The sequence below is a fragment of the Benincasa hispida genome, chromosome 9, assembly GCF_009727055.1.
Source record: "Benincasa hispida cultivar B227 chromosome 9, ASM972705v1, whole genome shotgun sequence".
NCBI lineage: Eukaryota > Viridiplantae > Streptophyta > Magnoliopsida > Cucurbitales > Cucurbitaceae > Benincasa > Benincasa hispida.
In genome coordinates this window covers 43,188,204-43,260,292 of record NC_052357.1, presented here as the reverse complement: position 1 = coordinate 43,260,292, position 72,089 = coordinate 43,188,204, and the positions used below count along the sequence as shown (strand labels likewise).

Sequence of the window (72,089 nt, the reverse complement as noted above, 5' to 3'; positions counted from 1 at the left end):
AGTTACCTAGGTCATTACTTTGAAATAGTCAGTCTTAAACAGTAAACCATGTTATAAAGTAAGAGTGATTGATTTCATGGTCCGATCTTGTACCAACCTTTTTGCACAACGACATCCCCACTTCTCATGTCCCAACATGAACGAATTAGGATCATGTAGCACTTTACAACTCCTTGTAACAACTACAGAGCAGGCCACATCCAATAGTTTTACCATAATAAGGTACCCAACCTTATTCATATACTATAGATCATTTTGACTATTTACTCAAACCTGATCCACCTTTATGTCTCCACATAAAGTTCAAGTACTCATCTAATAGTCAAGAGGCTTTCAGGTTTATTGGATTTCTATTCAATAACACCTTATTGAATTTCTAGAATAAGTTCCATTGTTCACAAACCACGAGTTTTAGGACATAAAACCCAACAGATATTTCATATCTTTCATAGATGATTATTCAAGGTACAGGTATCTTTACCAAATGCAATGTAAGCCTAAAGCCCTTAACAAGTTCAAGGAGTATAAGGCTACAGTTGAAAACTTGTTAGGTAAGAAGATAAAAACACTACAGTCTGATCGTGGTGGAGAATATATGGACCTCCATTTCCATAACTATATGATAGAACATGGAACTACGTCCCAACTCTCGGTCCTCAGGTACACCTCAGTATAATGGTGTATCAGAAAGGAGAAATAGAACCTTGTTGGACATGGTTCGGTCTATCATGAGTTATGCTCATCTTCTAGACTCGTTTTAGGGTTTTGGAGTGAACACTGCATGTTACATTTTGAACAATGTTCCCTCGAAAAGTGTTTCTAAGACACCTTTTGAGCTGTGGAGAGGCCGTAAAGGTAGTATACGCCACTTCAAGATTTGAGGGGTGTCCGGCCCACTTGCTAGTGACTAACCCGAAGAAGTTGGAACCGCGTTCGAAAGTTTGCCTCTTTGTCGGCTACCCAGGGAAACAAGGGGTGGATACTTCTATGATCTGAGTGAGAACAAAGTGTTTGTTTCTACAAATGCTATCTTCTTGGAAGAAGACCACATAAGGGATCATAAACCACGAAGTAAGTTTGTTTTACATGAGATTAGTGAGGCTACTGAGGGTTCAACAAGAGTTGTTGAACAGACTGACAGGTGAACAAGAGTTGTTGAGGTCGGTTCATCAAGTCAACCATCTCAAAAGTTGAGACTACCTCGATGTAGTGGGAGGGTTATGAACCCACCGAACGCTACATGGGCTTAACTGAAGCCCAAAACATCATTTCTGATGATGGATTGGAGGATCTATTGTTTTATAAGCAAGCAATGGAGGATGTTGACAAAGATGAGTGGATTAAGGCCATGAACCAGAAAATGGAGTCTATGTACTTCAATAATGTCTGAGAACTTGTGGATCAGCTTGATGGGGTAAAACCTATATGGTGTAAATGGATCTACAAGCGAAAACGATGTGTAGATGGAAAGGTTCTAACCTTTAAGTCTAGACTCATGGAAAAGTATTATACCCAGGTCGAGGGAGTGGACTATGAGGAAACTTTCTCACATGTTGTCATGTTGAAGTCTATCAGGATACTCCTGTCCATAGCCACATTTTATGATTATGAGATATGGCAAATGGACATTAAGACTGCCTTTCTGAACGGTAATCTTGAGGAGACCATCTACATGGCTCAACCAGAGGGGTTCTTTGTTCCAAATCAAGAGCAAAGAGTGTGCAAGTTTAATAGGTCCATTTATGGGCTGAAACAAATGTCTAGATCGTGGAACATTAGATTTGACAATGCGATCAAATTGTTTGGCTTTAATCAGAACGTTGATAAGCCTTGTGTTTACAAGAAGATCATCAACAGTTCAGGAGCTTTCCTGGTACTTTATGTGGATGATATCCTACTCATTGGGAATGATGTAGACTTTTTTACTGACATTAAGAAGTGCCAGCCACCCAATTCCAAATGAAATATTTGGGAAAGGCGAAGTATGTTCTAGGGATCCAGATCATTCGGTATCATAAGAACAAGAGATTAGCCTTGTCTTTGGCATCATACATTGATCAAATGTTGATCAGGTACGAGCTAAAGGATTCCAAGAGGGGTTTATTACCCTTTAGACATGGAATCATTTTATCTAAGGATCAGTGTCCTAAGACACCTCAAGAGGTTGAGGAGATGAGACGGATTCCCTATGCTTCAGCTGTTGGAAGCTTAATGTACGCAATGTTATGTACCAGACCTAACATTTGCTATGCAGTAGGGATTGTCAGTCGTTATCAGTCCAATCCAGGATTAGATCACTGGACGACGGTCAAAACGATTCTCGAGTATCTTCGGAGAACAAGAAACTACATGCTCGTATATGGAAATAAGGATTTTATCCTTAGGATACATAGACTATGACTTTCAGACTGATAGAGATTCTCGGAAATCGACATCTGAGTGAGTGTTCACTCACAATAGAGGGGTTGTAGTGTGGCGAAGCATCAAGCAAGAATGCATCACGGACTCCACTATGGAAGCCGAATACGTAGCCGCTTGTGAAGTAGCTAAGAAGGTTGTTTGGCTGAGGAAATTCCTTACAGATTTGGAAGTTGTTCCAAATACTCTTTATTGTTATAACAGTGGGGCTGTGGCAAATTCAAAGGAAACTTGGAGTTATTGTAGAGTTAAGCATATAGAACGGAAATATCATTTGATTAGGGAGATTGTGCATCGCGGTGATGTGATAGTCACGAAGATTGTGTCGGAGCACAACGTTGTTGATCCATTTACAAGGCTCTCACGGCTAAAGTGTTCGAGGGTCGTCTAAAGAGTCTGGGTCTATGGGACATGCGGCATCTTGTCTAGGGCAAGTGGGAGATTATACTGGGGTATAGAGTATGCCCTAGTTTGTTGTATATTGTATTTGTTTTTTTTCATGTATTGTCTCCCAAGGCATTAGGACAAATGGGAGATTGTTAGGATTTGTGTCTTAATTCTCCTAGAGTCTCGTAGTTTGTAAACTTCGTACACATTGTTATGAATAAAATAAGAGTTATTTTATTTTGCATTTACTCATATCCAATAAACAAAGATCTGTGGTTATTGTATGAAAACTTAAGTATGTATATGAGATATACATGTGGATCATGCCTTAAGTGATAACCTAAAACGGTCTGTAGTATAAGGATAAAGGAGGGATACCTTATCTTGGTGACACTACAGATACAACCTGCTTTGTAGAGGTTTACAAGTGTTTTGAACTACTACAGATGGTCTGATCATGACCATTCATGGAGACATGCGAGCGGGGGTGTCCTATACAAAGAGTTTGTATAAGACCGAACTACGAGATGATTCGTCTCTTTATATAACGCCATTAATACTTGAGACTTACATCTCACCTAAATGACCATAGGTGACATGACCTTAACCCTGAGTGTTTTGGGAATTTCTGCCTTTGAGGGCGGTTCTTTAATTAGTATGGGTGAGAGTGGCTAGATTGCCAACTCAACAAGCCTACCTTTAGGGGATTTGTCTTATTGGGGTACTGAGAACTCAGTTACACAAGATGAAATTCACTCCTTCCCCGAAGCAGGGGTAAGTAGATAGATTGCTCCCTTAAAGGCTGATTCCGGGTTTTGAACATAGTGACCACAACCTCTCTTTGGAAGAGAAGACTCAATCATAGTAGGACTATGACTTATGTTCATTAGAGGAATCAGTGGTACTTAAGAAATTAGATGTAACTACAAGGGCAAAACGGTAAATTGGCCCAGGTGTACTTACGAGCAATCTGTGAAGGGTTATCGCACTGTTGATTTGTTAATATGGATACAGAAATATATTTGAAGTGAAGAGAGTGCAGCTATCGGTCTTTAGTAAAGTGTCCAACAGTTAACGGATGGTGGATCCCGTGACTAAAGAGTTCAGTCAGCTCTTCACATACCGTTGGAGCTTCAAGCTACTGGTCCATAAGGTCCCCTTGGTAGCTCAATGGATTCAAGTTGAGAATCAGTTCTTGGGGTTGATTTGAAATGTTCAAATTGACAAGAGGAAATTCAATTATATATGATATAATTGGTGTGATGTATGTGATACATCAAGTGGAGGATTAATGTAAATATGATTTACATTAAGTACCATAAAAATAGAAAAAGAACTATGGTTTATATATTTCATGAGAAGAAATATTAAAACCATAAGTTATAACTATAATATGGTAGATGATTATCATATTTATTTATAATAATATTAATTATTTGATCATTATCTCTTTTTCTCTAATAACCAATTGAGTGGAAGGTTATTGGTGGTTTTATGGTAACCATGAGATAAAAGAAAAAATGTTTTTCCTAATAATAGAGAGTTGCTACATTCGGAAAGTTAACTCATGGAGAAGCTATCAAGTGAAAGTGTTTCACTAAGTGATAGCAATAAGGAGACTAAACGATCGTGCACATTGACTATACGATAGTTCATTTAGCTGGTTGTAGCTAAACAATCGCGTGGCTTTGTCTATACGATAGACTGTCATTTACTACACGATCGAGCATTCGTCTATATGATAGACTGTGTCATCTCCCACTTGCTCGGTCGTCTATACGATCGTTGTCCTCCTACCTCTTCCTCTAACCAAGATCATACAGAGCCCACAACTCTTGGATTCTTACACCGAGAATACCAAGGTAACCATTGTGGCGGGGTCCTCACTCAACTCGATTGATTTCGAGGTTCTGGGTTCGTTGGGTTCTCATTGTGTTCGTTGTGTACGTGTTGGTGATCGTGTTGCACCAATCGTTGCGTTCGAGGGTTGTGTTGTTGTGGATGCTTGTAGATTGATCAAGGGAGTTTGAAGAACGGTTCTTCAAAGATACACATACTCTATCCCTTGATACTCTGTGTAAGCATGCTGTAATTTCTTGTTGTGCATGACCTGTGAGTTTCGGTTTTAAGACTGTAATTGTGTATGTTCAATTTCGAATGAAATTTGAAACAATCCTTCCGCTGCTCATGAAAATCCTCATATCTGATTTCCTTATATTCGCTACAATTTCTAGCCTTATATTGAGTGGTAGAAAGTCTTAATGGTGCTTAATAGAAGTTGGGATTGGAGAGGGTTTGAAAGAATTTCACAAATTCTCAGAATTTTCAACTAATTCAGCATGCATCAACTTTCAATTTCTGAAATTGAAGTATTTAACAAGTTCAAGCATGCAAGCACTTTGTCTTTGAGCTAATTGACACTTCAATTAGCAATAAGTGAGTGGACAAGATGTTGAATTATGGAGAAATCCACTCAAAATCCCATTTTTGGGATAAATCCACTAATTCAATTTCCATAAATTGAATTTAAAAATAAAAAAATGATTTAATTTTAATTAAGTAATTAAAAATTTTAATTAATTAATTAATTAATAATTTAATATCAAATATTAAATTAATAAAATACTCAATTTAAACATGAATTCATATTCATGTAATCACTATTTAAATATTTTAAACTCTTCAATTACGTTTAATTTCGATAAATTTAAACGTTTTATATTAAATATAATTATCCAAACCCTAATTTCAAAATTGAACATTTCAAATTTCAAACCCTAATTTTGAATTTGACACTTCAAATTCGCTCAACTTTCTAATCCAAGGTTTAATCTTTTACGAACTAGTAGAGGGACCTTATGGACCTACAAATCATGAGCTCCAATAATTTGAGATTAATCAATTAAATTATTTAACTCGAATTAATCAATATTAATTAACCACCGAGACACTACTATAGCTCGATGGTTGCACTCTTTTCACTATAGATATATTTCTGTCCACTTGATTTAACCATAATCAGTATGTCGATCTTTCACAGGTCGTTCGTATTTACAGCAAGGTCAAAAATACCGTTTTATCCATGTAAATACATCTTGCTTCTTAAGCTTCCACTGATCCTCTACTGAACAATTGGTTTATAGTCCAACTAATAAACCATGTCCCTCTCGACCATGAGAGGGTAAGGCCCCTTTATTCAAGACTATGAATCAGTACTTGAGGAAACAACCTATCTGCTAACCCTAAAATGGGTAGGAGTTAATTCCATCTTGCAGGACTATGTCCCCAGCTATTTATTCGGTCTTATCCCCAAAATGGGAGGCTTGTTGAACTACTCTCACCTATGCAGATCACAGGATAATCTTGAATAAACAAGAGTTCATAGTTAGACCAGGATTAAGATCGAGTTATCCTAGTTCATCGAATTGAAATAGTCAGTTTTAACAGTAAACGGTCATTATAAAGCAAAAGTGACTATTTCTTGGTCCAGTCTTATGCAAAACTCTTTTGCATAGGATGCCTCCACTTGCATGTCTCCACATGAACAATTTCGAGATCACATCATTTGTATCAAGATACAAAGTAGGTCACATCCATAGTGTCCCCCAAGACGAGATACTCAATCTCATCCATATACTTATAGACCCTTTTGGCTATATACTATAACTTGATTCACTTTTATGTCTCCATATAAAGTTACAATATTCATACTATAGTCATGGAATCGTTTATTGAATTTTATTACATAATGCAATTTCAATAACACATTTATTGAATAAAAGCATAAACGCTTCAACAATACTTTTATTGATAAATAGAATATGTTTCCATGATTACGAACTGTGAGTTTTAGGACATTCCCAACAGTTTCAACTTTTTGGGATTTGTCATTCGCATATGTGCTAGGCATCCCCAAATCCTAAAGTACCGTAAACTATTTTTACGACCTCTCCATAGCTCAAAAGGTGTTTTAGAAACACTTTTTGATGGAGCGTTGTTCAAAATATAAACTGCAGTATCTACTTCATATCCCCAAAATGAGTCAATAAGTTGAGCATAGCTCATCATAGACCTAACCATGTTCAACAGGGTTCTATTTCTCCTTTCTGATACACCATTTTGTTGAGGTGTACCAGAGGCTGAGAGTTGGGATGTTATTCCGTGTCTATCATATAGTCCTGGAACCTTAGATTCATATACTCCTCACCACGATCAGATCAAAGTGTTTTTATCTTTTTACCTAACAAGTTTTCAACCTCAGTTTTATACTCCTTGAACTTTTCAAGAGCTTATATTGCATTAGGTAAAGATACCCATATCTTAAATAATCATTTATGAAAAAGATGAAATATTTATACCTTCGTCTTACTTTTACATTCATCGTGTCACAAAGATCTGAATGTATAAGCTCCAAGGCCTCTTTGGCCAATAACCTTTTCCAATAAAATGTCATTTTGTCATTGTTCCTTTAAGACATGACTCATACAGGTAAAGCGTTTTTTTCTAAACCATTTAGAGTCCAGTTTTAACCAATCTCTCAATTCTATTGAGATTAATATGATCTAATCTTATATGCCAAAGGTGGGCATTTTCTTTAGGAGAAATTCTATGTCTCTTAGTAGTTGTTATTCTGAACATTTTAGTATTTAGGACAACATTTGTTCAATAAAGACTGACAGCTGCACTCTTCGCACTGTTGATATATTTCTGTGTCTATTGGATATAACCAATCAATGGTGTGTTGACCCTTCACAAATTGCTCGAAAGTACAGTATGGTCAAAATTACCATTTTACCTTTAGTTACATCTAACTTCTTAAATACCACTGACCCTTCTAATGAACGATTAGTCATAGTCCTACTATAACTAGACCCCTCTCTAGCCAATGAAAAGGTGAAGGCTCTTATTGTTCAAGACTTGAAATCAGCCTTTAAAGGAGCAATTCATCTACTTACCCTAACATCGGGAAGGAGTGAATTCCATCTTGTGTAGTTGAGTTCCCAACTCCTCACTTCAACGAATCCCCAAAATGGTGGGCATATTAAGTCGACGAATCTGGCCACTCTAACTCATGCAAATCAAAGGATCACCTTCATAGGCAGGAGTTCACAACTCACTCAGGGTTAAGGTCAAGTCACCTATGGTCATCTTAGTGAAACGTAAGTCTTTTCAAATAACAACGTTATAAAGAGAGACTAGTCATTTTTTGGTTCGGTCTTAAAAAAACTCTTTGCATAGGATACCGTCAACCTGAATGATCAAGAGTAGATCATTTGTAAACCGTAGTGTAACAATTATAACCGTAGTGTTATAAAAACTCTTTACAACAATTATAGCAATTACAAAGTGGGTCATATCCGTAGTGTCACCAGGATAAGGCACTCAACCTTATCCATATACTACAGACCATTTAGGTTATTACTTAAACATAATCTACTTATATGTCACCACATACATGTTTAAGCTACATAAAATAACCTAAGATCTTAGTTTATTAGATTGAGTTAATGCACATATAAAATAATTGTTTACTTTATCAATAACAATTTGTTTATATAAGTTTACAAACTACGAGAATAAAGAGATTTAGGATATCAATCTCAACAATTGTTGTCCTCAGCACTACAAACTTGAAAGCACCTTAAAAATGCATTTCACAGTGCAATAGTAAGTGGCATAGTGCGAAGCACTGGTGCCACGACACCTTAACGAAGCACAACTTTGCGCTATGGAAAAATCAGACCAATCGAGGCCTTCATCTATGCAGCGCCATCGGGGCACTATTCAAGGGTGTCACGACACTAAAGGGATTGAATCCCTAACAGAAGCGTCTGATCGCTTTGCTTCAATTTAATTCAAGAATTGAAACATAAAAACTTAATTTAACAATAGATTAGACATGCTTTAAGTGCAAGGAAGAAAAGGAATTACATTTGAAGACAACTCTTCAAATCTTCTTCAATTCTTCAAAAATAACACGATCTCTTCTTCTCTTCTTGGATCTCGAAAAGGACACCACCACAAGAGTTTCTTCACTATATCTCTCGTAAAGGACGGGTTGGTGGGAACCTTTTTGGAAATTTTGGAAAAATTATAGAGAAACTTTTGCTCTCTGTAAACTTTGTGAAGATGAGAGAGTGATGTGTAAGAGAGAGTTCTTTTTTTGTAAAAACTCATGCTTCTTATTTAACTTTGCAAACCCTCTGTAAATAAGAGTGAGATGGAAGTTAAAACTTCCCTCACCCACTTCCCCATTCCTCTGGATAACGTAGGGAGTTAACTTTATTTAATTAATTAAATCAAAATTAATTTAATTAATTAATTATAATAAATAAATAAATAAAAATTTTAATGTAATATCATATATTTAATTAAAATTACATTTGAATTATATTCAAATGCACATTTCTTTCCTAACATATATTTTTAATAAGAATCTCGTTCACATTACTTTTAACTTATATTTTTAATATGAATCTCATCCATATTATATATTATTTGAATTTTATTCAAATATATTATATCTCTCATATTATATAGATTAATTTTGAATCTCGTTCAAAATTAACATTATCAATAATGTATCTATATACAATATACTAATTATATCTTAAACAATTAATGTACATTCTCTTATTTAATTTGAAATATTCAAATTCTTCCAAACGTCTTTGATCCCTATTTTACCCAATAGTGAGCTAGCAAGAGGACCTAATGGATCTATAGATTAGAAGCTCCAATGATCTGAGATTAATTAATTAAACTCTTTAATTATATTAATCAACATTCGACAATTATGGGTCACTCCACTAAAAACCTATATTTGCACTCTTCGTACTAGAATATTCTTGTGTCCATGGATATAACCATTACAAGTTAGTCGATCCTTCACAAGTTGTTCGTAATTACAGTTTGGTCAAATTATCATTTTACCCCTGTAATTACATCTTGCTTTTTAAGTCCCACTGATTCTTTAATAAACCTACCATAAACAAAATCTCTCTCAGGCCAATGAGCGGGAAGAGTCCTATTGTTCATGACCTACTGTATGTCAACAACATATTGTTCAAGTTACATGAAATAATCTTGGATCTTAGTTTATTGGATTGAGTTACACAAGTTCAAATGTCAAATAAAATAACTCTTTATTATATTAAATAAATAATTTATTTATACATTACAAACCATGAGATTTAGGGCATAAACTCCAACAGGCACTGATTTAGATATGGATAAAAATTGTTTCCATCACGAAATTTGACAGTAGGTATTTGTCGTCACCCACAAAACCTTACTAGTCAAATAAATTTAGAACCCCAATCTATGCTACCTATACTACAACGTAGTATAAGTGGCAAGACCAGGTCGTCTCTGCATGGAATCTTGAGATGCTTAAGCTAATTAGTGAATTTGAGTGGTAATAGGGGGATTGAGAGTTGTTTTGTGCAATTGAATGTAAAAGCATAAATGTAAAAACGTAATTAAAAAATGATGTCTCGATTGGATTAAAAGTCTAGCTTAGGAATTTCGAAATTCATTAATTCGATTGGTTGCTCATTGAAGCTCTAAAGATCGTTTGTATGTTCAATTCTACTTTTGGCCTGTTAATCATGACAACAGATTAAAACTAATGCCCTAATGAACTGATCAATTTACTAATTAGTCTTAGTGTCATAACAAAGCATTCTAACACCACATTAGGCCTAAGTAATCTAGTTAAGTATTGTTAGCAAATGGAAAGCACTATATTACTAATAGGTGATTCTTGAATAATTAGCCATGCAATGTAGCAATTGGATTATCATAAACAACCTACAAATTACTCACAAGCATGCTCTAATTCATGCCTAATTGGAAGTAGCACATAAACATGTTTCTATCTGGCAAAGTAAAGAAAACACTGCGGGTAATCAAGTCACAATAAATTCTAAGCATAAATAGTATTTTTCATCAAGAAATCTGAGAATTATAATAGCAAACCAATAAAGTCAAGTTCTCACAACCAAACAAATGAATTTTAACCTAACCCTAAGCTAGAAACACTTACCTTAATCACACGTAATGTGTCAAGATGAAGTTCAAATGTGAATAAATGAAAAACTAAAAGATTATATGATTAGAAGAAGAAAATAAAAAGAAAACAAAAGAGGATGCGTCCAAATTGATCATCTCATTAACCTAATAGGCTAAAATTATATTTACAAATATGGGTTGCCATCATGGCACTCATCATTAGGGTACAACGTCGCGACACTCTGGATAGTTGCCGCAGCGTAGGTCTCGAGCGTCGCTTCCCTCTACGCAGTGCTCTAGTGCGTGCGGGCCTTTTGTATCCGTTCAGAGCGTCGAAGTACATATATATATATATATATATATATTGTAGCTCTAAACTTTAAACTAAGACAAACGACCATGATAAAATATATTACGATATAATTTAAAAAGAATGGAGACCCATTTAAAAGTAAACTCAAAGTACAAAGACTAAATAACAATAAAGTGTACAAAAATAAAAAGACTACGACCCTATTTGGATTTTTGTTTTTTATTTTCGAAAATTAAGTATAAAAACATCGATTTTATTTATTACTTTCTATGTTTTGTTATCTACAATTTTTTTTTAATTTTCGAAATCATAAGACAAATTTTAAAAAGAAAAAAATGTTTTTAAAAACCTTTTTTTTTTTAATTGGCTAAGAATAACTCGGTTGTCTACAGGGAAACATGAAACTTGTGAATAAGAAATGGTGAGAAACACAATTCTCAAAAGAAAAAAAAAATCAAATGATTAACGAGTAGAACATAAATTAACTTTAATAATGGTATATATTAATCCTAAAACTTTTATGTTTGAAAAAGATTCTTTTAACTTTAAGTTGGGATTTTAGGTAGGGTTTGCTATTAACACAATCAATTAATTGACAACATGTCAGGTTTATTAGACAAATGATAGTTGATTGGTTACATTTTAACAGGTCAATGTAGGTGTAACTCAAATTAATTAAGATATATGTTTATGACTAGGAGGTCAGGGTTCAAACTCCTCACCTTAAAAAATTTTTTAGCTAAAAATTGATACCATACAACATATAAAAAATAGAAAAAATTGACACTTGATAAAACTAGTTGAATATTACGTACTTTACATGTGTTTCATAACGTTAAAAATACATACCTGAGTCGAATTTGAGGAGAAATATATGTTTAGTGATTAAATAAAATAACTATTTGAATAATTTTTTAAAAATGTAATTGTTTGTTGCATCTAGAAGATTTGTTGGTTAATTTACTCTTTTTTTTTTTTACACAAAATTGTAACTTTTATGTTAATTACCTTGATTATTTTGACTTTAAAGTTTTAAGAATCAATGAAATATATGTACAGGTGGAATTTAGGATTTTTTTATCGAATCTAAATTTTATGTTTTTATTATGAATATATCTATTAATGAATTAAAAAATTAGAAAATAAATTTAATTAGAGTGAATTGAGGAAGATTTATTTTCTAAAACTATTTAAATTTCTGAATATAACTAATAACCTCCCATTCAAATCTTCAAAATTTCATGACGGTACTCTTGAAAAAAATTCTTTTTCATTTTATTTAGATGATATGATTACTTCTTAATTTTAAATTTTAATTTAGACATTTTTTTTAAGAATTTCAGGTAATCCTCTCTAGTTTAAAAATATATATTTTTTTATTTAAATGACTTGATTAGCCTCTTAATTTTAAACTTTAATTTATACCAAAATATTTTTTCATTCTTTTTTTTTAAGAAAAAAATGATAATTTTTTTAAATGAAAAACTGCTGAAATTATTTTCAAATATAACAAAATATTACTGTCTATTACGGATAGATAGAGATATTTGATTATATTTGTGAATAAATTGACTCATATTCTTATATTTGAAAATAGCTCCTTAAATTTAATTTATTTTTTTATTATTTTTTTTTTTTTTGTAAATTTTGATTTTGACACAAATTGTTTAACAAGAAACAAATACAATACAACATATTAAAAAAATGGCACTAGATAAAATAAGGTAACATATGCAACACACCTTTATGAAATGGCTTTTATAGAACGAGTCACTATATATTAGGACTGTTTGGGGCGCTGAGATGATATAGGATGTCTGGTGTTCTGATGTTTGGGAGTTCTGATGTCTGAGAAGTTTTGATGTTTGGGTTTGAGGTGTAGAGTTGTGTTGTCTGAGTTCATATGTCTGTGTTTGGGTATGCAAGGTTGTTATGTCTGAGTTTATTTGGGTGTGTAGAGTTCATATGTCAGTGCTATCTGGTTCAGTTTTTTATACTCTAAAATAATTTGTCTGTATGAACACTATTTTCTTTAATATTATAATTCAATTATTGTATCAATTCAATTTTTTGTATTCAATTATTGTCTTTTAAATAATTCTTTATTATTGTTATTTGAAAAAAAAACTCAATCAAAATTTAAGATTAATTATAAATAGTCAACAAAATACCAACATTTAAAAATACGAAATTTAATTCTAAGCCATGGATGGACATACCAACTTTTTTCTAAAACATTTTTCCACTTTTTAATACTATATATATATATATTTCAATCACGGCTTGAATTTTGTAAAGAGTCTTCAAAAGTAAAGCAAATAAAAAATAAAAATAAACGAGTGAAAGTAGTATTTATAAATTTAATTTTTTAAAACTATCATGAACTAAAGGGTTATAAATAACCAGTTAAATATTTTAGTGATACATTTTTTTAAAAAAAAAGGTTTTACTTCTGTTTGATTTTAGGGATTTCGTTGAGGTTTTTCTCATATATATTGATTTCATTGAGGTTTTTCTCATATATATTCACATATGAGTTTTCTATTGATGTTTTATAATAAGCTTTTGAATAATAGATTTTGAATATTGATATTGTATATGAAGAGATTTTTTTATTTTTAAAAAATTGTGTACAAAGATTTAATCCAACACATTGTGATTTTTTTAATCAACGTTATACAAATAAATAATTGGTATACTAAACAAATAAAAATGAAAACTTGAATAACATAATTTATAGATAATAAATTATTAATATACTCTATTACAGGACACTAGAAGAAAAACGATGTGTGTAAATTGAAGGTAAAAATGAGTGTATAAAACTAGATTGAAATATCATGGTTTCTTAATAAAATATAGTGGAAAAAATTACACCCAAAGTATAATAAAATAACTCAAGAAAAGTATAAAGAAATAAAAACGTAAGTGGACCATAGGAAGGGAAGAGAGAGTGAGAGGAGTGACGATCGAATATGAAAATGGAGAGACATATGAAGTGGGGGTGAAGAAACTGAGAGAGTTATTAAAAAAGAGATGACATATCGGTAGGTCAAATGATGACATAGGAAGCAAGAGCTATATCATCTCTTCACCTATGATATCGGCCCCAAAGAGGTCCATTATTCATTGAATCACTTCCTTTTATAATTGCTTTGTCATGTCATTGCAAATTAGTCTTTGCTTGTCTGACAAACATTAAATATAATATTTATAACAAAGTTTAGAACAAGCAATAATATCATCCCGTTATTTCTTTTTTCAAATTTTAAGAACTACATAAGATTCTTCCAGATTTTAAAAAAAAAAAATTCTTAGTACAACAATGAAGGTGATATTTTAAAATCTAATTTGAAATTTTGACATGTTCATCAAGGAATATTATGTATTAACTAATTGAGGATTGCTCAAGTTAGCTAAATGAATATGGTCACATGGTTAAATTTACATTTGATTATTTTGATCTATACGTCATTCAATTTGTATTCATTTTATTATATATATATTTTTCTAAAAAAGATCTATTTTGATCTCTATACTTCAATTTTTGTCGAATTTTATTTTGGATGGTGTACTTTCAACTTTTTGACTTTTTAGTTTTGGTATTTTTTCAACGTATTTAGTTTTTACATTAAACTATTATGAATTTTTTTGGCACAAGTACAATGTATGAAAATTTGAATATTTAATTTCATAAAAAGAATGTATGTGAGTTACTATTGAGTTGTGTAGAGATCGTCAAATTATTATAATTTAAAATGTTTAAAATGTCAATTTGGATAGAAATTTCATGATTTTAATTTTATAGAAACTTTTATTAAATATCGAAAATATTTTTGAAAAAAAAAATTGAAAAAGAAAAGGTCGGAAAATGTATAAATTAATAAAGCAACGTTTTATGTTTTTTAAATAAGTTAAAATGTTTATTATTTATATTATCTATAATCTATAACTTATATAAATGGGCAATGTAGAAGAATATTTTGTTTCCTATTTTGCCTCTACTTTTTAAATAAATCTCTATTTTATTCTTTCTAGATGGGACAAAATTTTTCGAGTATAAGTGTCTGTTAAGTCTAATAAGTTTAATTGATTTCGACCCGATGCAACTTTTCAAGATGGGGCATAATTATTCAAATGTATGTGTCTATTGAGTCCAATAGATACAATTTCTATAGTAATGAGTTGCAAATGGAAGTGATTACATATCGAAATGATGCATTCACTTATGGGTGAGATGCATGTATGATTAAAAAACCCGTGTCTATTTACAATCTTAAAAAAAATGATTTCATACCATCTAAGTTTAGAAGGAAAAAAACTTTAGAAATACAAAATTTTGAAGGTAAAATAAATTAGAAAAAAAAAAAGTAGAATATATAAAGATCGAGTTTTTAAATTCCTTTATAAAATTGTACGTGAGTTATAAAATAGAGTTTAATGTTAACACACAAAAATTTATAGAGACAAAATAAATATTTTGGAGAACAAAATTATTAAAAATTTCAAATATAGAGAAGGGATAAAAATTTGAAGGAGAAAACTTTAGAGAGGAACCAAGTTGGAAAGATTTTAACGAGAGAAAAATACAGATAATTAAATAAAGACTTCTTAACAAGAAGATTAGGAAAAGGGGGAAAGGTAGAAAAATCAAAAGTTAGAGAGAGAATTTTATCTTGTACCAACAAATAAAATTGTTTTTATATGTACTATTTTATTTTACTTATGACATTAAATCTTATTTATATTTTCACACCGACTCTGATTACATTTGATAGGTACTAGAATATTTTGAGCACCCTATGTTAGATCTAGGGTTTGCTATAAATATCATATGTGCTCCTGTCTTCTTTGATTTTCAGTCTGATATCTTGCATCCTTCTGACATCTAGGTGCAGTTAGCTTATCACTCCCTTATTCGACCATTAGGATTAGTTAAAGATATGTTGATTAAAGTTAATGGTCTAACATTTTTTGTTGATTTTTATGTTCTTGATGTGAAGGCTTATTTCCCTCCCTATGTTTTATCTGGTTTATTAGGTAGACCCTTTCTTAAGTCGGTTAAGGCTATGATCGATGTGGACAAAGGGTCTCTACAAATTGAATCGGGAGGAAAATTGAAAAAATCTTGATGATTGATACTCCTACTACCACTAATGCTATTTGTTCAAGTTCTTTGATTTTTCAAGATGGTGGCCAACCTCCTAAGTTGGGGGTGAGAGATGGAGGCTTGACAATTTTATGATAGTTATGGATGATAGAGCGAGTCTGGTTGAGCATAACGACCTTAAAAAATTGTGCTACCTAAAGGCAGCCGGGATTTACATTTTTTTTTATTGTTTTCTTGGTGTAGGTTTCTTTTCAGTTAATTTCATTTTTTATTAAGCTTTTTTTTTCTTATCTTTCTTGATTATTATGTTTTTGGTAGCCCAATATGGAAATTGAGAGAATTATTCTGAGTTGAATCAAATATCACCATCATCCAGTGTGTCAAATTCTAAAGAAGTTTCATGTTTCCCTTGCATTTGTCCCATGTTTTCTTTTCTTTATCACATTGGGGAGAATGTCAGATTTTAAGTTAGGAGTGAAGGGATGTCTGTGTTCTGATGGAGTCCGTGAACATCTGAGCTCGGGCTATTTTGTTTGTGTACTTTATATGCATATTTGTTCATGTTGTGTGGTTCGTTAGTATGACTAGTTGATGACGCACTCCCTTGTGATTTTAATTTGTATGAAATGATACTTGAGATGAATAATCATGACTTTTAGCTCTTTTTAAAAAAATTTCTTATTTTTCATGCACGTTTAAGTACTTTGTCTGCCTACATTAGGTCTTGCATGCTTAGAACTGTATTACTTGGCTTGTATTTCTGTTGTCACTTCGAAAAGCCTCATTGATTAGAGAGCGTCTTGTATGATAGGTTGTAATATAATATTGAGGAATAAAAATGATATATATGCCTATAAAAAAAATCAGTTGATAAGATTACACTGGAAAGAAATTATCATGGAAAAAGAAAAAATAAATAAATTTGTAATTAAATTTGTAATGTTTATGCATGACTAAGTGTGAAAAGAGCTATATTTACTATGATTAGTTAGGATACTTGCAAGAAAAGAGTGAGTATAGTTCACTGCAGTGATGTGTCAAAGCTAACGTCCCTAGGTAAAATAAAAGTAAGTTTAGGGCCCTAGAGTTTAATTTCAGGTACTTCAGTTGATATTTTATTACTTTATTATTATTATTATTGGCACTTGATAATTAGTGCATGAGCCAATGTAGACGAGAACAAATTGGGAGCTATTTAAAACCATTTTGGGTTGCTAGGACTTAATTAAAAGGGCTTTGAACACACTCATGCATGAATAAGTTTATAATTAGTTTTAAATTGTGCTTTTGTTGTGATTATGATTCGATTCATTGTCGAGTACAAGCTAAATATTAAAATACTATTGAAACTTGAGAACGATCCATGCAGTTTGAGTGAGCAAATATTTGAGTGACTGTGTGCTTTATTCTGTTGGGGATGATGCCCTAAACTTTCGTTGGGTCCTATAGTTTATAAACACAGTTTTGAACAAACGATTATGATGTAATAATATATGATTGTTTCTTCACTTTTGTCTATGGAACACTGGATGTTTTATTTCCTTTACCACAAACCAATAAACTAAGATCCCTGGTTGTCGTTTGTAACTAAGCATGTATGTGGAGACATACAGGTGGATCATGCCTTAAGTGATAACCAAAATGGTCTGTAGTATATGGATATAGGAGGGAAACCCTATCCTGGTAATGCTACGGATGCGACCCACTTTGTAGAATAATTACAAGCGTTACGACTTGCTACAGATGGTCTGATCCTGATCATTCAGGTGGAAACATACAAGTAAAGGCATCCTATACAAAAAAGTTTGTATAAGACCGGACCACGAAGTGTTATAGTCTTGTTATATAACGTCGTTCATGACAGAGACTTCACTTCACTAGGATGACCAGGTAACATGACCTCAATCCTTAGTGAGTTGGGAACTTCTGCCTTTGAGGGCGGTCTTTTGATTTGCACGGGTGCGAGTAGCCAGATCACTGACTCAAACCTACCACTTTGGGGGTTTGTCTGATTTGAGAGCTGGGAACTCAGCTACACAAGATGGAATTCACTCCTTCCCTGAAGTAGGGGTAAGTAGATAGATTGCTCCCTTAAAGACTGATTCTGAGGCTTGAACGATGTGGCGCCATACACCTTCTCATGGCTCGAAAGGTGTCCACACATAGTAGGACTATATTAGTTCATTAAAGGGATCAGTGGTACTTAAGAAGTTAGATGTAACTACAGGGGTAAAACGGTAAATTGTCCCAGTTGTACTTATGAGCATATGTGAAGGGTTATTGTACTATTGATTGGTTATATCCGATGGACACATAAATATATCTATGGTGAGAAGAGTGCAGTTGTTTGTCTTTAGTGGAATGTCTGCCAGTTAACGGATGGTGGATCTCATAGCTAAAGAGTTTAGTTAGCTATTCACATACCGTTGGAGCTTCGAGCCATAGGTTCATAAGGTCTCCTTGGTAACTCAATGGATTCAAGTTGAGAATCAGTTTTTGGGTCAGTTTGAAATGTTCAAATTGACAAGAGGGAGTTTGATTATATATGATATGATTGAACAGGTCAATTATATATGATATAGTTGACATGATGTACGTGATATATTGATTGGAGAAAAATGATATAAATATGATTTATATCTAGTGGAGGAGAAAAAGACTATGGTTCATATGTTGCATTTGATGTGATATTAAACCATAGATTATAATATAATATGCTTATATTTATTTTTTAATTTAACAATTATGGGATAATTGTGCCAGTTTTTTCTCCGTAATAGAATGAGATAGTGGGAGATTGCTTTCAGTTTTCGTAACTGAAGGATAAAATGAAAATTGTTTTCATTTTACAAAGGATCAGACATTCGCTCAGTAGTGGTGTATACTGCCTATCGCATAAATCAATAGCATACACGGTAGCTCAAACTTTCTAAACGATCGTATACACGCGCGTGTTTTACTAAACGATCGCATAGGTTTTACTAAACGACCGTCTAGCTTCTTTCAAACGATCGCAAGCCGAGTGTTTACTAAAAGGTCGTCTATACGATCGCGCCCCTTTTATTACACAATCATGTACCTCTACCTAAACGATCAAGCATCATCTATACGATAGAAACCCGACATCTCCCATTTTCTTGGTCATGGTAAACGATTGTGCTTTCCCCCTTCCCTCTACTAAATCCAACAGAGCCCACACCTCTTGGATTCTCACACCGAGAATATCGAGGGTTTCAAATGGTGGTATCTTCCTTGATACCGAGTTCGTGAGGAGTCCATTTGTGGGTAGACGATTTGGTGGATGATTGCTTGGACAATCTCAGCGAGAGTGGGAGGTGCAGTCTTTGGACGAGAATGAGATTGCTGTGAATAAAGGTTCTTCAACTGGTATGTTTCTTGTTCTCTTGTTGTTGTTAAAGTTCAAAGCATGCCTGTAATTTGTTGTTAAATGCATACCAAATCTGTTTGATTGTGAATGCGGTAATTCTATCACAATGAGTTTGGAACGATCTTGCTTTCGCTCAAAGGTACTCTTTGATAAGAGTTCTTTCATATTCTACCTTGCTCGAGAATGATCAAAAATTAAGTTGGATAGAATTTTCCATTTACTTCATCAAGTAGCTCACTAACAACCCACTTATCAAGCTTCATTAACTCCAAGCATGAGCTGCATCTCATGCAGCAAATCTCTTTGCATGAGTATCTACAATATATTGAAGAGATTGGAGTGTTTTGATGCAATGCAACCTATCAAATTTTTCTGAAAAATTCTTGAGAAAAAGAGAGCTCTTCTGTTGGGTTGCTGTTGTAAGCTTGTCTCTGAATTCTCTTAATTCAGGCTTATTTTGAGTCCCACTACTCAATCTAGAGCACCAAGAGGATAGTAGGAAAGATCTTGGGGCGGTCTACAACAAGATTCAGAGGAGATTTGCAGCTGGAATTCAAGCTTTGAGGAAGTTTTACAAAGGTATATGAAACCCATTTATTTCTGCTGAAGCATGCTTTTATTTCTGCCAAAATTAATAAATTAGAGTGCTTATGGATCCTGGTCACTTCCGTTGTACGATGGTACATTCTAACAACTGGTATCAAAACATCTTATAAGCATTCAATTCGATTTAATTTTGGTTTGGTGGGTGTTTTATATGAAAAATATGAAACTGCAGTACTGACATGGTTGTTTGAGTTTTGGCATTTAATTTCTCTTTATTTTCTCAATTAAATTTTTAATTGGCTCTTCCTTGATGAGCTTATATGTGTTCCCAAGAGTCTATAATTTATTTGGAGTCATTAGAGTTGAGTTGTAATTCAAAGAAACAAGCGAAGAGGCCGAGTTGCAGATTCCAAAAAATTAGCCTCTTTTCATATTGTTGTTGAGCTTTAGTAGCTAGATGATTGTTTAGCTTTATGCGTTAGACGATGTGAAGAAAAGCTAAACAATCATGTAGCTTCCGGCGTTGATCGTTGAGGTGTTGTGCACTAGACGATTGTGTACCTGCAGGAGCTAAGCGATGTGTTGTATTGCTATACGATGACACTACACGATCGTGTAGCTTCGGGTGGGAGCTAAGCGATGTATTGAAGAACTAAGCGATAGCGCTACACGATCATTTACCTCACGGTAGCTAAGCAATGCATTGAACAACTAAGCGATAGCATTACGAGATCGTTTACCTATGTGTGGCAGCTGAGCAATGCATCGAGAGCTATGCGATAGCACTAAGCGATCGCTTACATTTGCGTGCGCTAAACGATCAACTTCAGGCGTTAGACGATGGCATTAAGCGATCGTGTAGTAAGTGTCTGGTGCTAGACGATGGAGCTGCACGATAGTGCTGGACACTAAGCGATCGTGTAGCATCCTCCAACACTAAACGATGATACTATGTGATAGAAGGCAAACACTACACGATCATACACCTTGGTTAGGCGCCATGCATTGGTGCTAAATGATCACGCAAACACTAAACGATAAAGAAAACGCATGACGATGGTCGTCAATGCTAAACGATGTGTCTTGGAAAGATGTTGAGCATAGAGCGAGAATAGCCAGTTCAACCGATTCTCTTGGGTTCCAGTCCAGTTCAGTCTCAAATGGTTTTTGGCTGGTCCGGTTCAAACGGTTCGGGTCCGGTTCAAGCTACTTGAGTTCGTTTTGGAGCGGTCCGAGTGGTCCGGAAGCGGTTCAGAAGTTGTTTTGTAATAATTAGGTTTTTGTTTGCTTGTTTTTGCCAAAACTAAAGCCATATCAGTTAGTGTTTAATTATTTATGTATGTGATGTATGTTATAATTAAATAAATCTTGTATGTGCATACAATATGCCATGTAGATTTAAAATCCCACCGTAGGAAGCATGTTACATGCATTGAAAGTATGTTATAAAATGTTATAATATATACTATTCATGTTAGGGTTTCTTTTATTTAATATAATAGTTATATTAGATATTGAATGTCTTGTTGTTTGTTGTGGATGTTTAACATGTCTAAAATTGAGTTAGACGTTTAAAATCCATAACAAAGAATAGTTGCATGCTCACTTAGGTTAGCCACTTGTTTTAATAGTTAAAATAGGTCGTTAAACTTGTAAAACTAGGGTTACAAACTCAATCGGTCCTGTCGAAGGCTGGGGGTACTTAAGTTAACGGTTTACGGAACACCTCTTACCTGGGGATTATGACTGAATAATTGAGCGTTGATAATCGGTTTTATAAGCATTCATGAGCGGTGTGAGGTAATAAAAACTGTTTATCACCTATGAAGGAAATCAAATTCGAGATTTTCATGAGCAATGGAAAATAGATCATTCCAAATTACAATCACGAATGAACATTACAAATTACAATCGTAAACAAAATATATAGTTATGCAATTAATATAGAAATTATAGCATGAACAATCAAATAAACAAGGAGAATGCTACGAACGTTTGTCGACTCATCTCCACGCTCTTTGCTCACGAACGCCCGAACACAACAACCTCGAACGCTAAAAAACACGACCGCAACACTGCATGAACACTTCGCGCTCGTCCTTAGTGATCGCCTCGGTCACGAACTCCCCAGCAACACGAACGGCCTCCACAGAACCTCGACGGCGTCGAGTTGAGTATGACACCACCAAGAAGGTTACCTTGGTATTCTCGGTATGAGAAGCCAGAGAGTTGGCTCTGTGTGGACTTGGAATGAGACAGACAAAGAAGGAATGAACAATCGCATACACGATTAGGCAAGTGGGAGAAGGCTGAATCTATCGCATAGGTCGATGTCCAATCGTTTAGCTAAAGCTAAGCGATCGTCTAGCAAAAGCTAAGCGATCGTTTAGTTCAGTGTCTGTCGCCTACAAAATACTACACGATCATTTACTTCGCTCAACTTGTCGCTTAGTAAATCGGTATTTACTTGACAAGCTCAGTGAGTTTCTTTTTGCGAGAGAGAAAACTCAAAAACAAATTTTCAACCTTTTGTAAAAACTTACTAAAATTGGGAAAACAATTTTTCTTTTATCTCACGGTTACCATGAACCACCAATAACCTCCCACTTAATTGTTATTAGAGAAAAAGATTTAATTATCTAGTAATTAATATTATTATAAATATAATTGATAAACAACTTATCATACTATATTTATAATCTATAGTTTTAACTTCATCTCATGAAACATATAAACCATAGTTCTTTTTCTCTTCCATGGTACTTAATGTAAATCTCATTTACATCAATCCTCTACTAGATGTATCTCATACATCATACCGATCATATCATATATAATCAAATTACCTCTTGTCAATTTGAACACTTCAAATCAACACTAAGAATCGATCCTCAACTGAATTCATTGAGCTACCAAGAGGACCTTATGGACCTGTAGCTCGAAGCTCCAACGGTACGTGAATAACTGACTAAACTCTTTAGTCATGGGATCCGCCATCCATTAACTGTCAGGCACTCTACTAAAGACCGACAACTGAACTCTCCTTACCACAGATATATTATATGTCCATCTTAATCAATTAGCATTGTGATAACCCTTCACAGATCGCTTGTAAGTACAGCTCGGCCAATAACCATTATGCCTCTTAGTTACATCTAACTCCTTAAGTACCATTGATCCCTCTAATGAACATAAGTCATAGTCCTACTATGACTGAGTCTTCACTTCCAAAGAGAAGTTGTGTCCACTATGTTCAAGCCTTGGAATCAGCCTTTAAGGGAGCAATCTTTCTATTTATCCCTGCTTTGGGAAATGAGTGAATTCCATCTTGTGGATTGAGTTCCTAACTCCCAGATCAGATAAGTCCCCAAAAAGGTAGGCATGTTGAGTTAGCAATCTGACCACTCTCACCCATACTAATCAAAGGACCGCCCTCAAAGGCATGAGTTCTCATAACACTCAGGATTGAGGTCGTGTCACCTATGGTCGTTTAGGTGAGATGTAAGTCTCTAGTATCAATGGCGTTATATACAGAGTCTAGTCATCTCGTGGTCCAGGTCTTATACAAACTCTTTGTATAGGACACCCCCGCTCGCACGTCTCCACATGAATGATCAGGATCTACCATCTGTAGTAGTTTACAACACTTGCAAACCTCTACAAAGCGGGCCGTATCTGTAGTGTCACCAGGATCAGGTATCCTATTTTAATCCTTATACTACAGACCTATTTAGGTTATCACTTAAGGCATGATCCACTTGTATATCACATATACATGCTTAAGTTCACATAAGATAACCAAGGAGCTTTGTTTATTGGATATGAGTAAATGCCAGAATTAAATAACACTTATTTTATTCATCAAACAATGTGTATCTTTACAAAACAATGAGACTCCGGGAGAATTAGGACACCAATCCCAACAATCTAGACATCGTAGGTTTAAATCCATTTATAAGTGTTATACTTGGATAAACCATCTAGACTTAGGGTTTTTTTTTATTAGCCGAAAAGAACCTAAGTATAAATATACCCAAACATTGAGAACATTTCAGTGGAGAATAAAAGTTATTAGCAATCACGTCCTCAAGAGTTCACACCGTGAGATCCATGCTCGGCTTCATGTCGATTTTACCTCGACTACTCCATTCAAAAAATGTTTGCATGGGTCAATAACAAGGTGAATGAGGGAAGTTGTTCATAGTAAGTGGGTGAAGAAAATGTGTCAACATTGTCCTACGGTCTCCTCCATTAGATTGAATAGTGAGATTCCTATGTGTGTGCCTGCTATCGTTTTTAGACGGCACTAACTAGTCGTTAGTCGCGACAATCCCTTTGGAGGGTTGTAACATAGGATTCGGAACAACCCAGGCTTCAGTAAAATGAATAGGGTCTTATAATTCCGTCTTGGCTATTAGTTTTCTATTTCGGAGGCATACTCATACCGTTATGTAGGATCTGAAAATGGCAGGTCTACACTTACAAAAATTACTAAGTGTTAGTAAAGAGCTTGACCGAAAACGATAACTAAATGACTATCGGAATATGAGTTTTTCTGGAGATAGTATTTGGTCAAGTCTTTCTTTTGTGAAGGAATTCTTGACTGCTCCTCTGTAGCATTTGTTCTAAATCACTTAAGCATCGTTGCAAAAATAATGATAATGGGTACATTATCACTTTGCTAAAACTTGATTGGATTTAAAAGCAATTTACTTATAGAATTTGTTTATAATTTCAGAATGACGAGTTCAATTATACAATTGTTAGCATCAGACAAACTGATCGGGGATAATTATGTGACATGGAAATCAAATTTAAACCCGATACTTACGATAGACGATTTGTGGTTTGTCTTAACAGAGGAATGTCCTATCATTCCTAGCTCTAATTCCAACCGAACTGTTCGGGAAGCATTTGATAGATGGATCAGGGCGAATGGTAAAACCCATGCCTATATTCTCGCCAGTTTATCTGACGTTTTGGCCAAAAAACACGAGAATATGAGTACTGCCAAAGAGATTATGAAATCTCTGAGAGGGATGTTTGGACAACCGTCCTTCACCCTGAGGCATGATGCTATCAAATACGTTTATAACAGCTGCATGAAAGAGGGGACCTCAGTTTGTGAACATGTATTGGACATGATGGTCCAGTTAATGCGGCTGAAGTAAACGATGTTGTTATGGACGAGAGAAGCCAAGTTGGTTTTATTCTAGAATCTCTTCCGAAGAGTTTTCTACAATTTTGTACCAATGCATTAATGAATTGAATACAACTTGACTACTCTGTTGAATGAGCTGCAGGCTTTCTAGACCATGTTGAGAACTAAGGGTCTGGAATCAGAAGTGAATGTTGTTATTGATGAAAAGAGAGGAACGTCCTCCAAGCCTGATGTTGCCTCTTCTTCGCAGAGTAAGAGTATTCTTGCGAAGAAAGACAAAGGGAAAGGGAAGAAGAAACATACTGGCAAGAAAAGCAAGAAAGCCGTTGCAGAGAAAGGAAAATGTTTCCATTGTAACGAAGAAAGGTACTGGAAGAGAAATTGCCCTAAATATCTTGCTGAGCAGAAAGCAGAGAAAGCTAAACAGGCAACTTAGTTTCTGAAGACCGCTTACTCAGCTTGACCAGTGGGAGAAGTTATTGCTAATGATGATGTTACTTGTTTTTGTTATCATGTAATGAACATATTGTACATATTTTGTTGTGAATGAATTGTTCATTTTCAAAAATTCTGTTTGTTCTATCTCAATGCAACTTCTGTTAATAATCAAATTGTTAAAAGCTATTTGCAAATATTCAGATATTTAAAACAACGAAGATCAAAGTATAATAGGTTTAAAGATTTCTAGATCTGGCTGTTAACAAAAGTTGTTAAGATAGGTCAGATGCATCTTACTCAAAGAGTTTAGAGTACCTCAATGTAGTGAGAGGAAAGTGTGCTTCCTGGTCATTATTGAGAATTAGATGCATTCTCCATATAGTTTAATAAGAAGCCTATTGTACACTAATATGTTTACAATAATTCTCTTGGCTAAAGTGTTTGAGAATCATCTAGTAAGACTAAAAATACCAAGTAAATAACCTAGGGCAAGTGGGAGAAATATCAGGCATGGGATACTGAATGGTAAACCATAGGGATAGAATGCCCTAGTTTATTGTATTTCTCTATAAAACTTAGAAACTCAGTCTTATATATCGGATAAATAAGTTACCACTGGAGTTTTAGTCCAAATGGGAGTTTGTTGGATTTTATGTCATAAAACTCGTGGTTCGTAAATAGTAGAACTTAATTCTAAAAATTCAATAAGTTGTTATTGAATATATTGTTTTTAGAAATCCAATAAACCTAAAGTCCATTGACTATTACATGAGTACTTAAACTTTATGTGGAGACATACAAGTGGATCAGGTTCGAGTAAATAGTCAAAATGCTGTTAGATGCGGTTTACTCTGCAGTTATTACAAAGAGTTGTAAAGTGCTACATACGAAGTGATCCTAATTTGTGCATGTTATGACATGAGGAGTGGGGGCATCCTGTGCAAATGAATTTTGTACAAGATCGGACCACGAAACTAGTCACTCTTACTTCATAACGTTGTTTACTGTTTAAGACTGACTATTTCAAAGTGATGACCTAGGTAACTTGACCTTAATTCTGAGTTAACTATGAACTTTTATTTGTTCGGGATTATCCTTTGATCTGCAAATGGTGAAAGTAGACCAAATGTCTCTGCTCAATAAGCCTCCCATTTTGGGGATAAGACCGGATGAATAGTTGGGGACATAGGGTGCAAGACGAAATTCACTCCTATCCGGTTAGGGTTAGTAGATAGATTGTTCCCTTCAAGTGCTGATTCTGGGTCTTGAACAAGAGGCTTCACCATCTCATTGGTCCGAGAGGGATTCGATTTGATGATTGGATCACAAATCAATTGTTCATTAGGGGATCAGTGAGACTTAAGGAACAAGAGGTTCGGGGGTAAAACATAGATTCGACCCAACCGTTATTATGAATAACCTATGAAGGGTTAACTTACTAATCATGGTTATATCGAGTGGACATAATATATCTACAGTGAGGGGAGTTCAACTATGGGCTTTAGTGGAATCACCCATTGGTTAAAGAATGAAGGTTAGTTCGGTCTAATGAGTTTAACCGATTAATCTCAGATCGTTGGAGCCCATGATCTGTAGGTCCACGAGGTCCCCCTACTAGCTCGTAAATGGATTAGCTCTAGAATAGCGTGATAAGTTAATTTGAAATGTTCAAATTAGAATTAAACGGAATTGGAGAAATAATATTTAAATATGATTTAAATATTTGAAGATGGAATTGTGTAAAATTATTTAATATTTGATATTAAACAAATTAGAATTATTTAAATTGTTTAAATAATGATTTATTAATTCTATTAAGAAAATTAATTTATGAAATTAATTTTGTAAAATTAATAATATATTCAATTTTATTGATTTATGAAATCAATTTATGATAAATTGAAAAAGAGAGAAAAACACAAAAATGGAAAATAAGGATTTTCCATTTACTTCATCAAGTAGCTCACTAACAACCCACTTATCAAGCTTCATTAACTCCAAGCATAAGCTGCATCTCATGCAGCAAATCTCTTTGCATGAGTGTCTGCAATATATTGAAGAGATCGGAGCGTTTTGACGCAATGCAACCGATCAAATTTTTCTGAAAAAATCGTGAGAAAAAGAGAGTTCTTCCGTTGGGTTGTTGCTGTGAGCTTGTCTCTGAATTCCTTTAATTCAGGCTTATTTTAAGTCCCACTACTCAATCTAGAGCACCAAGAGGATAGTAGGGAAGATCTTGGGGTGGTCTACAATAAGATTAAGAGGAGATATTGCAGCTGAAATTCAAGCTTTGAGGAAGTTCTACAAAGGTATGTCATGAAATCCATTTATTTCTACTAAAGCATGCTTTCATTTCTGCCAAAATTAATAAATTAGAGTGTTTATGGATCCTTGTCACTTTCGCTGCACGATGGTACATTCCAACAAAAAATGTGATATCTTGCTAGCTTAATTCATTATTGTTCTTGGATTTTACATGTTTATTTGGCTATTGTATAGAATTTCGGAACTTAAGAGGTAAAGTCGAGCATTAGTGGTGAAATAGAGCTAAAATGGATAGAAGTGAAACTTAATTGCATCAGTCGGGAAAGATAATGCGAAAGTTATGAGTTTTGCCCTTGCTTGCATGATGTTGCGACGCCCTATGGTGTCGTGCTCGACATTGTATGACAGAAAGCACTAGTTTCGTGAAAAGTACACAGCGCTATGACGCTCCAAAGTTCATTCGCGTGAAATTTTCATCAGCACCACGACACTACATCCGACGTTGTCACGATGTTATAAATATATCTTTTAGCCGCCTAGGGTTGGATCTCTTCGATCCAGCTGTTTTTCACAGTTTTTCCTAGTATTTTCTCCTAATTTTTGGTCAGTGCATTTGTCAAAACTCTTCTCCCTTGATCGACATGTCGATTATGGGCTAAAGTGACGTTTTCTAGCTTAGACAGTGAGTCTTCCCCATGTTTGCACACTTATGAGATTTTGATCTAATTTTCTGTAGTTTTCTATATTGTCGACAAATTCTTCTTTGATTATAAATGATTATTGATTATATTTCTGTTTACAACGTGTAATCAACCGCTATAATTTAATTTGCAATACGTGACATTTAATTGCATGTTAATTCGATGTAACAATAGGTTAAATTAGCTTGTAAGTTGTAAATTCATCTCAACAAACATTGTCTAATTAACCTAAGGAAGAATTGAATTGAAATGTTTGATTTGACATTTGCAATTAGATATTTGACTTAGCAGTTTTCTTGTTCTCAATACGTGACATTTGCATTTACAACTCTTTAAATGCCTCATAGAAGGTCTAGGGCTATATTTTGAGGCCTATGTAATGTCATGTAATTTGTAAAAAAAAAAAAAAAGCATAGAAAATGTAGTAAAAAGAGGCATTGAGCTATGTTTCCTTTCATAATTCTATGAGGTTTAGGTTGCATGTTCAAAATCATTCAAACTTAATTTGATCGATCTTGCTTGTGGAGTGATTTGAAGATCAAGGGTTGATGGGATCCAACAAGCTTTGTCTGATCCCTGATTCTATTGATCGTCTAAGTAAAAAGTGATCAAAACATTCTTAGGAGCCGATATCATTTTGATTTGGGGTTTTTGAGTTTTTGATTTAAAGACCCTGTTTGTCAACAAGGATGTTATCACTTGCTTTCTTTAGTTTAGGTTTTTATGAAGAGTTGGTTCCCTATATAAAATTGGAACAATCTCTACGATGGCCAAAAGATTTAGTGACTAAATTTTTGGATGATGATACTCGGTCTCAGACCGTCTTTACTATATTATAATTTGACGTGTGCGCTTGTAAGTATCAATTCGCATTGTAACATCTATTGCTTATTATTTTTTTATGTTTCATAATCTTTTTTACGATACAATAAAAATGTTGCTTTGTCACTTAGGTTGATCCCGAACACAGGAAAATGCAAAAAATATAAATAAAATGATAAGTTTAATGTCATAGATTTAATATGGTATTAAATTTCCATTGCCATGTTAATATTTTCATTATTATGATTACAACATTGATATGTGATGTAAATCGACATTTCTGTTATATTGATAAAAGTCCATAAAATATAAACAATAAGCAATAAAATATTACGAATGTAACTATAGTATAAATAATAACAATTCAGCCGATTTAAAAAAGATAAAATGTTCATGTATTAATTTAAGTAAATTTCCAAAAAATTAAGACATCAATATTTCGGGCACCGCACGTTCTAAATCTATCCCATTAAAAATGATATCAAAAGATTCCGAAATATCCAATTGAAAATAAAATACACCAAAAAAGAAAAACAAAAGTTATGAAAGAACGTATAAAAAAATGATGAAGAAAAGAAGGAAGGGGTAAAGTGGGGTCCAAAATCCCAATTATTCTCGCACATAGGCTGACAGGAGGAGATGGATTTCCCCTCCATGGCCCACTTCAAGGAGAAACTCTTTTGCTAATTCTACCCACCAAACTCAAAACAAAAATCCCTTTCAATCCCATTTCTCCATTCTCCTTCCTCCATTGAAATCCCCAGAAAAAAAATGCGTTTTCAATCCCTCTAGTTTAGACGATTTAATGCTTGTAGGACCGTCCCTGAAGTTACAAGCGACGATGGCGACCCGAATTTCCGATACCCAGAATCAATAAACAGAAGCAACAGCAACCGTAGCTAAGAAAACGATTCATTTTCTGATCTTCAATCATCAGAAGCAAATTTGTTTCCGTTTCTCATCTGGGTTTGATGGAGAAGCCGACCAAAGCATCGCAATCGTCTTCCACGAAGGTCGCCTCTTCGGTTTTGCCGTATCAGACCCCTAGGCTCAGAGATCATTACCTTCTTGGGAAGAAACTTGGGCAGGGTCAATTTGGAACAACGTACCTTTGCACTCATCGAGCCACAGGGGACCTTTATGCCTGCAAATCAATCCCCAAACGCAAACTGCTGTGCAAAGAGGATTATGAGGATGTTTGGAGGGAGATTCAGATCATGCACCATTTGTCCGAACATCCTAATGTTGTTCAGATCAAGGGGACTTATGAGGATTCTGTGTTTGTGCACTTGGTGATGGAGCTTTGTGCCGGTGGGGAGCTTTTTGACAGGATTTTGCAAAAGGGTCATTACAGCGAGAGAGAAGCGGCCAAGCTTATTAAGACAATTGTTGGAGTGGTCGAGACTTGCCACTCTCTTGGGGTTATGCATAGGGATCTTAAGCCCGAGAATTTTTTGTTTGACAATCCTGGCGAAGATGCTAAGCTGAAGGCCACGGATTTTGGGCTCTCTGTTTTTTACCAGCCAGGTCAGTATCTTGATTTTGTTCCTTCATTCATGATGGCGTTTGTGTTCTTTTTTCTTTTTTCTTCTTCTTTTGGTCTCATGTTTTATTTGTCGTATTGGTGAACTGGACTCTGCTTGAATCTCTTTGGCGCTTTTTACTTGATGTGAGTCATTAAAGAAAAGGAGAAAAGAATATATGCCACATGCCCATTATTTGTACATGCTCTTAGGTGTTACTTGCTTCAGAATATACCAGCCGTTTAGGTAACTTTATGGAAGCATAAGCGTTTAATCAAGGAGAGATGGGTATCGACTAAGGCAGCCTTTAAGTTTTAGCCTATGTTTTTGGCTTCCTTTTGACTTCTGAGTGGCATGTTGTTTAGAATTTTGGTATAAAATATGTAGGTGTTGCCCAGGATATAAAACCTTCCATGGAGGTTCATGTTTCTAAAAATATCTACTTTTGGCTATTGGGAAATCATGATGTAATAATGACTGAGTCTATATATTTGAACTCATGTGTTAACACGTCAATCTTCATTGCTATTGCTAGTTTATTCATTCCTTATTTTACTTTATCGATCTGGAATTAGTTTCACGGTTTCACCCCTTGAAATTCTTCAAATGGTCAGCCTTCTCCAGTTGGTTTTTCAATAACATTCTTTCAAATATTAACTGATAACTGGTGGATAATGGTACTATTTTGGGTCTCTTTTTCCTGACATAGGCTTTTGTGCAATTGTGCAAGTTGGTATTTTTAATTTGGGTTGTTCTGTTCAAGCTATATACTTCTCCTTCTTTCTTCGGTTAAAGGTATGTTTTCTTATAAAAATATGTTTATTTTTTAAAACTGCTACTTAGTTTTCTGTTTATGTATTTTTTTTCTCTAGGAAATTCTTTCCGTGATGTAGTTGGTAGCCCATATTATGTTGCTCCCGAAGTGCTCCGTAAGCACTATGGGCATGAGGTTGATGTATGGAGTGCAGGTGTTATCCTTTACATCCTACTGAGTGGTGTTCCACCTTTTTGGGCAGGTAGATGAGTGAATCTGGACCTGAAATTGTTTGTTATGATTTTTTTCTTATACCATCTCTGAGGCTCTTTTTCTCTCCATCTTGTTTCTCAAACAGAAACTGATTCAGGAATCTTCAGACAGATTCTATATGGCAAGCTAGATTTCAACTCTGAGCCATGGCCCAACATTTCAGATAGCGCAAAAGATTTAATTAGGAAAATGCTCACAAGGGATCCAAAGGAGAGAATCTCTGCCCATGAAGTTCTTTGTGAGTGATTTTCACTTCTGCAGGAAAATTGTTGTTTCCACTCTAACAACATCATGCTTTATGTATAATTTCTTCTGATTAACATGGCTGGAGTTCTTTTTGGTGTCAAGGTCATCCATGGATTGTAGACGACACAGTTGCCCCCGACAAGCCTATAGACTCTGCAGTTTTGTCTCGGCTAAAGCAGTTCTCAGCTATGAATAAGCTGAAGAAGATGGCTCTACGTGTAAGATTCATTCCTTGTAGGGTTTCTTTTTCCCATATAATCTGATGAACTATTTATTCCTGGTGCTGATGTGGTATGAATTTCATTTAGAGTCTCTCTCAAATTCTCACTGCGTTTGGATGAATCTAAGATGATGACATGAATCATTAGGAGTAGGATAAACATTTGAGATAGATAATACGATAAAGTAGGAAAACATAGAGTACAATAGAAAGTTGAAGAGATGAAGAAATGAAATACTATGTGTTACCACTCTCTCCTCTCTCCAATCTTCTCATTCCCAACTCTTTGTTCCTCCCTCCTCTCCCCCAATTAATCTGATCAGTTTTTTGAGAGTTTGATTCGTTTTTCATTAGTTCTTATTGTTTCATCATTTAGGTTACATCCTTCCATCTTATTTAGTTTTCTTTTACGATAATCTTGGTGATTTTTAGAAGATATGGAAGTAAGAAGTTGTTGTGTCAGAAATATGTACTTCAACATTTGGTTTGAAGCAGATCAGATTTTTTGTCAAAAATATGATATGAAGAACAATCAGGTGATTCCTATAGTCCTCCGTTTGTGATGGTTCGAGTGCTCTTTTGTCGAATTATTGAAGTGAAGGTCCTACTGAGGTTGGTACGTTAAGTGTGTGTTTGGCCCCCATTCGGAGGGAGGAAGTTGATTCAAGTCTTTGTTGGTTTTGCTAAAAATGGATGGCCCATCTTTTGGAAAGTGATGAAAGATTTCCTTAAAAAATAAAAGGAAATCTACCTGTCTTCAATTCAATTACTCAAGAAATTTATGGTAAAAAGATCCTTCTCTATGGTGTAGCATTCACTGTAGGGGGGAAGACGGAGGATCTTAAGCTGTGATCTTGCTTATAGAGTTTGGGGTTAGTTTTTTTTCGGGGAGTTTGACCTGGCTTTGGCTAGACAAAGGATGAAAATATCCGTTGATATGTCGATATATCTGTAAATTGAAGGGTTCAATATCGATATTAAATATTCATGGATATCTCTAACATCTTTTATTAATGTTGTAAAACATATATTTGGTTCATTATGAATAGGAATACTAATAACAATATTCATAACTTAGTTTGGGAGTAAAATTAATTTAATAATCTAAATAAATTTTATAAAATTTGTAATTTGTAGACATCAGTTGACCTTGATATTTTGTCGATATATCCGTGGATATTCGGGGAGTTTGACCTGGTTTTGGCTAGGCCAAGGATGAAAATATCCGTCGATATGTCGATATAACCGTAAATCAAAGGGTTCAATATCGATATTAAATATCCATGGATATCTCCAACATCTTTTATTAATGTTGTAAAACATATATTTGGTCCAATATGAACAAAATAGGAACACTAATAACAATATTCATAACTTAGTTTGGAGTAAAAATAATTTAATCTTTAATCTAAATAAATTTTATAAAATTTGTAATTTGCAGAAATCCGTCAATATTGATATTTTGTCACTATATCCATGGATATGTCTGTGAAATTAAATTGTCGATATCGATATCAACATCGATATTTAATCCTTGGGCTAGGCATAAGGGTTGTAGAGAGATGATTGATGAGTTCATTCTCTACCCCTTTTTTGTTAGAAGGGTCGTTTTTTGTGGCAAGCCAAGGTGTGTGCTGTTTTATGGACTCTTTGAGGTGAGAAGAACAATAGAGTTTTTAGAGGGATTTAGCATTCTCCAAGTGATATTTGGTCCCTTGTTAGATTTAATGTTTCCTTGTACGTCTCAATGATGAAGATTTTTTTTTTTAAAATTATTCGTTAGGTTCTTAGGTCTTATTTTGCTTGATTGGAGACCCCTTTTATAGTTGGTCTCCGTTTTTGTGGGCATTTCCTTTTGTTCTCCCCTCGTGTTCTTTCATTTTTTTCTCAATGAAATCTTGATTGTTCCTTAAAAAGAAATTCTTCTTTGTTGACAGTAGGTAAGGAAAAGTTACACAGATGTTGTGAAAAAGAATCTTAGAGGTACTCGACCCTCAGCTTTCAGGGATTTCTTTTGTAGAAAATTTGTATGGATCATTACTTTTAGGTAAGAAAGGGTGAAGAAGTAGGGAAAATGAACTTCAGTGTGTTTTTTGTTGTCTCCAGGTTATTTTATCACAATAGTTGGAAGGAAATAGAAGAAGCATTAGAAGATTAGTTCCAAGTCTTTATTTTGATCAATTCTTCCATGGCTGATAAGGCTTTGTTGAAATCGGAGGTCAATATTAATGCCAGATTTTGTGATGGAAGATGTAGGCTCTTTGGCAAACTTCATTTGAAAATCGAAAATTGGTCAAAGAGAGAAGCATTCTCGTCTGGAACATGTAAAATTGGAAGATGGATTTCCATAAGGAATTTAATTTACCTTTTAACATATTCGGAAAGAAGCACTTTTGAAGCCATTGGCAATTACTTTGAGGGACTTGTAAGCATTTCTTTTAAAACTCTAAACTTGATTGATTGTTCAGAAGCTTGTATTGAGGTCAAGAAAAACTTGTGCATCTTTTTCCAGCAGGTATTGATATTAAGGACAGAAAAAGTGGGAATTCTTTTATTTGATTTGGGGATATTACTCCTTTGGATCCTCCAACGATAATCAACCATGATGCAACCTTAAATGACTTTTCGAACTCCTTGGATTTAAATAGGATATCCAAGCCAGTCAACTTATCTTCATCCAATGAAGATGTAATTAAAGAGTTTTGTTCAAGACCTTTTGCCCTCGCAGAAAAACAGAGGTTCATTCAAGAAAGACAATCAAAGGGGAGAAGACACGTTTATTGTTGCAACATTCTTTTGAACCGGTTACTAATAAAAGGACTTTTCAGTTGGAAAAAGGGGTCTTTTGAAGAGGCTCTTATTCATTGTGTGGATTCCAAGAAACCTTTTGGTGCATCCCTTAGGGATTTAGAGTCTTCTTTGCCCTTGAGTGTTAAAGAGGTAAAAAGAATCGTTTTATTGTAACTTATCCTTTGTCCTATACTCAAAAAAAGGTCCCATCAATCCAGATCTTGAAAATAATACTTTGAATCCTAATATAATCGAAGAAATGTGTTCAAGACTCTTGGTCCCCTTTGTATAGCAAGTTGCTTTTACAACATCAGACCCTTCATATACTTAACCTCTGAAACCTTGTAGCAAAATAGTTTTTCCACAGAAAATCTTGTTATCAGGTATAACCAAAGAAGTTATTCGCTTACCAGGAGATCCTTCTACTAACTTGGATTCTCCCTCCCAATGTTTTGATTCTGATGTGAATTCAACGTTAGCATGAGCAGCGTACAATCAGTTTCACAGGCTTCAGATCTTAATATGGATGTTGTTGATATTGAAGACTCTTATCCAGAGGCTTTTGCTTCACTATTTCAAGATTGCAACATGGAGACTCCTCATCCTCAGCCATCCTTGGTGCCTTGCAAAGTTGCTTCTCATGTGCATGCAATTCTTCCCTTTATATGAAAAGAACACCGTTAGTTAAGCCATGTTTTACTTCATTTTCTGAGTGCTTTCCATTGGGTAGTTTAGCAAGGTTTGCATGCTTAAGTGAACAAGACCATGATTTCTATGCTAGGGAACTACAGGGCCAAATAGGAGAGAGCAAGATTCTTGAGTTCGAAAAAAGAGTAGGTTGACATTTGCTTAAAGAAGAAAGATTATTTCTCCATTTCTAAAATATTTTTTGTCCACCGTAAACTTTTGTTTCCTAAAACTAAATCAATTGCCCCAAAAGATGTCATTAAAATTTCTAATTCTGTCATGTACTGTTGACTAATGTTCTAACTTCTAATTAAGGATATTTATGTTTTTCTCCTGTATATTTTTCTTCTAATTGTTTTTTTCCCAATTTCTTACTTGGACCGTATTCTTTGGAGTTGTGAGTTTGCTCTATTTGGGATTACTTTTTCCAAATGTACGAATTTATGTTAGCTCGACGGAGGGATGCCAGAGACATGATTGGAGAGTTCTACGAATTTATAATATGACCTAACTTGAACAGTTTATATTCTGTAGGTTCTACGATTGTGTTCTTGAGTTATATATATATACACACACATATATTTCACACATGCACACACACAAAATTTGTTCTTAGATTTAAGTATGAAATTAAGTTAACCTTATTGTAGCTCTATGCCTCATTTTAATCTCATCAAAATTGTTGTCTACTATAGCATTTTTCTCATTGCAATGTGCATTTGTCTCAAATTTGTGACCACGTGGTTGGCGCAGGTCATAGCAGAAAGACTGTCTGAAGAAGAAATTGGTGGCTTGAAGGAATTGTTTAAAATGATCGACACTGATAACAGTGGGTCCATAACATTTGAAGAGCTTAAAGCAGGGCTGAAAAAAGTGGGCTCTGAACTCATGGAATCTGATATCAAGTCTCTTATGGATGCGGTAGATAACTTGTCAGAAACCCTTGTAGAAATATTAAACATCATGTTTGAGGAAGTTTGGTTGCGATTTTATATATTTTGGTTAAATTGCTTAGCCTTCGAACTATATGTTGATATTTGTTTAGGCCCTGATTATGAAAACGTATGATTTCCTTATTTTAACTTTAATAAATCCCTGCCCTTATTTAAATGCCTGATATGACATGCTGACTAGGCTGAGAATTGATGACTTGGTACAATGTGGTACGAGGGAGTGGACAATCAGTTAAACTAAGGGCAGGTGGGCAAAAGATATTCAATGGAATGGATGTGCAAAATGCAGAAACATAAGTTTCCCCCAAGCTTGCCCTTTCTTTATCCAGCTAGAATACTCATTTTCTTCTAGCTCATACCACATTATGCCAAATCATCATGTGGTTGTCCATGTAAACATTTAAAATGGCGTTTGATGATGGAGACTGATTATAATCTAAATAATAATATTTAGGGACAATTTGAACTATCTGAAATTGGGAGACTAATTTTATAATGTAAGCATTATTTTCTACAATGTTCTCTGCAGATTCTAATTGAGGCATTTTTTCCCCTTTTCTTTCACGACCATTCCTATCTAGATGACCTGCATTATCTTGCTGCCTCATCTTTGAACAGGCTGATATAGACAACAGTGGAACCATAGACTATGGAGAATTCCTTGCAGCTACATTGCACCTAAATAAGATAGAGCGAGAGGATAATTTAGTTGCCGCCTTCTCCTATTTTGACAAAGATGGTAGTGGTTATATCACCATTGATGAGCTTCAACAGGCTTGCAAAGAGTTTGGTTTGGGCGATGTCCATTTGGATGAGATAATCAAAGAAATTGATCAAGATAATGTAAGTCTTTATTTATTCACTGAATATCTCCGTATTGATACAATTGCAATTTTGATTCCCTAAGTTTTGCATTATTCATCAGTACCTTTGTGTTCCCTTCCATCAATACCTTCGTGTTCTTTAGCCAACCGTATTTTCTGCTTACCATAATGCATAACTGTTTTGTGAAAAGAAAAGATAATGCAAGTCCTTGTGTTAGCGTAGTCAAATATATAAATGTTGATTCTGTCGACCAATTTAGACTGACACTGTTACTATTTCTTGTCACTTTTTGTCACTCATTTTAAATCCATTGTGATACATTTCTGGTTTCATTCGTAGTTGTCTTCAAGATTTCCAAGAAATTGTTTTATTACATATGCATGTAGGACTCAAATTCTAGTTGGATGTAGAGATGTGAAGGAGTTAAGAGATTTTTATTTGACTTTATTAGAAAGATATTGTTTCAGCAGTTGAGGGATTTGTGATAAATGATACAACCTTTGGAGCTTAGGTCCTCTGATAGCGTTTCATTTGTATTTTTTTTTTTTTTTTTTTTTACCATTGAAAATTAGGGTTGTTTCCCGATAAGTTCTTTTTCATTTTCTTTCTCCCAACCTATGAAGAACTTTTAAAATTTTAGTCAAATTTGGAACCGAAATTTGAAAACTACTAAAACACATATAACACATAACAGTAAAAAATGGTAAACAACCTTCTAATTTATTAATTCATCGGATTGGACTCGGTTTTCTTGTTTTATAGTTGGGACAGTTGCAAATATAGCAATTAGGCTATAGTACAATGCAAAAAATTTGCAAAAATAGCAAAATTTAGATCCAGTTTTCAGAGTCTATCAGTGATGGAGCCTGTCATTGATAAGTGTTTATCGGCAATAGAGTATCACTGATAGATTTTGCTATATTTGTAATTCTTTAGAAATATTGCTATACACTTAATTAGTAGCCCTCAAAGTGCTACGTATTGCAATTACCCTTTATATTTTAACCGAGGTATTGTGGGGGTGCCATAACCCATTACATTATGCTCATGACCCACATGACTAGTCTTGAGAAGGCACCCCTTGGGGTTTGGTTTTCTAGTTTTATGTATGATGTTTTTGCTTACACCGTTCTGGTTTTCCAACCTATTGGACCATGAAGCAAAAAGAATCCTAGCATTCTAGTTGATTGTATGATCGATGGTCTCAAAATAGATTTCCTAAGTCGGGCTTTGGTGGCAAGGGCTGGAACGTTGGAAGATACCTTCCAACATAAATCAATAATCATTTGGTTTTTAAAAATTGTGTTTGTTTTCTCACCATTTATTTAGAATGAGTCTTTATCCTTCTCAAGGTAACAATTTGAATTCTTAACCAAATTCTAAAAACAAAAACAAGTTTTTGAAAATTACTCTTTCAGTTTTTAAAACCTAGTGTGGATTTTGATAACATCCCATAGAAGCAAAAACAAAGAAGCTCAGAAGTTGTCTATGAGCATGATTTTCAAAATCGAAACCAAAAACAAAATAGTTAATGGTAATTTGAAACTTATCTTGGAGCTGGCTTTTGGGTTAGATAATAAAGCCTTCTTGGGATTAGTGATGGTGGGTCATTAGCCTAATGCGAGGGCTGTACTCCAGTTATATATATAATTCTAGAAAGGGAATATCTATGCTGATTATAGATCTGTTTCTGCATCTATACTTTAATCAAAATTGCTCGTCTCATCCACATATCAGGGATGATGGATAAAATCTATTTGTTTTCCTTTCTGGAGAAATGACATCTCTTCTCCCAAAAGTACTACAAAAAACGTTCTCTAAATCCGAATGTTTACTTTGCTGTTCTGTTCTATATATTTTGCCTGTCAGGATGGTCGTATCGACTACGAGGAATTTGCCGCGATGATGAGGAAAGGCGATGGAGGTGTCGGGAGAAGTAGAACTATGAGAAGCAACTTGAACTTCAATTTGGCTGATGCTTTTGGAATAAATGACAAATCTTTAGCAAACTAACAGGGGATGCTGCTGCCTAGGTTTTGTAATTTGTATAGTTGGCTAACTGTTAAAGTGCAGAAATATATTCCATAGCTTCATGACTAAGAGCTTTTGATTTTGATTTTTGCTTTGAAATATGCCTTTTCCGATTCTTGAAGTTCTTAAATGCTGAGGGCTCTGAATTTTCTTGACATTGCATGTGAATTTCAAGAATGTTCATTCATTTTCGAGTTAAATGAGGTCCAAAGAAGAAGTCATGCCATAAATGTTTGTTATTATATAATTTTTAATTTCATTATTCATACTAACTTTTATTTATTTATTTATTTTTAAAGATTATTCATACTAACCTTTTAAATTAGAAAATCTTGATATCCAATTCTAACTTTTATCTTCCTAACTTGCAATATATAATATGTAATTTAGGGCCATTTTGTATTGTTAAAAAACATTTATCATATTAACTTTTTTTTTCTTAAAAAAAGAAAATCTTGATTTTAATTTTCAATTCTAATTTTGTCCAATGTTGAAATGTTTGCAGCAATCAAAGGGCTGTTTTGTTTTGGTTTAATTGCCTTTATCACTCTAAAAATTCATTACTTAGGGCTTGTTTGATTAAATTGTTTTACATTTTCCCAAAATCCACTCTTCACTGTGTCAAAATTCTTTGGAAGGCGTTATCCTTGTAGATTGATTACTTAAAATAGTTAAAACTTCACTATCGATTGTTTTTGAAATAGTTAAAATTACTTTTTTGTGCCAAAGTGAAGTGATCTTGAGTAGGTGAGTTCGACATAGGAGTTGGTTGAGAAAATCGATTGTCATGATTAAGGTTGTGTTTGGATTGACTTTCTCGACATTTAAAGTTTAAAGTAGCTATGAGAAAATACAATTAGGTTGGTTTGTAAAATTTAGATAAAGTTAATTGTAATTTTTTAGATCGACTTTTCAAAGGATCTTATGCCTTTTCTAACCAAATCACTAAAATTACTATTTTATTCATATTTTATCCTACTTTTCAATTTGAAATTTACCGTATACTGATTTTTCTAAAAACAAAATTGACAACAAATGTTTCAAAAGCCCAATATCAAACTAAGTCTCCGTTAGTTTGGTTTTTGGAACGAGCTTGGATGCTACTTAGCAAACTTCGTTGATAAATTATACTTTTGGTCTTTTAATTTTCTAACTATGAGTTCGTGTAGTCTTAAAGTTTTAAAATGTACAATTTGAGTTTGTGACCTGACATATCATTTTAAAAGTCTTGATGCTATTTCTTGTGTAGGAATAGAATATTTTTTAAAATTTCTTTAATGTTGATGTAGAAATAGAAAAAAAAATGTTAAATTACAAGTTTGGTCCTCCAACTTTGATGTTTAAATCAATTTGGCTCTTGAGCTTTTAAAAGTGTTCAGTAGATATCTTAACTTTTAATTTTGTGTATATTAAGTCTTTGGACATTCGATTTTGTATCTAATAGGTCATCGATAGATTGAAAATTCTAAAAAGTTTGTCGATCTTTTTGAATTATAAGTCAAATGAAATTCTAATTTTTAATTTTGTAGTGAGTAGATTTATTAATTTTATGAAAAATGGAGATTGGAAAATCATAAGTGAGTGGAGGCTTGGGTAGTAAACTAATAGATGAGTCCTGTCTAAACCAGATGAGATAGTTGCCCATCATACAATTCACTGAATCACTTACAGTACATAACTCTATGAAGAAAGGGTGTGGTGAATAAGGAACAATTAAAGAGAAAAAAAAATATCAAAGTTTAGAGATTAATTTTGTAATTTTAAAAGTTGAGAGACTACTTCAATGTTCATAAACTAAACATATAATTTGACTTAAACAATGCAAATAATAATTAAAGTAAGAATTAGACTATCTTTACTTAAAAAAAAAAAAAAAGGGAAAAGATACATTTTTGGTATTGTGTAGTTTTCGCTTTGTCCCTAAGTTTCAAAGTATTACACTTTTACCCATGAGTTGTAATTAAATTTCATTTGGTCCTTAAGTTTCAAAATGAGTCGTTATCGAAAATCCCATTCTGACTGAGCATTTGCTTCTTCTTACCATAATAGATATATGGGTTGAGAGAATCAATTGTTTGACTTCAAAATTAATAGTACAAACACTATATTAATTGAGTCATGCTGATTTCATAGTTAAAATTTGTTGAACATATTTCTCTATATCTATTAAATGCTTACGCCTTAATGATAGGATGACCAGATTAAAAATTTTGGGATGCAATAATCTAGGTTTGTCAAAATTCATTAACTTTCAGTATCAGGGTAAAAAATATGACAAAATATTTAACCATAAGAAAGGATGACTCAATGTCATTATAAGAGAAGTGAATTATTTGCCTTAAGTATGGAGGTGGACTATAAATCTATAGAGTCAATCATAAGAGTCATACATCAACTCATAAGTTGGATCCTATCTACCAATTGAATTTATAACGATTAAATTGAATTAGTTTATCCAATTATTGACTTAAGAAGTTAATTAGCCAAGTAGATAGTTAAGAAACAATATCTCTTTATAAACAAAAAAGCATAATACATTCGAGATATGTTAAAATCACTCTAATTTCTCTATTCTCTTAATTCTCTACCAAAATTTTTACTAACTTGATAGTGAATGTTGTGGTTAAGTATTACACGATGAAATAATTTTTTTTTCTATTTCGTAGGACGATTAATCATTTTTTTTAAATATTACAAATTTACTATTGCAATCTAGCACTATCATATCAACTTACATAATTAAGTAAAAAATGAATCCAAAACCTCTAAAATCTTAGTCCAAACTTTAAACTTAAAGTTGTCTTATAATTTTAAATTTGGATAGGAAAAACAAAAAAGAAAAAGGTTGTGGGGGGTATAATAGTCTTTTTGAAACTGGAAATGGATAGGATAGGCCTGAAGTTCAAAACAGAGCAGCCATGGCTAAAACAACAACAAATCATCAAAGTTACTACACAAAGAAGAGGACCTTCAAGAGGTCTCTGTAATGGCGTCTCTAACTCTTTCCCTCTGCGCTAATTTCTCCACTCACTGCCGAATCTCCACCAAGCACAATCTACCTTCATCAACCCCAATTTTTCCTTCGAATTCCCATCATCATTCCTTCAATTTCGAACTCTCTTCTTCTTTCTCTTCTTCTTTCTCCATTCCTTCTTCCCGCCCTGCATTCTCCTTCCTCCTCAAGTCCTCGGAGTCTGAAGCCGCCGTAATCGACTCCGAGCCTGCCGCTTCCCAAACCCTTGAAATCCCCTCCGAACAGGCCCCCAAGCGCGAGGAAATCTTTGCGGTTGTTATGGTTAGTGTTTAATTTCACTGCTTTCGTTCCGTATATTGTCTAAAATGGTGGATTTCGATTCACCGTTTATAATATGGTCAATTTCATTGCTGTATGTGTGTGGGTGTGTTTGTTTCTGTTTTCAAACAGATTGGATCCCGCCAATATATAGTCTTTCCAGGGCGTTATATCCATACCCAGAGGCTGAAAGGGGCTAACGTCAATGATAAGGTGAGTTTCCTTATCATTCTATTCGTTGAATGTTTGGATTATCTAAGTATCTGAGTTGATTGTTATTTATATTGTACTTGTGGAGATTAGAGTATGCTTGCTTTGTTTGAATTTTAAGGTAGAACTAACATATCGTGCTGAAAAGTGATTTGCATTGTTGTCTACTCTATGTATTTTGCAACTTCTTCTGAGTGGTTAACTAGGAAGTAAGAAAGTGATTTCCGGGAGTTGATTGAGGAGAGACTTTAGTTATTATTTGGGTAAAAGTATCATCTCTTATTCTGATGTCTCTTGTCAAAGTGATAGAGTTTCCATTTTTCATTTTGGCTTAATACGTTTGGCAGTCTTCCTAAATTAGAGCCGTTAGGCACTATTAATATAATTGGTCTAGAGAACTGCGGCGGGAATTTAAAGGGAATAATGATCTTAGTCTGAAAACGAAATATGGAGCAATTCTATTATGGCATGTTTCATGTCTTTGTGATTTATACGAATTACTTGTACGTGTACCATTGTGGACATGTCACCATCAAAAGGCCAGTCACCATTGTATAAATTTTGGTCCTTCATGGTCCTAAGCTTGCTTTCGATAGTGAAAATTGGTTTCACCATACGTAAAATATAATATGGAGCTCATTTTTAGCCTGCTTAAATAGATAGTATGAACAAGAAGCCTGTTATGAAACATTTGACTTATCCATGAGGGGTTTGAGATCTGCATGCCTCAACTAACTGTGTAGAAGTGATGACTTGAGAATTTGGAGTGCTGCTTGGGGATGAACCGTTCGCTAGAAAATTCCCCCTTGATCTTCGATTTTTCTCTAAAAAAGGATGGGGCTGTCAAAGAATTTTGGAATTCAGATCTTGGATTCCAGAATTTGAGGTTGAGAAGAAACCAGAGAGATGCTGAAATTGAAGAATTGGAGCCCTTTGACACTGCCTCTCCTTTTGGCAACTTTATGACATAATTTGGAAAGAAACTCAAGTTCTTCCTCTGGGAGCTCCCTCAAAGACCATAAATACTCGAGATAAGCTCCAGTCTCCAGAAAATGCACCATGTGGTTTTGTCTCCACAGTGGTTTACACTCTGCAAACAACTTTCAGAATCACAGTCATCTTTTACTATCTTGTGTTTTTGCAAAGACCATTTGGAACTATCTCCTCTCGTCCTTCAACAGGCAAACGGTTCTTGAAAACCCAAGGCTTCTTCTGTGTCATGCCTTGGGAGGACATCCTTTCAAAAAGGGAAAGCATCTTTTGGAGAATCTTGTTAGAGCATTCTGTTGGAACATTTGGCTAGAAAGAAATAGAGGAGTCTTCCAAGATAAGGAATCCTCTTACGATAGATTTTTTTATCCTATAGTTAATACAGTTGTGGTTTGGTGTAAATACTCCCTCCTTCATCACTATAGCTTTTCCACCCTCCTTTCTAATTGTAGAGGACTTTTGTAGTTCTCCCTTTTGAGGTTTTCCTGACCTTTTGTAGTATCATACCATCGATGAAATTATTTCTTATCTATATAAATAAAAATAAAAGAAAAGAAAAGAGAATTAATCAGAGCAATAGAATGTTGTTAGTTTTGGTAGAAATGTCGAAATAATTTAGACAAGTCATTGCTGAGTAGTGGTGCTAGAGCTTGATCTTGGGGCAGTTCCTTGAGTCAAAACAGTTTGACTGGAGCGTCTTTATAGCTTAATTTTCTTTTCCTTAATACTTCATCAAATAACAATAATAATAATAATTTATTATTATAAAAAAGACCCTTTAGAAGTAGATACACACCTTAGCTAAGATTCTGTTACAGACGTCATAAAATAATCGAGCGCTTTAATGGAAGAAATAACGTTTACGGGGTGATTACTAAAAGAATTGGAAGTTCTCCAGTGTGAAACTGAAGAAACCACCTTATCCTAAGAAGTAGCACAAGAAATTTCAATCTTTTGAATAATTATATTTTTTTTACTTAACTACATCTCGAAGAGTCTTCACAGCGTTGTTATAAGTTTTTGCTTTTCCACCAAAGTCCCACAAAAGAATGTGTCCAATAATTGCTTTGAGGATTTGGAATAAAACATAGAACATGCTATCGTATGGAAGCAGATTCACGACTGAGGATGGCATGATCACAACAGCTTCATCTTTGTTTTTACATAAAATGCACCAATTGAGAAATAAATAAGTAAATGTTATAATGGGATCTTTGTCCTTTATCGTCAATACTGGTTCCTTCCCACCATTGTGATCAAAGGAAGAACTTGATCTTCTTTTAATCCAGCCTGAGGGAGATTCTCTTCTTTTTCATAACAGAATTTACTGCCGATCCATCTGCTAGAGAAAAGTCATGAAATTCTTTCTAGCTTCCCAACTTCCATTTTCACTTTTTAAATAACAACTTCTAGGTGGCTATAGAGAGTAATCCATTCTTCTGTCGCCTTTCTGGAGATTTCTGAAATTCCCTTTTGAAAGCTTACGAAACAATGGATCAATAGAAGAAATGAGCTTTAGAAATTTGACAAGATTATGGTAACTATTAACCAAAGTATATCTGAAAGCTATCATGTGCGTGTATATATTTACCTAAGTTGTGAATGTTGATTTAGGTTGTAGTTTTTAGATTCCACATCGATTAACTCGATGAAATCCTATCATATTCTACAAACTAACGATCATCAGGCTTATTATGTAATAAAATACAGATTTTCTCATCTACATATGTGCCATTCATTTTGCGATCAGCTTAAAGTTATCTAAATTTCCGATTGTGCAGATAACTCTGAACAAGGTTTTGCTTGTGGGAACGAAAACTCAGACATACATTGGAAAACCAGTAGTGACAAATGCTGCCGTCCATGCTGTTGTCGAGGAGCAGGTAATGCATCAGCTTGGTTATCATCCCTTCATCAAATAAAAAGGGGAGGAAGACGCTTCTTTTTTTCTTAGATTGTCTTCTTGTTTTTTGTTTCTCTTCCTAATTGGTCGTTTGTTTCTCTTAATCAGGGATTAGATGACAAGGTCATTGTCTTCAAGTACAAGAAAAAGAAAAACTACCGACGAAACATTGGACACCGTCAGGTATTTCTCGGTCTTCACCGCTCTCTCTCTCTAACATTTTTGTACCACATTTGCAGCATGTTCTTGGGATTAGCCTTCTCAACCGCACCTCTCTCTCTCTCTCTCTCTCTCTCTCTGCTATCATTTAACTGCTTTCCTCCATACCTTCCATAGGAATATTTGATGTTCATGGGTTTAGAAAATTATTTGTATACACATTTATCTCTGTAGTTTCTGAATCTGTTTTTACCCGAATGATGCAGCCAAATACGCGAATTAGGATAACAGAAATCTCTGGATATCAAGACTATCCAGCAACCACACTTGAGTCGTAGAAACCTATTCTGATGAATGATCAGCAGCTTTGAAGATCTTATCGTTATTCCTTGCTCAAAATTCCTCCCTTTTTGTATGTAAGTTCTTGTGAATCAAAATGTTTTTAATTGAGTTGTTTCAAGCTGATAATGAATCTCAGAAAATCGCCAGTGACCATTCTGTCAATTTTTCAAGGAAATTTATTGCTAATATGGAGTCCTAGGAATGTACTAGTTCATAGCTTAATTTTTAAAGGGCATCCAAATTCAATTAAGGGGGTTTTAAACAATTTTATGTGTTGCAATTTTAGACTTACCATTACTTAAACGTAATTCTTTTTTGTTCTTTCAATAAACGTTCTTGATCTGTACAGTAACGGAAAACGGAAAATGTAAAAACTCTTAATTATAATTAACCTCTTGAATTTTCAATTCGACCAATTCTCCATCTCTTTCATCAATCTCCTAAATTTGTGTACGTAGTTGGCATCTCGCTCCAAACTTAATTTTTATGAATTCATTTGGTAACTATTTTATTTTGTCTTTAATTTTTTTAAATTAAATTCATTTCTTTCCAATTTCTTGCAATAATTTGTATCTTTTTTTAGTACAATGGTTGAATTTTTAACTAAATTTAAAAAACAAAAACAAGTTTTGAAAGTTATTTTTTTTAGTTTTCAAATCTTGGTTTTGTTTTTTAAACTATTGGTAAAAAATAGATAATTTGGAGGTGGAACTATTGTCTATAGGCTTAATTTTCAAAAACAAAAATAAAAAAACCAAATGGTTACCAAATGGGATATTGGTTTTGAAAATTAAGTTTATAAATACTAATTTCACCTCCAAATTTCTTCATTTCTTATCTATTTTTTACTAATGGTTTGAAAAACCAAGCCAAAATTTGAAAACTAAAAAAAGTAACTTTTGAAAAGTAGCTTTTATTTTTAGAATTTGACTAATAATTCAACCATTGTATTTAAGAAAGATGCAAATCATTGTAAAAAATAGGAAAGAAATAGACTTAATTTTTAAAAACTAAAAACAAAAAACGAAATAGTTACCAATCAAAGCTCTAGGAATTTTGTTTTAAGTTTTTAAGTCTAAAATTTATGATTGTTTTCGTTCAACATACCCTTACCATGGGTAACTTCTACGCTATGAAATTGTTACTATTAAACATTATGTCTTAATTTCTAAACTACTCATTACTCAAATATAAAATTATTTTTCCTATTCATGTAAATTTATGAATACCTTAGTGCCTGATTTGGTTGGGAATCTAAAAATGAAATTTTGAAAACAAAGGATTTAATAAAAAGAGAGTTATATTTTATGTTTTATATGTTTGATAGTAGATATAGAAATTCGATTTTAATATAAAAAATTATTTGAAATGTATTTGATACTAATATAAATTATAAAACTAGTTGTAGTTACTAAATATTAGTTGATAATAAATTATTATTATTTTATTTATAAACATATTTTGTGTTAAATATTTTGTATAATTATTATTTTTAATGTTATATAATTTATAATACAATACATAATACATATTTTAGTTTTTTAAACAATGAATTAAGTTTATAGCTCAACATATGATATTTCTAAATTTTTTTATTTTTATTTAATATAATTTTACATTTTTAAAATTTAAAATTCAAAACATGGATACAATAAAAAAAAAAAAACCGTTTTTATATTTTACACTGTTTGGATAATAGAATCCAAAAACAAATTTCAGAAATGAAATCTGAATTGTCTACCATAAACATATTTACCGAACTTAGTGAATTTGAAAACATAAAAAAGAATATGAATTTCTAACATGCCCTTAACTAAAAGGCTAAATTATTCAAAACACAAACCAATTGTGAGGTTAGTTCTAATTATAATCCAATCACTTAAAAGTCACTTCTATGTTGACCTTTGAAATTGATTTAATAATATGCCACTAAATAGTTTATTTTATTTATTAATTTTAATACAACTAGAGATAAGATAATTTAAACCACAAATTTCTTGATCTTTAATCTATTCGTATGTCATTTGAACTATACTCGTTTCGACCTTTTGGTTATCAATAAATAGAATGAAGGACAAAAAGTGCAAGGCTATTGAGTTATGACGGTAGCATTAATAGAAAATGACTGTAATAGTTATGAATACTTGCCACTTTTGCTATTAATTTTTTAAAGCTTTCTACCATTTCATGGTATTCATCTCAATTCATGTTGTTCTAAACTAAACTTTATACAAAATATTTCACAATAACAAAGATCTTGACAATGTAATATCAAACTCAAGATCAAATGTTTGATTCGTCTACCTGCATATTGTAAGAAAGAAAAAAGGACAAAGTCCACAGTCCACACATATTACTATGATTTTCTTTAGTCTTTAAGTTTACTATCAGCTTCATACATGTAATTCAAAGTTATAACATCTGATAGCTTCATACATGTAATTCAAAGTTATAACATCTAAAGAAAAATGAAGGAAACTAAGAGTTGATATCTAAATTGTAATTCAAAGACAATACAACTTAGCCAATAAGATCATGGGATATGTAGAAATCTAGAGAAAAAAAATATAATTAGTTTTCAATGTGTAACCTGTTTAGACCCTGTATGCCTTTTCAATATATAATGCAACAAAAATTATAATAAAATATAAATATCCTATATTGAGTGTAATCAGTGAGCTTCTAATGTGAATATAATATCTTCACCTATTTCTCCCAACACCCCACCCCCCCTTTTAAAGCCTCAAAACAACTGCCTATTCATTTACTGAACGTATAATTTGAGCTATATAACAGCTTGATGGTACACAGTTTGCATCTGAATGGCCACAGTATCGGCACAGCTAGTATAGTGTCATCAATCAGAGCACTTGAAACCAATATCAATCTGTACAAACCAAGAAAACAAGAGGGAGTTGGTATATAAGATGAACTAAGCAATGGAGAATGTTTGACAAAATGTGATTCGAAACGTCAAATCCGACCAAAACCCATGTTCTATGCGTTGTGCAATGCAAATGCAAATGGACTACATATTTCAGTACTGAATTATGTAAATTGACTGCATCACCCCCATACGAGAAAAAGGAAAACCCCAACAAGCCATCTGCTATGATCATTGTGGTAAAATGTTTAAGTTTTCTTTCCTAGGGCACTAACAAAATGCCATTTCTGTCAAGGTAGATGCCATGTCATGCTATTGGATAACAATAAATCTTAAAATTGTAAGATGATTGATGCCATGCTATCGGATAACAATAAATCTTAAAATTGTAAGATGATTGATGCCATGCTATCGAAAATAATCTGAAACAGACAACTAACTCCATGGTGGCACATAAGATGAAATGAGTAAAGATAATGTGTGGGAATTATACTTCAAGAGGAGACTAAAAGAATCATACTACAAAGACCTGTTATAGCAGCCATCCATACACATGGCTCAGGCAGAAATGACGGAGCCTGAAAATTTGCCGTCATTCGTATACTCGCTTCCTCTTTAGAAGTGTAGGTAGAATGGAGATAAAGCCAATAAAGAAAAGCACAGACAAAGTTTTGAAATCGTATAAATCCTTCACTGATTTCAGATCTCCAAGTGCAAGTCCAGCCTGATAATAAGATAATGATTTAACAGTTAGCTAATTAGCCCAAGACATATTCTTAGATACCTTTGAGGTCACACATATGTTTCAACTCACTACTAGAAGAAAAACAAATCATGCATATTATCTTCAAGATACTTGCAAAAAGTACACCAGCAAATGGAAGATCTTGCAAGATGTAAGAAAAAGGCAACATGAATATGTAACCATGTCAGGAAAATTTCCATCAAATATGGTGCTTGTAGAGGGAAAAAGTTACATATAGTATATATATAATATATATGTATGTATGTATGTATGTATGGAACAAAACAAACATTATGCTACAGTCTCCAATTGGTACTTGGACATCAAATAAACGACACGAAAAACTGCGTCATCGAAAAGGTGAAGATTTTTAGTCCTCAATCAAGCAACCATCAAATACACGCAATCCAAGATGCGATATGCGTCATGCCTCTCAATTACCAAGTTATATAAGGGATAAAGGCAACCAAAACATCAAACACAACACAACCACCATTTATCCACTGCATTCACAATATTCAAATTTCAAGTATTCCATTTTTCTCAAGTGTTAAAACCCCCCCTCAAATTTCAAGTATTCTCCAACAATATTTACATGGAAAGCAATCTAAAAAAATACAAATAAAACTGATCTAAGAGATATTCAATACATAGATTAGCAAACTGGGATGAACAGCAACGATACAGAATGCCAGAAAAGATCTCTTTGATATAGTAAAAACAACAGGAAAAACAAATCCCAAAATCAACAAAGACATTTAAATCTATAATAAAAGAAACTTACTCTGACTGTGATATAGGATGCTGGAACAAGGCCAATTAAAGTTGCCAAGAAGAAAACATGAAATGGGATGTCAACAATAGGTGAAGCCAAGTTGATGAAAAGGTTCGGTAATGTTGGTGTTATTCTTAGAAAAAGCATATAATTAAGTAGCTTTTCCCGATGCTTTGCTATCTGATAGTCGAAGCCAAGAGTTAAAAGCAACATTAGATATGGTTAGTGAGTTGTCATATAATTGAATTTTAAATAAAAATTACAGTAAATAAATACCTCTGCCTGGAAAAATTTCAACTTTTCAGGCCACATCCAATAAACTAGAGGTCTTCCAATCAACTTAGAGAGAAAAAAGCAAGAGGATGCACCAGCTGTTGCATTAAAGACAACTAACAGAAGCCCTCTGATAACACCAAATAGAGCTCCAGCAAGCAATGACATGAAAATTGTTCCAGGAATCATGAATGTTTGCATGAATATGTAGGTGGAGCAATAACCTAGAATGAATTGTGCTGGATGATCTTTGGCATAATTTGCAAAGAGATCCCTGGAGTATAATTAAAAGAGATGCAAATAAGGATAACACAATCAAGCATTAAAAATTATAATGTTCAGGAACTAACTCAAAATCCCAACAGATAACAATAATTCGCTTGAACATTTTGTTAAACTACCAACAAGCATTTTCAATACTAATTGGGAGAAAAGACGTTATATGATCCAAACTTAGGTTGATAGGTTCTGTCATACTTAATCCTTTAACCATATTTTCACACATTTAACCTATGATATGCACAGATGAAAAGCAACTTCGAACTTATTTTACAATTCCAAGAGTTTTTATACACAATCAAAAGACACTATCCTTCTATCCAAGATATAAAACCCCATGAGATGTTCCTCATCTATTCTGAGTAGGCAAGAAACCATCCTCATCTTTCAGAACTCCAAACATCAGGGGTGTTCAAAGGAACTCCGAAAACCGATCTGACCAACCAAAACCGACTGATATGTCAATCGTCAGCATCGGTTTTAGCCCAAAACCAACTCCAACAGACCGATGATCATCCTCCCAAACATAATTCTACCCTCAGTATCCCCACAACCATTTGGGAATTGACTTCCTTCAATGCTCAAAAGCGACTTCAGCAAACCATTTCCATCCCCTCTCTGTTCCACAGACAATCAAAGACTTGAAGAAGAATGAAAAAACAACCCTCAATCCAAGTTTCCCCTTCCAAGTTCACAACAAATCAACAATGATTTCACAAATACCATACGGCACAAGGGGAGGGGAGGCAATAAAATGTCGTAATATGTTCCCGAACGAAAAGGGGCGGAAGAGAAGAACACATACTTAAGCACCCGAAGATCTGAAAGCGTTCGTGGGAGCTTAACGCTCTGGTATTCTGCAGAGGGCATCGTCAAGTACACACAGACAAGGCCAATGGAGCAGACAAGGAAGATGCCGAGAGCCGCCGCTAGCTCCCACTTCGTCAATGGAAACCTCTCAAATTTAGGCTTCTTGGCCGTCGGAGAGTCATCTTCCTTCAGTTTCTCCTCATCCCTCACCCCCACATTCCTCGAAGCCGCCATTAATCGATCAAACTAAAGATTTCCCCCCAAATTTCACAGGATGAGAAAGAGAATTCAAAAGGGTCACCCAAGAGAATAAAAGGGTTCCCAATAAAGTAGCTAATGGACACTGTTACGTAGTTTTTGGGTTAAATCGATTGTCAAATGTTGGTCAACAGCATCAATGAGTGAGACAAATGAAAAACCCAGATCTGGGTATTGGTTATTTGTAGGAAATTTGAGACAATCGCTACTAAATAATGGGAGAAATTTGTGCTTCTGTAAGAAAACAGAAATTGGGCAATCTGAGAAACACAGAAACAGGGAAATTGAGAGAATTTTGTGGCAAATTAACGAAGAATGGTGTCAGTGGGGAAGGAGCTTTGTCATGTATCATCTATGGCTGAAACCCAGCGTCTGATCTCGGAGAGTCATGGAGGAAGACGGCGAACTCATTAAAAAATTTGACCCTCTTCTCTCTCTTTAGAGCATCTTCCTCTTCCACCGCTTTTATTTGGTTATTTGGGTGTTTTTTTTCCTATCTTTTGGGATTTTTTACGGATGGCCTTTTTGGTCAAATGAAAAATGGATATTTTTATAAAATTGAATGGAAGGTCGCATTTTGCTCGTATCATGAATTTACTCATTCGACTTTAAAAACTATCTGCATGTTGTGATTCATATATTTTCTGGATATTCGATCCTCGATCCTTGATACTTATTGTTCGATGTTTGATGTTCTGCGCTCTATGCTTTATGCTATATACTAGTTACATGCTACTCGATTCTTGATACTCGATACTAGATGTTTGATGCATATATTACATGCTCTATGCTATATACTAGCTACATGCTACTCGATCTTTGATATTCCACGCTCTATGTTTGTATACTCTATGCTCGATTCAGAAGTTTACTTGATACTCGATGCTCTAATGCTATATACTCTATGTTTGATCTTCAATGAAAAGAAACGTAAAAAAAAAAAAGAAAAATAAAAACAAAAGAAAGAAGGAGAAACACATAAAAAAAAGAAAAAAAAAAGAAGAACGAATGCAGAAAAAAGAACAGAAGTAAGAAAGTAGACGGAGAAGAAATGTATAAAGAAAAATGCAAAAAAAAAAAAAAAAGAAAAAAGAAAAAAAAAGAATCACGGAAGAAAATAGGAAAATGGTAGAAAAAGAAACTCAGAAAAAGAAACGAACAAAGAAAAGAAAGCTGCAAAACGAAGAAAATAGATAAAGAATGCATTTAGAGTTAAAGTGGTAATTTCACACAGTAATGACATAAATGGAAGACCAAAATTCATTAATTTTTTTTAAAAAATACCATTTTTTATTTGAACCCCCGAAAAGGATCATGAGTACCAAAAAAAAAAATCCACTTCCTTTTCCTCCAAACAAGGAATTCAATTTATTTTATGATCATTTTTTAGCAAATTAAATGGTATGTTTGCAAATTTATAGGACAGAAAAATATTTTCTTTTAGAAAAATGAATAGAAAAAATATTTGGCAAATATGGTCACCACCCTTTTTCTTTTCTTTTCTTTTTAAATACAGATCACTTTTCTTTTCATTTCTTTTGCAGCCATCTATACCACGTTTATATCGGCTGAAAAACAATTAATCAACGATAATATAAAAAGTAAATCCTATTTAATTATTTTTGTTGTCATTTAATCGTAATGAGATGTGGAGTCCACCTCAAAATTTGTATTCAAATTATGTAATCTGATTGAAGAATAAAATGTGTTTAATCTAATTGCGGTTGAAAATTACGTGAGACTCACTATATTAACCATTATCGTTAGAGATATTATTACGGTAACAATATGAAAATTATGAATTTGTCACATTTATTGTTACCATTACTGTTGTTGTTACTGCTAGAGTCAAACAGTAACGATAACAGTAATATGTGAAATATCCATAATTCTAGGTAAACAGGATAAAAAAACAATTCAATTGTATTTGCGATTCAAGTTTATTATGATTTATCCATCAATGAAATCTCATTTCTATTGAACCTATTTTCATTACGGTTTGATAAATGTGGCCATAGATTATTGGGGAAAAAATACATTTATTTTTGGTTAATAGGTTTTAAATTGAGCTTCTTGCAAATTTATTAAATTAAGTTTTAAAAATTAGGCACATTGACCAAACTTATTACTTTTGCAAAAATGGTAAAAAGCAAGCCCAACCCACAAAATGTAAAAAAAGTACGGATACATCTGATACACTTACTATACACTTGATACACACTCGATGCACTTGATACATTTGATACATTTAACACACCTGATATACTTGATACCCCTTGATACACTTAATACACTACTGATGTACCCTTGATACACTATTGATGTACATTTGATACACTTGATATAAAATGTTGATATTGACAACTAGACGATACCAACACCATGATATTGATTCATAGTGGCATCGTTGCCACTCTATATAATTTCGCTTCAATCTATTAATTTTCTTTAAGAAGAAGATTAAATCTACTAAATTAAACATTATATTTAAGTTATAGTTGCTAATATATAATTTACACATTGATACACACTTGATATACTTGATATACCACTGATACACTACTTTTATAAAATTTTGCTTGTACAAGACTTTTATCGAATACCTTATAGGCATTTGTTGGGCTTAAATCCAAAACTTCTAGGCCCAAGTGAACATTTTGAGTGATCTAAAATTCTCCATGTAGCCATTTCTCAAGCTCACACGTTGCTCTCATCTAGACATGGTGAAGTACCCCCATTTACACCAAAACCCCATCCCAATTTGAAATTTTCAATATACCAACATTTTAATTAATCTGTCGAATAATCAAGGCGCAGACGACGATGGCTTCTACATCGACCGGCAACGGTGTGGCGGCTTTCATGGTGGCATCTTGGGAAGAACAAAAATAGGCACGCCAAATGGAACAAGATTTGTGACAAATTTTCTGTCTATTGCAACCATGGTGCGAATATGCTCATTGCTTCCTTCGTTGGCCTCTACCTTCTTCTTCTCATCACTGTCATGTCCATTATCAATTTGCTACACAAGGCGAGTAGTTCATTTGCGTCGCCATGGTCGACTTGCTTCGAAATGCAGCGTTTTGTTGTGTCTGTTGTCTTTGGTTGGTTTAATTTTATGTTCGTTCATAACTCTAGTTTTCAAAAATATCGGTGCTAGGTTAAAAGGATAAAATAGGAATACAGAAAAAACAAAAATTAGGAATTGAATGTTTTGGGTTTGCTATATATGCAAAATGAAAAACCTTTAAGACTCTAAGAGACACACTTGCTATTCCCCTAATCTCTCTTGCCACCCACCACAATTCCCATTTTAGATTTAGTATCTACTCTTACCTAAGTTTCAAAATATTATGCTTTTGTTCTTGAATTTTGAGTTTATTTTCTATTTGATAAATTTTAAAATATTATATTTTTACTATCGAGTTTTGTTTCGATTTAGCTTTTAGGACTTCAAAATTTACACTCTTTAATATTTTTTTTTTATTAAATACTCACTTTCACTCATTGGTGATAACGTCTATTAATTAATTTAACATAATTATATTAATTTTCACTAATTTTTCATTACAACTAAAATTAATTAAATAATTTAACGTCATAATTATTTTAAGTTAGTTAATTGAAAGTTAAAGTCAAATATAAAAGTGTGCATCTCGAGAGTAAATATGTAAAATATTGAAATCTAGAGATCAAACTAAGCTCAAAATTCAATAGTAAAAATATAATATTTTGAAACCAAAGAACCAAATTGAAATTAAACTCAAAACTCAAGAGTAAAAGTGTAATATTTTAAATAGTAAAGACTAAATGAAAACTGGACGACTCAAAACTTAAGAATCAAAGGAGTATTTTTCTCTAGAATATTTTATCTAATTTTCTTTTCACTCTCGTATAAAATATGAAATTTGTATATTAATTCATAGTTACAGTATATGAATATAATATATTTTTTTATTTATCAGTTAAATTACAAGTTTAGTTCAATTCACGGTGAATCTAACATCAATTTGAAAATCTCTACTAATAAAACGGTTGTTTCTATAACATTATGCATTTCAAAAGTAGGCTATTTTGTAGTTAAAATGTCTTAAAATCCCTTTCGATTTGTTAATACTAGATTAATTGAATTTATCATTTTCAGATTCTAATTTAGGATATTAGATTTTAATTTAATAAATGAATAACATTTTTGAAACAAAACTAGGGAAAATTTTTTACATTAAATATTTAATTTCAATATTTGAGTTTTAATTTTAGATCTTAGGAAAAATTTCAATTTACCCCTTAACACTTTAAAAGTTGTATCAAATTATACCATGAACTAATTTCGTAAGTATATCAATTAAAATTGAGTTTGTGTTGAGGAAAATAAGGGAATATCAAAGTCTTGTGTATAAATGGTTGAGGATTGGTATTAGGATTAAGGTAAATAAGTGAATATTGAGGTACCCGATTATAAAGGTCTGTTGATGATCCCCATTGAAAAAATAGAGAGACCCTCACACTCTTTATACGATAGATATGTTATGACAACGAGGTTTGGATCCCATGTTTCTCTAATATGGTATCAAAATTCATGAAACACAAATGGGTATTCATCCAAAAATTGGAATCCGACTCAAGAATGGTGAATCCAAAGAACCACCCATCTTGAGGAGCATGTTGAGGATCTGGATTGAAGAGACCTCACAATTTTTTGAGGATTAGATCCTATGTATTCTGATATAGGGACATGATAGTGTTGTGTACAAAATTTAGTGATTGATTTTCACAATGGTATACTAAGGTGGATAATGGATATAAATAACACTATACAAGAAATATCAAGGTGCTTTGGTACAAAGGTCAAAATTTGGTATATGTTGAATACACATGAGAGGTATCGAGGTGACTAGTACAATGGCCAAGGGTTAACATCCTTCCTATACAAGTCTCAAAATACCTGGGTATAAAGTCTAAGAGTTAAAATATAATTAGAATGCGTAGAGAAGTATTGAGTCTCTTGGTATATAAATGGCTAGGGGTTGACACTAGAATGTACAAGGGAAAAGCTCGAAGATATATATAAGGAAAAATTTGATATGAGTTTAGAAAGAACTTGAGAGAGTGAGAAATAGTTATGACCAAACTCACTAGTGTTTGAGAAAGTTTGTTAGATCTTGAGTTAGGAATGAGTATGCATGACACATGAGCATTTATGTAGGGGGTTATTATGATTTGGTAATTGAGTATGATATATGATAGCTATCGAGAGGTGTTATCTTATTCCACTTAATTTGAGTTCATTTGATGATTTTATAAGTTTAATTTATGATTTTGTAGGTATTGAGCATCTGTTGGGTAGAATGAACAATCAGAGCAGAAACGGAAATAAGACGAATTAAAATGGAGTTCTGAAAGCATCAATCGAGGAAAAGATGGAAAATTATGGAATTGCCTTTGAGTAACACCGCCAGCGCCACAACGCCTTGCATGGAGCCCATGGAGCAGAAGCAGCAGAAGTGAGGCAACACCATAATGTTGCTATGCACTGTGACACTGTGCATTTTCTAGAGAGGCTATTTGGTGTTGCCCCTAAGTGCCATGCCCTATGTAAGTGCATTTTGCCAAATTAGGTCATTCCATCTTCAATTTTCTAGCCTCCAGCTCGATTTCTCTCCTATTTTATCATTCTCAGCATCTACTTTCTTGTATTTTCATTTAATCAACTCTTGTATCATCTATGAACCTCAACAGAGTCAGTAACTCTTGCTTCATCTTCCTGGAGTTTAACTTGGGAACTGACACTACTGGTTTTGTCATCCATTCCTTTGTGCTCGAAAAGTAAGAACTAATGTTCAAACAAATCTTGCAACGAGTCCATGATCTCACATGTAATGACCATGTTCTCAACCCTTTTGGCCAAAACATCAAGTATGCTAGCCAAAATGTGAAGTCGGGCCAATGAATTAGCCTTCATCCATACTTTATATGCATTACGAACACTTCACGATGCATCAAAGGTCGGGACTTGAGGATATTTCTCAACCAGGACAAATTCGAGGCCGTTGACCATAAAATACGTTTTACAAGACTCTTTCCATTGTATGTAATTGGTCAAATTAAAGGTATTAAACGGAAATACTAACACGTTGCGGAAAAACAAAAACACATTGACCTATGTTAGTTTTTAAGCAAATACCCGTTGAAAAACATACAACATCCAAGAAGGTTTAGCAAAACTAACATGAACCCCATGTGGCATCTAGTTTCACAATGACGCTTCAAAGGTTTATGACAAAAGCCGCTGAAAGGAGGTCAATTATCCCTCCTTTGAATTGAGAAATTCTCAACCAGTCATTAATACCAGAACAACTCTTGCTCCTATAATGACTAACCATCATTGATTTGGTCAAGAGATCATTAACTTACTTAACAATCTCCCATAAGTATGACCCGCCATTTTTGGTCCTAGAGATCCACCCCAAGCAACCATTCCGAAGGGGAAAAAATTTGATTGGGGCAAAACCTAAAGCGACCCTATCCATTTTTGGAGTTCACCTTGATCTTGACTAACTGCACAAAACCCATCCGAAGGAGGATGCTCCCAGGGCGTCACGAGGGAGTATCGAATGATCTCACAGTGTGAACCAATGACAGACACCGTAGGACGTGTTGACACACACCCTTCACCCACTTACTATAAATACTCTCTCCGTCCACCTTAATATTGACTCACGCAAACAAACACCATTCGAAAAGGAATGCTCCCAGGGTACCACGAGACTAGGCATGAATCTCACGACATCAACATTCAAGGAGAAACATGAGTGGAATCATTGACATATCAGATATATCTCTTCCTCCCATTAAGCATTTTATAACCTAGGGTTTAGTTTACTTAGAAAAAACATGATTTTAACTAAGTGACTTTTTAGGTTTGCTCAAGTGGATAGTTAAACAACTTTTGATCATCATCCATTAAACTCTTTAACGGAGTCTTTGACCAATTGTCGCATGCTTGTAGAAAATCTATCTAATTCACCTTTCCAGGTAGGTTTCCAGGTAGGGGACTTCCGTTTCTGTCACCTTAAGTACCCCAGCATAGACAAAATCCACCTTAGACAAAAGGTCTCGTATAGATAGATTTAATACAATTTTAATTTTTTATGCCAATCAATTTAATCCTATTAAACCGATTTAAAAAGATTAAACTTAAGTTACTAATCCCATTAGAGCCTTGAACTTAGGTCTATCTCAATCCAATTTTAAAACCCTTTTAGAACATGAGTTCACCCTAAGTCCGCATGCAACTCTTTTTTATTGATTTTAGTTCTAATTTCTATTATAACACTTACAACAAAAACAACTAAAATCAACCATAATGCATAGCAAACATATACGAGGCATTTATAACATTTACAAATAGCCTAAGTGTCATGCTCCATGCATTTTTCATTCATTGCTACCGTTTTATATAACGCTTATACAAACAAGCAACGAACCAAGCAAAAAACATGCTTCCATACGCCCTTATACTATAACGCTTATAATAAAAGGATGATGCATGAATATGTTTACTGCATGCAAAGATATAACTCTTATATTTCATGATGCATGCACATGTTTTCAAGTAATTTCTTCATGTCATATTATAACACTTATAATACATGATGTATGAATAATTGCACAACCTAAGGTAGGTTTCAAATCTATATGTCAAAGACTTTGCCATATAAACCACATACATCACATGTATAATAAAAAAAAAGTTGATGAACTGGTAAAAATTGCCTCAAAACCTCAAAAACTAAAGTTAACTATTACAAAAACAAGGAGTCTCCGGTTCAAACAGGCGAACCGGGTCTTAAACCGTTCGGTCGAAGTCCGCGTGTCTCTGCTGATCGTGTACCAAACATCCCCGCGATCTTCTACACGAAAGAGTAAATGCTTTACTCAATCATTTACCTATACTTCCAGAGCTAAACGATCATTTAGCAATGATCGTGTACCTTTTACTATGCGATGAAGCACGAGGTACGCAATCGTGAATCGCGCTCCACAACGCAAGCCTTATACGATCATCTAAACGACTACGATGCGATGAAGCACGATTGTCTAAACGATCGCTGAACGAGCACCTTCATATTGTATACTGCGTGATCGTGTAGTCAGTAACTATGTGATGAGCATGCTAACTACACGATCGTTTAGCGCGTGCCTTTTTCTAAACGATGAGCATCAAATGCTCCCACTACGATCGTCTACCTCCAACGTCTCCGCGATCGGGCAACCAACGCTATGCGATAGAGTAAAAAATTTACCCCATAGCTAAACGATCGTTTAGTAAATACTACACGATCGTATAGAAAAATCTACACGATCGTCACGACCAACTCTTAGTCTTCTTCTTCGCTGAGAACCGCATCTCTATGCTTCGAAACTTCATCACGAACGACTCGACTAACTCAAACACTTTGAATTACAGACTCGATTGCAAGTTAATCATGCCCAAAAACACAGGGACCCTTACAAATTAACACTGTGATTTAAAGAAAGCTTTAAACAGAGGCAATTAAACCCGTAAACATTCATCAACGCCATCCAAAAACGCATTTAATTATTAAACGCAATGCAGAAAACCCACAAAGACTATAAAAGAAGTTCAAAACTGAAGTGAAATTTGGAATATCAGAACAACCTAGCTCTGATACCAATTGAAGGAAATCAAAACTTAGGATTTCCATGAGCAGCAGAAGGATCGTTCCAAATTTCATCCATATATAAACATTCACAATTACAATCAAGAAACGGAAACAACAACCTATGCATACAACAAAATTACAACATGTTTTTCTATAGATGAAGGGATAGAATTAACATACCTTTGAAAACTCATCTTCAAAATCCCTCGATCACGAATGCTCGATCAAACAACAACAAAGCAATCATGAACACTCGACACTTCGACCGCTACACTGCACGAACACAACGAACTTGAACATAGCAATCTCCAAGATCACGAACACCACAAATGGCCTCCAAAAAACCTCGACAATGTCGAGTTGAGTACGACACCACCACAATGGCTACCTTGGTATTCTCGGTGTGAGAATCCAGAAGTGTGGACTCTGTATGGACTTAGTTAGAGGAAGAGACTGGAGGAGAACAATTGTGTAAACGATTTAGTAAGTGGGAGATGACAAGTCTATCGTATAGACGATGCCAATCGTTTAGAAGAAGCTCCGCGATCGTTTAACAAAAGCTTCACGATCGTTTAGCTAACTTGCCAGCTGAGTGACTATCATATAGAAACACTCCACGATCATCTAGTCTCTCTTTTTCCACCCACCACAATTTCCATTTTAGATTTAGCATCTATTCAATCCATAAGTTTCAAAATGTTATACTTTTGTCCTTGAGTCTTGAGTTTACTTTCTATTTGGTCTTTAAGTTTCAAAATATTATATTTTTGTTATTGAGTTTTGTTTCGATTTAGTTTTTAGGACTTCAAAATTTACACTCTTTAACATTTTTTTTTATTAAATACTCACTTTCACTCATTGGTGTTAATGTCTATTAATTAATTTAACATAATTAAATTAACTATAATTATATTAATTTTCACTATTTTTCATTACAAAAAAAATTAATTAAATAATTTCACGTCATAATTATTTTATGTTAGTTATTTGAAAGTTAACGTCAAATATAAAAGTGTGCATCTCGAGAGTAAATATGTAAAATATTGAAACCTAGAGATCAAATGAATGCTAAGCTCGAAATTCAATGGTAAAAATGTAACATTTTGAAACCTAAGAACCAAATTAAAATTAAACTCAAAATTAAAGGTTAAAAGTGCAATATTTTAAATAGAAAAGATTAAATGAAAACTGGACGACTCAAAACCTAAGGATCAAAGGAGTATTTTTCTGTAGAATATTTTATCTAATTTTATTTTTATTCAAGTATAAAATATGAAATTTGTATATTAATTTGTAGTTAAAATATGTCTTAAAATCCCTTTTGATTTGTTAATATTAGATTAATTGAATTTATCAATTTTAAGATTCTAATTTAGAATATTAGATTTTAATTTAATAAATAAATAATATTTTTGAAACAAAACTAGGGAAAAAATTTTAAATTAAATCTTTAATTTCAATATTTGAGTTTTAATTTTAGATCTTAGGGAAAATTTCAATTTTACCCCTTAACACTTTAAAAGTTATATCAATTTATACCATGAACTAATTTCGTAAGTGTATCAATGAACATCGAGGTTGTGTTGAGGAAAATAAGAAGTATCAAAGTCTTGAGTATAAATGGTTGAGGAGTGGTATTAAGATTAAGGTAAATAAGTGAATATTGAGGTACCCGACTATAAAGGTCTGTTGATTATCCCCATTGAAAAAATAGAGAGACCTCACACTCTTTATAAGATAGATAGGCTATGACAACGAGGTTTGGATCTCATGTTTCTCTAATATGGTATCAAAATTCATGAAACACAAATGCATGTTCATCCCAAAATTGGAATCTAACTCAAGAATGGTGAATCCAAAGAACCACTCATCTTAAGGAGCATGTTGAGGATCTGGATTGAAGAGACCTCACAATCTTTTTAGGATTAGATCCCATGTATTCCCATATAGGGACATGTTAATGTTGTGTACAAAATTTAGTGATTGATTTTCACAATGGTATCCTAAGGTGGATAATTGATATAAATAATGCTATACAAGAAATATCAAGGTGCTTTAGTACAAAGGTCAAAATTTGGTATATGTTGAATACACATGAGAGGTACTGAGGTGTCTAGTACAATGGCAAAGGGTTAACATCCTTCCTATATAAGTCTCAAAATACCTGGGTATAAAGTCTAAAAGTTAAAATATAATTAAAATACGTAGAGAAGTATTGAGTCTCTTGGTATATAAATGGATAGGGGTTGACACTAGAATCTACAAGGGAAAAGCTCGAAGATATATATAAGGAAAAATTTGTTGAGAGAGTGAGAAAAAGTTATGACCAAACTCACTAGTGTTTGAGAAAGTTGGTTAGATCTTGAGTTAGGAATGAGTATGCATGACACATGAGCATCTATGTATGGGGTTATTATGATTTGGTAATTGAGTATGATATGGCTATCGAGAGGTGTTATCTTATTCCACTTAATTTGAGTTCGTTTTATAATTTTATAAGTTTAATTTATGATTTTGTAGGTATCGTGCATCTATTGGGTAGAATGAACAATCAGAGCAGAAACGGAAATAAGATGAATTAAAATGGAGTTCCGAAAGCATAAATCGAGGAAAAGATGGAAAATTATGGAATTACCTTTGAGCAACGTCGCCAGCGCCACAATGCCTTGCATGGAGCCCATGGAGCAGAAGCAGCAGAAGTGAGGCAACACCATAATGTTGCTATGCACTGTGACACTGTGCATTTTCTAGAGAGGCTGTTTGGTGTTGCCCCTAAGCGCCATGCCCTATGTAAGTGCATTTTGCCTAATTAAGTCATTCCATCTTCAATTTTCTAGCCTCCAGCCCGATTTCTCTCCTATTTTATCATTCTCAGCATCTACTTTCTTGTATTTTCATTTAATCAACACTTGGATTGATCCTAGCACTCCATGAGTGCCTAAGGTAAGTAACTTCTAACTTAGGGTTAGGATTTAAGCTCCTTAAATCTTGATTGTGAGACATATAATTTTTTATTTGCAGCTGAACTTTATTGATTCTTGATATAATTAAATTTCTATGTATAGAAATTATGTTTGGCTTGATCACCTACCATCTTTTTCTTTGCTTTGCTAGAGAAAATGCATATATCCGTGTTTATTTTATTAGAGCATAAATTAGGGCTTGTAAATTCTAAATTGTCTTGAACAATTCTTTAACAACATTTCATGTCTAAACATTCAAGAATAGAATCAATTAGTGATTAGACTATCCAAATTGCTAATTGTCTTGGTTAGATTCCCTAGGCTTAATGCGTTGATTAATTAATTAGGACACTAACAAATTGGTTGATTGAATATCTAGACTAATTAAGTAATTAATTAGTGCATTAAGGTGTTTAGTTTTGGACTTCCACACTAATGAACCAAGAATAGAATTAAGCATGCAATTGATCTTGAGTTCGATAAACAATCAAGTGAACAAGTATAACCCAGTCTCTTTTTAATCGAATCAAATTCCCGTTTCAATTACACTATTACATTTATGTCATTTAAATTTTTCTACAGTCAAAACTCTAAAAAAACCCTTGTGATCATCAAATTAATTGATTATCTAATGTATCTCATGATTCTAGGTGGAGATGAATTATTTCCACTACAAGCTTGTGAGAGTGGTAAAAATTTATTTGTTTGGGGTCCTAAAAGGCCTCAAAGTAATTGGCATTGTTTCCGGAGAATCTTAGCAAACTATTTTAGCCAATTGTTGAATTCAATTTAGTGTGTGTGAGTTTCTTGTTGTGTATGACCCATTGTCCTGGAAGTCCTGAGTTGTTCTTCTCGGCATAGTGAGAGGGTGGGTACCTTTTGTTCAACACCTAGAATCAACACTTAAGGGAACTACTTATCTACTTACCCTAAAGGCGAGAATGGGTGAATTCCATATTGTGTAGCTATGTTCTTAGCTCCCTACTCGGACATGTCCCCAAAATGGTAGGCTTATTGAGTTGGCGATTCAGGCCACTCTCGCCCATATAAATCAAAAGATAGCACTTATAGATAGAAGTCTATAACTCATTCAGAATGAGATCGAGTTATATGGTTATCCTATGAAATATTAATCTCTTCAATCAACGGTGTTACAAAGAGAGATTAAGTATTTCGCAATCTGGTGTTATATAATCTCATTGTATAGGATATCTCCGCTCGCATGCCTCTACATGAACGAATTGGATCACATCGTTTGTAAGACTTACAACATTGTAACACTTACAAAGTGGGTCGTATCCATAATACTACTAGGAAGAGGCACCTAATTTATCCATATATTATAAACCATTTAGGTTACTATTTGAACATTAACCACCGGTATGTCCACTACATACTGTTCAAGTCTCATGAAATAATCTTGGATTTTTTCTGTAATGGATAACTCATTATTGTATATTTAAAATAATCAACTATTATATCAAATAACAAGTTAACTATGAGGCTTTAGTGCATAAATCCCAACAAGTCTTACTAAGCCATTAAAAGTAGTTAAAGATGTGTATGTTAATGTAGATGGCTTAGTCTTCCCCTTTTTACGTCCTAAATTTTTATCAGCATGCTCATCCCCCATGGAACTCTGTTATATCAGGTCAACATTTCTTAAAAACTGCTTTGGCTAAGATTGATATAGGAGAAGGGTTCTTGTTTGTGGAGTTTAATGGAATTGTTAAAAAATTCTTTGTCTTAGGTGAAAATGCTTCAATTAATCCTTTTGCTTCTAGTGAGCTAATTTTGCCTCAAGATAATAGTGAAGCAAATATTCTAGAGATGGATGATAGTGAGCAACCGATCAATTTCGAGCCAGGATGAACAGGCAGAAGAATATGGCTGAGCAATCGACCTAAAAAATTTGTGCTTCCTAGAGGCAGCTAAGTGTCAAATTTATTGCTTTCTTTTATTTTAAGTATTTAATTTAGCTTCTTATTTTCTCTATTATCGAACAATGGTATCCCTTTTTTTTCTTCCACAGGAATCCTAAGTTCTCGCTAAGATATTTCTATGGCTGAATGAAAAGTTTTTTTAGCAGAGTTTTCTTCTCAGAATTTCTTTAGTCTTTCTGTATATCCTGCATGGTGATTACATAGGTATTTATAAACGTTTAAGGATGCTTTTCTTTTCACTTAGTCATGATTGTGCTAATGGGGCGCATTAAATTCCATATCCTGACGCACCGCCCGAAACGCGTCAGAAGTTCATTAACGAAATTCTCCAGTAGCCACCAACTCAATATGTGATTTGACTCCTACCGCCCATGTCATGCTTCATCGCCATAGATGGTTATGTGAATGTATTTCTGTATCTAATAGGTTTTGCTTAATCGCAGTTCATGCTTGGTGAAGGAAATCGAAATTGAGGATTTCCATGAGCAGTAGAAGGATCGTTCCAAATTTCATTCGTATATGAACATTCACAACTACAATCACGAAACGGAAATAACTGGCTATGCATACAACGAAATTACAACATGTTTTTCTACAGATCAAGGGATAGAATTAACATACCTTTGAAGACTCATCTTCAAGATCCCTCGATCACGAACGGTCGATCAAACAGCAACAAAGCAATCATGAATGCTTGAACACCTCGACCGCTACACTGCACGAACACAACGAATTTGAACAAAGCGATCTCTAAGATCACGAACACCACGAACGACCTGCAAAAAATCTCGACAATGTCGAGTTGAGTACGACACCACCACAATGGCTACCTTGGTATTCTCAGTGTGAGAATCCAAAAGTGTGGGCTCTGTGTGGACTTGGTTAAAGGAAGAGACTAGAGAAGAACAATCGTGTAAACGATTGAGCAAGTGGGAGATGACAATATATCGTATAGACGATGCCCAATCGTTTAAAAGAAGCTCCGCGACCATTTAACAAAAGCTTCACGATCGTTTAGCTAATCTTTCAGCTGAGTGACTATCGTATAGAAACGCTCCACGATCGTCTAGTCTCTCTTCAGTTGTCGTCTAGTAAATCTTATTCACTTGACAGCCACTGTGAGTAATTTTCGAGAATGGAAATCTCAATTAACAACTCTTACAAATCTTACTAAATTTAGGAAAACATTTTTCCTTTTATCTCACGGTTATCATGAAACCACCAATAACCTCCCACTCAATTGGTTATTAGAAAAAAAGAGATAATTATCCAATAATTAATAATATTATAAATACACATGATAACCAACTTACCGTAGTATATTTATAACCTATAATTTTAACATTTCATCTCATGAAACATATAAACCATAGCTTTTTTCTATTCCATGGTCCTTATGTAAATCTCATTTACATCAATCCTCCACTTGATGTATCTCATACATCATATAGATCATATTATATATAATCGAATTACCTCTTGTCAATTTGAACATTTCAAATCAACACCAAGAACTGATCCTCAACTTGAATCCATTGAGCTACCAAGGGGACATTATGGACTTGTAGCTCCAAGCTCCAACGGTACATGAATAACTGACTAAACTCTTTAGTCACGAGATCCACCATCCGTTAACTGCGAGGTACTCCACTAAAGATCGATAGCTAAACTCTTCTTACTATAGATATATTATGTGTCCATATCAACCAATCAACAGTACGATAACCCTTCACAGATTGCTCGTAAGTACAACTTGACCCATAACCATTATGACCCTGTAGTTATATCTAACTCTTTAAGTATCACTGATCCCTCTAATGTTGAGCCACGCTCACCCATGCAGATTAAAGAATAAATCCAAATAAATAGGAGTCCATAGTTAGCTCAGGATTAAAATCGAGTTACCTAGGTCATCAAATTGAAATAGTATATTTTAATAGTAAACGACGTTATAAAGAAAAGTGACTCTTTCATGGTCCAGTCTTATACAAACATCTTTTGCATAAGATGGCCCCACTCACGTGTCTCTACATGAATCATTTCAGGATCACATCATTTGTATCAAATACAAAGCATGTTGCATCCATAGTGTCCCTAGGATAAGGTACCCAACCTTATCCTTATACTTATAGATCGTTTTGGCTATATACTTAAACTTAATCCACTTTTATGTCTCCACATAAAGTTTAAGTATTCGTTTTATAGTTAGAGGTTCGTTAGTTTATTGGATTTAGACTTTCACATGTACAATTTACATATCCAATAGTAACTTTACTGAATAAACCTTAGTAACATCTTTATTGCAAATATAATATATTTAATGTTTACAAACTACAAGTTTTAGGACATACAACCCAACAGGGCAAGCATTGGCGGACTTCTTAGCAGATCACCCAATTCCATTATATTGGAAGTTATGTGAGGTCTTACTCGATGATGAAGTTTTCTTTGTGGAGATTACAGAGCCCTAAACCATGTATTTTGATGGTACAACATGATGGAGTTGTGTGAGGTAGGCACTATCCTCATCTCACCTGAGAAAACTATGCTGCCTTATAGCTTTAGAATTATGCTCCAATAACGTCGCTGAATATCAGACTTGATAATTGGACTCAAAATGGTGTTAGAAATTGGAGTATTGTAAATAGAGATTTATGGTGATTCAAAGTTAGTAATCAACCAATTCATACTCCAGTATGACGTGAAGCGTGAATATTTGAAGCCTTACTTCACTTATACCAGACAATTGATGGAAAAGTTCGACAGTGTGATGTTAGAACATGTCCCGAGGTCAGAAAATAAGAAAGTGGACGCCTTGGCAAACTTGGCTATTGCCCTTAGGTTTTAAACGATGTAACTCTAAACATATCTCTTTGTCAAAGGTGGGTTATACCACTAGTGGAGATTGAATACGAAGAAATGAACATGATATCAGTCTGCTTAACCGACGAAGAAGACAGGCGACAATCCATTATAGATTATCTTGAGCATGGAAAGCTTCTGGAAGACCCCATCATAAAACTAAGGTGCAAAGAAGAGCTCCTCACTTCATTTATTACAAAGGGGTTTTATATCGGCGCTCTCTTGAATGACTTTTTCTTTGATGCCTTGGAAAAGAGGAATCAATGAAGGCTTTGGAAGATGTACATTCAGGTGTTTGCAGTGTGCATCAATATAGACCAAAGCTTTAGTTCCAACTAAAGAGGATGGGTTATTACTGACCAAATATAATTCAATATTCCATGGAGTATGAAAGAAGTGTGAGGCTTTTCAATACCATGCAAACTTCATTCATTAACCGACTGAGCCTTTGCATCCGATTATAGCTTCATAGCCTTTTGAAGCATGGAGACTTGATCTTGTTGGTTCTCTAACACCTAAGTCATCAGCAGGACATTCTTACATCCTCGCAGCCATAGATTACTTTTCAAGAAGGGTCGAGGCCATCGCTCTAAGAGAAGTTAAGAAATAAAATGTAGTAGACTTTATCTGTACTCATATCATCTATCGGCACAGTATTCCCCATCGAATTGTTACAGATAATGGGAGGCAGTTATCTGATGGTCTGATGGATAAATTATGTGAGAAATTCAAGTTCAAACAATACAAGTGTAGGAAATCAAGCTAATTATGCAACTGTAAATTAGAGAATTAATTTAGATTATTTCCTTATATCTTGTAATTTTATTCTTTCCTTATAAGTGTAGATTAGCTTAATTTCAACACACTAGTTGATAATCCTCTTGTATATATTGTGTGTTGCTCAATCACTCAAGGAATAAGAGAAAATATCTTTTGCTATACCTAGCGTCAAGTTATCAAAGCCAAGGTTCAACCTAACCAGCCGTCTTCCAAATCAATTTCGCCGTCGACCAATTTTTTCATCAACCTTTACTGTCGTTCAAAAATTGGTTCACTCATGCCATTCAGTCTAATTCACACCGTTCGCATCACAGATCACAGTCAGACGTTTGCATCATAGTCGTGCATCACCTATCACTGTTGATCTTCATCCTTGCCATCCTTATTCATCCTTGCACGAAGTCGCCATCCTTGCAAGGTTGAAGCCTTCACCGTAGCAGCCTTCACGCGACCTTCATCCTTCAGATCTGGGCTGATTCCTATGCTCCAGATCTGTACCTCAACTCCGGCGCTGCCGTCGATTTTAAACTAATAAAGTTTTTTTTTCTCCCTCTTGTTTCAATGAAAGGGAAGAACTTCAAGTTACCAGCTTCACCGAGAACTACAATACTCAATCATGTCACAAACTCAAGGGCCCTAATTATTTTCAATGGTCCCAATCTGTGATGATATTTATATATGGTCGTGGACGAAAAGACTATATCACGGGTAAGGCAACTTCACCTAAATCAGAAGATCCAACGTTCTACATATGAAGGGTTAAAAACAATCAAGTTATGAGTTGGTTAATCAACTCCATGACTACTGAAATCGGAGAGAATTTTCTCCTATGTTCAAGAGAACACTGCTGAACTTTTCCAGATCGAGACCACTCTTCAATATCTCAAACAAGGTGACTTATCAGTTACAACTTATTACACCACTTTATCTCGCTATTGGCCATAGTTGGATTTATTTTGAAAATCATGAATGGAAATGTTCTACTGATGGTATTCTCTTTCGAAAAATTGTGGAGACAAAAAGGATTTTCAAGTTCCTTATGGGTCTTAATAAATATCTCGATGAAGTCCGTGGTTGAATCCTCGGTACTAAGCCATTACCTAGTCTTTGAGAAGTTTTTTCTGAAGTTCATAGAGAAGAGAGTCGAAAGCAAGTAATGATTGGCCCAACTAAACATCCTCTTACTCCAAGTGGATCTGCTCTTATTTCCCAATAAGATCATGATCCACTCGCTCTTGTTACTCGAGGTGATAGTTGATAGTGCAAAGGATGACCATGGTGTGACCATTGTCATAAATTGGGACATGTAAAAGACAATTGTTAGAAATTACTTGAAAAACCCGCAAATTGGAAGCCAAATGACGCAAGATCAGTCCGCAAAACTAGGGCTAATGTTGCTATATCTAAAACTTCAAACCAACAACCACTGACGAAAGATCTGTTGGACATGCTTCATCAATTGTTGAATAAAACAAATCAACCTTCAGTATGTGGTTCTGGGATTGGGCAACTACAAGGTAACCAAAAGCCTCATGCTCTCCATACTCAAACCTTTCCATCCAAATGGATAGTGGATTTTGGAGCATCAGATCACATGACGGGTGATAAATCTTTATTTTCATCTTTCCCTCTCCATACGGGAAACCTTTCCATTCGAAGGGCTGATGGTACACCTGCTAAAGTAACTAGGATTGGCAATATTCAAATTTCAAGCTCCATAATTCTTAAACCAGTATTATTTGTACCATAATTGGAGTATAATTTGTTATTTGTGAGTAAGTTGAATAAGGACAAGAATTGTGAAACTAAATTCATTGTCAACTCTTGTATTTTTAAGGACCTGGAATCGGGGGAAGATGATTGGCAATGCTGAATTATGTACCTGATTGTATCTTTTCAAAGGAATGAGTTCCCCACCAACAACAAAATGCAGTAAACTTGCAGTTCAATCTAATAATCAGTTTGCATATGTTTTTGAGTCTTTAAATAAAGAGAGTATAGTCATGATGTTGCACTATCATCTTGGTCATTCCAACTTTTTCTACCTCAAGCATCTGTTTCCAAGTTTAT

General features: G+C 34.0%; 3 protein-coding genes across 4 annotated transcripts; 2 read left to right on the top strand and 1 right to left on the bottom strand.

Annotated features, from left to right (window-relative positions):
• The first annotated feature begins 30,224 nt into the window (after nt 1-30,224).
• Nucleotides 30,225-40,094, top strand: LOC120087027 (calcium-dependent protein kinase 11). Of its 2 annotated transcripts, none has more exons than XM_039043873.1 (7): nt 30,225-31,089; nt 31,958-32,101; nt 32,198-32,350; nt 32,461-32,576; nt 36,809-36,976; nt 37,627-37,851; nt 39,703-40,094. In XM_039043873.1, the coding sequence occupies exons 1-7, from the start codon at nt 30,534-30,536 to the stop codon at nt 39,844-39,846; spliced, it is 1,506 nt and encodes a 501-aa protein (XP_038899801.1). In that variant the 5' UTR covers nt 30,225-30,533; the 3' UTR covers nt 39,847-40,094. The 2 variants fall into 2 exon arrangements, with proteins under 2 accessions (XP_038899801.1, XP_038899802.1); XM_039043874.1 differs by lacking the exon at nt 30,225-31,089 and adding an exon at nt 31,180-31,373.
• A 2,684-nt stretch (nt 40,095-42,778) lies between these two features.
• On the top strand, nt 42,779-47,051 carry LOC120087028 (50S ribosomal protein L21, chloroplastic). Its single transcript, XM_039043875.1, has 5 exons — nt 42,779-43,159; nt 43,289-43,369; nt 46,138-46,239; nt 46,368-46,442; nt 46,685-47,051. Exons 1-5 carry the CDS (start codon nt 42,851-42,853, stop codon nt 46,754-46,756), a joined length of 639 nt encoding a protein of 212 aa, XP_038899803.1. The 5' UTR covers nt 42,779-42,850; the 3' UTR covers nt 46,757-47,051.
• Nucleotides 47,052-49,303: 2,252 nt separating this feature from the next.
• On the bottom strand, nt 49,304-53,266 carry LOC120087212 (uncharacterized membrane protein At4g09580). Its single transcript, XM_039044124.1, has 5 exons — nt 52,522-53,266; nt 51,441-51,711; nt 51,174-51,344; nt 50,174-50,368; nt 49,304-49,647 (listed from the first exon to the last, which is right to left on the bottom strand). The coding sequence occupies exons 1-4, from the start codon at nt 52,758-52,760 to the stop codon at nt 50,237-50,239; spliced, it is 813 nt and encodes a 270-aa protein (XP_038900052.1). The 5' UTR covers nt 52,761-53,266; the 3' UTR covers nt 49,304-49,647; nt 50,174-50,236.
• Nucleotides 53,267-72,089: the final 18,823 nt, after the last annotated feature.

What these genes read in the sequence shown, in the direction of transcription:
- LOC120087027 (XM_039043873.1), top strand. Translation starts at nt 30,534, where the DNA reads ATGGAGAAGCCGACCAAAGCATCGCAATCGTCTTCCACGAAGGTCGCC. An exon ending in TGTTCCACCTTTTTGGGCAG is followed by an intron (nt 32,102 to 32,197) that starts GTAGATGAGTGA and finishes TTTCTCAAACAG; the next exon opens with AAACTGATTCAGGAATCTTC. An exon ending in CTCTGCCCATGAAGTTCTTT is followed by an intron (nt 32,351 to 32,460) that starts GTGAGTGATTTT and finishes TTTGGTGTCAAG; the next exon opens with GTCATCCATGGATTGTAGAC.
- LOC120087028 (XM_039043875.1), top strand. Translation starts at nt 42,851, where the DNA reads ATGGCGTCTCTAACTCTTTCCCTCTGCGCTAATTTCTCCACTCACTGC. An exon ending in AAATCTTTGCGGTTGTTATG is followed by an intron (nt 43,160 to 43,288) that starts GTTAGTGTTTAA and finishes GTTTTCAAACAG; the next exon opens with ATTGGATCCCGCCAATATAT. An exon ending in GAAACATTGGACACCGTCAG is followed by an intron (nt 46,443 to 46,684) that starts GTATTTCTCGGT and finishes CGAATGATGCAG; the next exon opens with CCAAATACGCGAATTAGGAT.
- LOC120087212 (XM_039044124.1), bottom strand. Translation starts at nt 52,760, where the DNA reads ATGGCGGCTTCGAGGAATGTGGGGGTGAGGGATGAGGAGAAACTGAAG. An exon ending in TGAAATTTTTCCAGGCAGAG is followed by an intron (nt 51,345 to 51,440) that starts GTATTTATTTAC and finishes TTCGACTATCAG; the next exon opens with ATAGCAAAGCATCGGGAAAA. An exon ending in CATCCTATATCACAGTCAGA is followed by an intron (nt 50,369 to 51,173) that starts GTAAGTTTCTTT and finishes TCTTATTATCAG; the next exon opens with GCTGGACTTGCACTTGGAGA.